We start from the raw sequence: 69,389 nt of genomic DNA on the forward strand, positions 1-69,389 counted from the left end.
AGAAGTGTAAAAGAAAAACAAAAATGAAGGGCAGGTAGGGGTTGTATTGTGATGTTGATGTCATTGAAAATGGTGCATAATACCATAATTTTAATCTGAATCTATATAATATGAATATCTAAAAGCTTAATATTTATTGTTGTTACGCTCATGTTGAGTGGCCATATGTGTATAGCATTTCGGTCCATTTTAGTTTCATTTGATACATTTTTGTCAGCTTCTATTCATTTTAGTGTTCAGTTCGAAGAACGATAAATTTAAAATTTAAAATTTTTAGTAGTACCAAAAGAAATTAGGAAAACAAAATTCATTATAAAAATAATAAAAAGAATATGAACCAGTTCAAAAAATAATCAATTCAATGAAAGCAACAAAAATAATAATTTTATATATTTGTAAAGATAGAAAGATAAAAATTACTTTTAGAAATTATTTAATTTTTAGAGAGAACAAATTATCCACAATAAAATTTTGAGAATAAATTATACATTATACTATAATTTGGAAGTACATATGATAATTATGGAACTTGGCTCACCACATCATGTACTGACTTGTCACGCTAGGTGGGGTTGGTGACTATGACCTCAGGGAAACTTCTGTGATCTTCTATTTCTTTACATAGCATCACCTATGCCCTAATTGAACAGTGTTACTAGCAACTGTGAGTAATGAAACAAAAGATGCTGGGTAGATTTCATCTTGTGCGTTTATTAGAGGAATGGAATTTAGCAACTTTTCTTGCAACCTGCCGCAATCGTAGAATGCCACATCTAATTAGATAGCAATTGTTGAGCTATCCTTAAGAGTGTGTATCATTCAATGTGGAATGTTTTCAACAAGTAGTGACTACTGAGGGCAAATGCAATGATACAAAATGGCAATAGCGTTACACCCAAGCACTTTAATACTTCCATTGCTTTAAGTGCTAATGTCAGTTATGGTTAGCTATATACTGGCAGATGCAGCCAAAGATAGAGAGGAATGTGCACAGCAACTAGTAGGACTGGCTACATGTTTGCCTTACGTTGTTGGTCAAGCAAAAACACCTACACCAGATTGTTGCACTGGTCTTAAACAAGTCCTAAAGGACAACAAGAATTGCTTGTGTGTCATCATTAGATCCTGACTTAGGACAACAGATTAATGTAACACTTGCTTTGGCCTGCCTTCAGTTTGCCATGCCCCTGCTAAAGTGTCCTAGTGTCCCAATATGCATTTAGCTATAAGAGTTGTTTTTTATGAAATTCAATGTAAGAAATGAATGGGAGGGTATCATCCCCCCAAGAACAACGTTCTCTTTCAGACCTTTCAACCAATCGATACGACCCCGGAGAGCGGCTTTTGCTAAAACTCGAGCAGTTTCTTGAAAACTTGCTTCGGATATAAAACTTTGAGTATTTAGAGATGCTTTCGTTATTCCCAATAAGATAGCTCGGTAACAGATCGCTTCTTCCAAAGCGCGCCCTGTTCGTTCCGCCCGCAACAATTCAATCAGTTCTCCGGGTGAAAAAACATTAGACATTCCCTCTTCTGAAACCAACACTTTTGATGTTATTTGACGCACAATAATTTCTATATGTCGATTATGAATCTGCACCCCCTGAGATCTATAAACTTTTTGGATCTTATTAACCAAAGAGATACGCCCTTGCACTATAGTTAGCTCAGCACCAATCAAGAATCTCCAAGGAATTCCAATAATTTTTGTTATACTCTTGTTCCAACCCTCAATTCTCTTTTCTAGGTTCATCGATATTGAATCAATCGAACGCACTTCTAACACTTGTTCCACTTTTGGAAGACCTTGCGTTATATCCCTAGATCTCGATTTTTCATATATAAATGTAACTAATGTATCTCCTTCGTAAAGGATTTCTCCATAATGGCCATGAACGGTTGCTCCCGGAGTGGCCAAATAAGCTTTAGCTGATCTTATTACTACAGAGTCAATTTGAACAATTAGAACTGTAAGTGCACAATTGCACCTGGACCCAAAAATATACGTGGGCTTAGGCCCAATGAGCCTTAAAAAATTCAACTTATAGAGTATGGGTTCACAATCTAATTCGATGGTGCTCGAACTTGATGAACGGGCCAAAATATTACAATATTTATGAACAATGGACAAATAGAGAAAAATGAACCTCCTCGGACGTAAGCCGAGGACCCTTTGTATATTATTTCTCTTTTGTGTTATAAAGGTTACAGCTTCTAGTCCCTCTTAAGTTCCTTTTTCAAAAAAACCACCCCCTCTCTGCTACCCCCTCTTCCCCTTATATACTTCCTTTCCTTCTCCCTTTATCCACGTGTCACCCCCCAAATTTCCTTCTACCACCTTCTTGAAATCTTTAAATACTAGCCAGAAGGCTGAACTCCACTGTTCAGGGGTCACTTCCCCATTAATGCGGCCAGGAAGGTAGGTGCAGGGTCTTTAATGTGGAGGCAGCAGCCTTTTCCTGAGATATTTCTCTTACAACAAAATGTCTAGAGGGTATTTGGACTCCCTCCGTAACCTACAGTCTTTCCAGAACTCTGCCCTGATCTTTCTAGTGAACCTCCAAGTAGTCATTGATCTGTCCAAGGAGTGACTCTTCCTCGGATGAATCCTCGGACCCTTGGCTCGTGAGCAAACTCATGACCTTAAAGGCCTTTAATCAAGAACGAACTAGCGCCCACTGATAAAGCCCAAGGCCCAAATACCCACTTAGGTTCTTTCACTCCCCACAATAGCCCCTCAAAACTTTATTTTTCCCTATCCGAGGAGAAAAATGGAGTTTTGATCCGACCTGTACTTCCCCCACATGTTTCATACCTCACCACGTATGTGGAAATCGTTTCACTTCCCAAAAAATGCCGTTTGGCGCTTTGAATTTCAAAAACGCGCGCATTTATGACCGCAAGTTACACCTTGTTTTCCACGTTCAACGGTGAGATGAACATCCGACGGTCCATATTGCCCCTCCTGAAAATTTGGCGGGATGAACCCAATTTCGAGGCCGCTTTACGCACGTCATAACGCTTTGGAAATATGTGCCTTCATTTATTTCTTCAGAACTTAATCATATCAAAACATCAGTCATCGCCTTTTCTCTCAAGAAATCCGTGGAAACTTGCATAACTACGAACTCGTAAGTTCCTACTTTTTCTTTTACTCCTTTCTCCTCGAATTCTATCCTCGGCTCCCTTCCTAACCCTTTTTTCTTCTTAAAACTTCCCTTTCCTTTCTCATAGATGGGTAGATTTAAGTGTTTAGTTGACACCGCCGCTGGGATGGAAGGTTTTAGGGCCAAATACCAGATTCCCAGCGATGTAGGCTTGAGATACTGTCCGGCGGAGGCCGTAGGTAGTTCTAGGAATACGGGAGAGGTCATTATCCCTATGATTGCCTTCATAGAAGGTGGGATGACCCTCCCTATGAGAAGCGTGACTAGGGAATACCTTCGTAATCACCGGTTGTGCCCTGACTAGTGTGCCCCCAACGTATTTAGGGTCTTAGGAAGCGTCGACGCCCTAAATGAGCAGATGGGCTTGAATCTCACTTGGCATGATGTTGTCTTTATGTACGAATGCCACAAACTTAAGAACGTAGGCTATTATATTAAATCCCGGTCTAGTGTAGTTAGATTAATTTCATGTTTGCCCAAGTCTAATAAAGGCATGAAGGACGACTACCTCATCGCCTCAGGCAACTAGCACAACGGCCCACACTGCCTAGTCGTATGGGGAGATCCAGGTGTGACTCCTTAGGATCTAATTTCCCAACCCCGTAATTCCATCTAAAAATCCTTAAATGCTTATTTACTTTCACAAACTGTGTAACTCCGATTTGTCATATGCATTACTAATCTGACCACATTTGCTTTTTTGGGTGTCTTTTTCCTCAGATTAGCAACTCGTGCGCCCACGCCTGAGCCACTGCAACGTCGCTGACTTGAACCGTGTGCTGCGCTCAGAAGTTTTCGTGAGTGAAGATTTATAGCTGAAAGCGGCTCACCTAATACTAGGGTTCGACCCAATATCCTCGGACTTCCAAGAGATAGAGAACGCGATTATCGCGGGAGATAGGAGGCGCAAAAGAATAAACGTGGCAAGACCAAACTTTCTTGCTGACTACGACACCCCCGACGACCCCAACACCATTCTATACACGCGTCCTATTGCGGCGATCCCTCTCTCGACACACTCCCAAGCAACTGCTGTCCAGAAGGAGCAAGTGTCCTCTTCGCACACATTGGACGACGAGATAGATAAGTTTCAGCTCGAGGACGTCGAAAGACCTCGAGGAAACCAATTCGTCGTGCTTTCTGACGAGGAAGAAGAGCCCACCGAGGCCTCCGGAGTTGCAGGGTTAGTTGTTGCCCATCCAGAAGACGATTCCGAGGAGGAGGACATGGACAAGCTTCAAGGCCTTCTAACTAAGAGAGGCAAGAAAGTTGCCCAGAAGAGGGCGGGAGGGTCCCAGGTTCCTCCATCTTTGCCACCTCCCCCTCCTCCAGCCGAACCCAAACTTCCAGCTGAGGAGCCTAAGAAGAAAAGAAAGGGGGAGGCCGAGGAGACTGGTGGCGAAAAACAAAAGAAGCCACGACAACAGCCACAGCTAGCTCAGCAGCAGAAGTTAGACAATGGCAAAGGACGGGCTCGTTCAGTTGAGAGTGGGGAGATCAGAGACATGGCCGAAGTGCGCCGAGCACCGGCTACCTGGTCTCCTGACTTAAGACTGGACGGAGCACCAATTTCTTGCCAGTCCAGTATTAGGGCAGTCTAACAAGGCCACGCCCACCACCTGGCCGATGCGTTGGAACGCCCTCTTCTGCTGCCCAAGGATATGGAAACCTTGGAAAAAATGAGCCAACCTCAGCTGTTCCTGTCCTTAAAAAGGGAATTAGCCCTTGTAAGTTTAACTTTTTATGAATTTTTCATTTTTCATAATATCGGATTATTAATGAGTGTTCTACTATATCTAATTTTCTAACACTTTGTCGTAGGCTGTTCAAGAAGTCTTTGTAGCCGAGAAGTTTGTAGAGGACTCTCGGAAGAAGGCTAGAATGGAGGCTGACATTCAAATGGAGACTGAGAAGTCCCTAGGCCAGGCCCTCGCAGAAAATGAGAAACTCACCTCTCAGCTAGCTGATCTGAAAAGAGAAAGAGATGGTGCCGAGGCCAGCCTGAGAACTATGAGGACCCAAGTAGAAGGGCAGCTCAAGCTTCTCCACCAAAAGAATGATGAGCTCTCCTAGGCCCAGAAGGAACGCTCGGACTTGGAGAAGGAGCTCGTACGAATGAAGGAGGAAGACGGCACATTCAAGCGCTCCCTAGAGGCCGCCAAGCAGGCGAGTTATGAGGAAGGGGTAGCTGTAACAAAAGACCAGCTGACAGAGGCTTTCGCGGCCTTGTGCCGAGAATACTGTCAGCAAGTCTAGGGGGAAGCTCTAAACGTAGTAGGGGTTCCTTCAGCCTCCGAGCTGAGGAAATCCGAGAACGTTTGGCTTCCTCTTAACATACAGGAGATAGAAGAGGCTCCTGCTGTTGCTCCTGCCCCTGAGGCAGCTCCTCCTGCTCTTCCTCCTATGGTCCCAGAGCTCGTTCCAGATCCTACAGAACCTTCAGGTTCCAATAAAGAGAAGGAAGGGCGTGGGGATGCCGAGAAGGGCCTAAGCCAACGTTTGGAGCCTATCGTTCCTCCAATCACTGCAACAGACAAAGGGAAAAAAGTCCTGTCTGCCTTTGAATTAGAACTGAAAAGCACCGAGGCTAGCAGTACTTCTCAGCAAGACCCCCCTCCACGAGCTTAGGGCCGAGCTTAGGGCCGAGCTTAGGGCTTCTTTTTCTCTATACTTGAAATTTTCCATGTAATGATATATATATTGACATGATTAATGGAAGACAATTTTATTTGATTTTCATTTGAGTTATGTTTGTTTCATCTTTTCATCTTTATGTTTACCATAAAGTTCTCATTAGCACACAGCGAACAGAAAGAACGAGATAAATAGGTCCACTTTCTGCCCAACACTTAAAGATATATAACTTAAGTCTCAATTTAACTAGAGTTCTGTTCGACAAAAAATCAAAAATCAATCTTAACAAGGCATGTGGTCAGAGGACCTTACAAAACCAAGTTTCTATTTGATACTTAGTAATAGCAACTTAAGATGTTAATTTCCCCAAAGTAGAAGGCCCGAGGACCCGGCATAACTAAGGTTCTGTTTAACAAATAATAAGACATCAATTTCCACAAGGTACGTAGCCCTAGGACCATGCATAATCAAGTTTCTGTTTGATACTTAGTAATAATAACTTAAGATGTTAATTTTTCCAAAGTAGAAGGCCCGAGGACCCGGCATAACTAAGGTTCTGTTTAACAAATAATAAGATATCAATTTCCACAAGCTATGTAGTCCGAGGACCATGCATAACCAAATTTCTGTTTGATACTTAGTAATAATAACTTAAGATGTTAATTTTCCCAAAGTAGAAGGCCCGAGGACTCGGCATAACTAAGGTTCTATTTAACAAATAATAAGATATCAATTTCCACAAGGTATGTAGTCTGAGGACCATGCATAACCAAGTTTCTGTTTGATACTTAGTAATAATAACTTAAGATGTTAATTTTCCCAAAGTAGAAGGCCCGAGGACCCGGCATAACTAAGGTTCTGTTTAACAAATAATAAGATATCAATTTCCACAAGGTATGTAGTCCGAGGACCATGCATAACCAAGTTTCTGTTTGATACTTAGTAATAATAACTTAAGATGTTAATTTTCCCAGAGTAGAAGGCCCGAGGACCCGGCATAACTAAGGTTCTGTTTAACAAATAATAAGATGTCAATTTCCACAAGGTATGTAGTCCGAGGACTATGCATAACCAAGTTTCTGTTTGATACTTTGTAATAACAACTTAAACCACAGATGAAAAAAGTGCCTTTTATTAATAATAATACCTTCGAAGGTTGTTTACATTCCATGGAAGCTGTACAACTTTTTCGTCTAAATCAGCTAGTCGATATGACCCTATGCCTGCTGCAGAAATAATCCGATATGGTCCTTCCCAGTTCGGTCCTAATTTTCCCCAAGCTGGGTTTCTTGCAGTACCCACGACTTTTCTCAGAACCAGATCCCCAGGCGCTAGGGGCCTGAGCTTTACACGGGCATCATACCCTCGTTTAAGCTTCTGCTGATAATAATCCATTTGGACCATAGCTGCCTCTCGCCGTTCCTCCACTAGATCTAAACCCTTCTCCAGGAGGCTGTTGTTGTTTTCTGGGCTAAAAGTACTCGTCCTTAGTGTAGGGAAACTAGACTCTAAAGGGATCACTGCCTCAGCCCCATAAGTCATAGAGAATGGTGTTTCTCCTGTGGATCTACGCGGCGTAGTTCGATACGTCCATAAGACATGCGGCAATTCCTCCACCCATCTGCCCTTCGCATCGTCCAGTCTTTTCTTGAGTCCATTAACTATAACTTTGTTGACGGCCTCGGCCTGCCCATTTCCCTGAGGATAAGCTGGAGTGGAATACCTATTTGTGATGCCCATGTCACTACAATATTTCCTAAAAGCTCTACTGTCAAATTGAACCCCATTGTCCGAAATGAGTGTATGTGGTACGCCAAATCTAGTGACGATATTTTTCTAAATGAACCTCTTGGAATCGACGTCCCTAATATTTGCCAAGGGCTCAGCCTCTACCCATTTGGTGAAGTAGTCGGTCCCCACAAGCAACTACCTTTTGTTTCCTACAGCCCTCGGAAATGGTCCTACTATGTCCAATCCCCATTGAGCGAAAGGCCACGGACTGGAGAGAGGGTTAAGGGTTCCTCCAGGCTGATGAATATTGGGAGCGAACCTTTGGCACTGATCACACTTTCTTGCATAATCTTGAGCTTCCTTCTGCATATTGGGCCACCAATACCCTTGAGTCAGGGCCCTATGGGCTAGGGACCTCCATCCAGTGTGGCTTCCACAAATTCCCTCGTGCAGTTCTCCCAAAAGTGCCTCTGTTGACTCGGGGTGCACGCATAACAGATATGGTCCGGAGAACGATCATTTATACAGCTTCTGATCCTCGGACAACCAGAAATGCATTGCCTTTCGATAGATTTTGTCCGCTTCAGACTTGTCGTTGGGCAGAACGTCATTTTTCAGAAAAGATACCATAGGGTCAATCCAACTAGGTCCAGGCTTTATTAAGTGGATCCAAACTGCAGAAACACTAGTAAGAGCTGGCTCTAGCAAATCCTCAACAAGGATAGTCCTAGGTAAATTCTGAACCGAGGATGTCGCTAAGGTAGCCAGGGAGTCAGCATGTGTATTTCCATTTCTAGAAACTTGTGATAGGATAAAGGAATCAAAGTTAGATTGTAAACGTTTGACCTGAGCCAAGTATTCTTGCATTCTTGGGTCCCTAGCCTCCATGGTCCCAGTTACCTGACCGACCACTAACTGAGAATCCGAGCGCATATGAACTCCCTTTTCACCCATTTTATACACCATGTTCATGCTGACCAGGACTGTTTCGTACTCGGCCTCATTATTGGTAGCCGAGAACGCCAACCTCAGAGATTTTTCAAAGATAATTCCCTCGGGGGATACCAGGACAAGTCCGATACTAGACCCTTTCTAGTTAACAGCCCCATCAACATACACCTCCCAAGTCGGGGTTCCTATACCCGTGATCACGCCCACTGATTTTTCATCCATGTGTAATTCTTTTACAGCTTCTTCCAACAATGGTTCGGCGAACTCCGCCGTCAAATCCGCAAGAACCTGGCCTTTTACTGAGGTGCGCGGCATGTATTTGATGTCAAAAGCTCCTAAGATGGTTCCCCATTTAGCCACCCTTCCAGAGTAGTCAGCGCTACGCAAAACTGACTTGAGAGGCAGTTGGGTTAGAACCACAATGGTGTGGGACTGGAAGTAATGAGGAAGCCTCCGCGTGGCATGAACTATGGCTAAAAATGCTTTCTCCAAAAGTAGGTAACGCACCTCGGCCTCATTCAGAGTTTTACTGACGTAGTAGACCGGTCTTTGCACCCCACCGTCATCCCTTATGAGGACTAGGCTTACCGCATGAACGGCCACTGCCAGATATGCAAATAGGACCTCATCTACTTCAGGCCGAGACATAATAGGTGGCCGGGAAAGATATTCCTTAAGTTGTTGGAAGGCTACAATGCACTCCTCAGACCATTGGAACCCCCTCCACTTATTCAGAAGTTGGAAGAAAGGTTTGCATCGGTCAGCTGACTGAGAGATGAACCTGCTGAGAGCAGCGATCATTCCGGTTAATTTCTGAACTTCTTTAGGATTTCGAGGTGGCTGCAAGGTTTGAATAGCTCTGACTTGCGCTGGATTTACCTCTATACCTCTATGAGTAACCATATAATCCAAGAACTTCCCCGAACTCACGCCAAAAGAACACTTCGAGGCGTTAAGACGCAACTTGTACTTTCTAAGTACCTGGAAGGTGTCGTCTAAATCCTTCACGTGTGCAGATATCGTCCTGCTCTTCACTACCATGTCATCCACGTATATCTCAATGGTCTTTCCAAGTTGCGACTCGAACATTCTAGTCATCATTCTTTTGGTAAGTAGCCCTAGCATTCTTCAATCCGAACAACATCACTTTATAGTGATAATTCCCTGTTGGAGTAATAAAGGCAGTTTTCTCCTGATCTTCTACTGTTAGTGGAATTTGGTGATAACCCTGGAAGGCATCCAAAAAGCTCATCCGAGGATGTCCGACGGTAGCATCCACTAGCTGGTCAATGCGCGGCATTGGAAATGAGTCCTTCGGGCAGGCTTTGTTTAAATCTATGAAGTCTACACATACTCTCCATTTCCCACTTTTCTTTTTGACCACGACCGTGTGCGCCAACCACTCCGGATAGAAAACTTCCTGAATAGCCCCAACCCTCTTGAGCTAGAGCACCTCTTCCTTAACGGCTTCAGAATGCTCCCTAGAGGAACGCCGAGGGGGCTGCCTTCTAGGAGGAATAGCAGGATTGACATTCAAATGATGACAAATAAAGCTTGGGTCAACCCCCGGAGCCTCATAAGGGTCCCAGGCAAAAACATCGACGTTGTTCTTCAGAAACTCCACCAATTCCATCTTCTCCTGGTGTGGTAAACATACCCCAACCTGGAAGAACCTTTCGGGATCATCCGATATCAAAAACTTCTCAAGGTCTTCGCATATGGCCTCCTTTGCTGTCACCACGTCGAGCGCATCCAAAGTTGTTAATTGCTATAAGTCTTTCACAGCCGAGGACTGCGTTTCGGTCTGATGCAGCACTGCGGCCGATATGCATTGCTGGGCCATCAACTGGCTACCGAGAATCTCTTCGATGCACTCCCCCGAAGGGAACTTAACCTTAACATGCAAGGAGGAGGAAACGGCTCCCAAAGCGTGCAGCCAGGGCCGGGCAAGGATGGCTGTGTATGGGGAATATGCCTCAACCATGATAAAATCCACCTCGACCGTCTCGGAGCCAGATTGCACGGGCAACCGAATCTGTCCCTTTGGTATAACGGTTTTCACTTCAAAACTTATTAACGGCGAGTCGTAAGGGGCGAGGTCCTCCAATTTCAACTTTAGCCCCTTAAATAAGTCAGGATACATGATATCTGCGCCGCTGCCTTGATCAATCATTACCCTTCTCACATCATAATTCCTTATCCTCAGAGTAACCACTAGGGTGTCGTCATGGGGTTGGATGGTCCCAACCTTATCCTCCTCTGAAAATCCCAAGATGGGCACACTTAACTTCAGTCTCTTCGGCTTGGAGCCCCCTTCCTCGGCTTGGGAGTCCGAAACAGCCATCACCCTAGTAGGACATGAGCCAGTCCTGCCCGGCGCAGTAAAGATAACGTTGATCATTCCCAAAGGAGGCTGAGATAAGTTATTCCTCTGATTATTCGAGCCAGACTGACTGCCCTGCCTGCTAGGTTAGTACAAGTGCTGTTTTAACTTTCCTTCGCTAACGAGCTGCTCCAAGTGATTCCAAAGAGTCTGACAGTTCTCGGTAGTATGACCCACGTCTTGATGGTACTGACAAAAGAGATTTTGATTCCTCTTGGCAGGATCCCTCGCCATCTTACTGGGCCATCTGAAGTAGGGCTCCTTACGGACCTTCTCCAGTAGCTGGTGCACCGGCTCTCGGAATACAGTATTAACTGTCTGAGGTGCGGCCGAGCCAGAATGCCCGGAGTAATCTCTTCTCGGCTTGTTGTTGTGATACCTGTCCGACCTGAAATCCCTTCTCTCCTGCGGGATAACCTTTGCCTTACCCTTCCCCTGCTGTTGGTCTTCCTCGACCCTCTTATATTCGTCAATACGGTCCATGAGGCGACGTACACTCCGTACGGGTTTTTTGGTCAAGGACTTCCTCAAGTCATGATCAGTTGGAAAGCCCACCTTAAAAGTATTGATCGCCACCTCATCAAAATCACCATCTATCTCATTAAACATCTCCCAATACCTGTCAGAATATGCTTTCAACGTCTCGCCCTCCTTCATAGCCATAGACAACAGCGAGTCCAACGGTTGAGGAACTCTACTGCATGTAATAAATCTTGACGCAAACGCTCTGGTCAGTTCCCCGAACGAACTTATAGACCCTGATTTGAGACCGTTGAACCACCTCATAGCGACAGGTCCCAAGCTAGAAGGGAAGACTTTGCACATCAAGGTCTCATTGTGAGAATGCACAGTCATTCTCTGGTTAAAGTGGCTCACATGTTCCACCGGGTCAGTCCGGCCGTTATAAATGGTGAAGGTGGGCTGGGTGAACCTCCTGGGGAGCCTTCCATTCTCAATCCTACGCGAGAATGGCGATTTGGAGAGCTGGTGCAACGCCCGGCTCATGGCATCGTTCCCTAAGCCCCTGGAGGGGAGCTTCCGGCTCCTATGACCCGATAGGCTATCCTCTTCGCAAGAAGACGTTCTGTTGGGGGGCGACCATGACCTCGAACTGTAACTACTTTCCCGGGATTTCCCGGAAGAGGTACTGGATGAGGGTGAGGCACGCCTCCGCCTAACGTGACGCAGCTTCTTCTTAAGGTGATCAATCTCCTTCTGAATGGCTTTAGTACCATCTTCATGGGCGATACTGGCCCCTCCACCGTGAGTATGACTTGCTTTAGGATACTCGGTATGAACGCTCCCCTCTCGATCCCTCCGGCGCTCAAGACGCTCAAAAAGATTCTCAGGTTGAGATCCCTGAGATTCTGCATGGTGCGAGCCTAAGCCTGCCATGGTGTTCGAGTTCTTCCACCCTTCGATTTCCCACAGACGGCGCCAATTGTAAGTGCACAATTGCACCTGGACCCAAAAATATACGTGGGCTCAGGCCCAATGAGCCTCAACAATTCAACTTGTAGAGTATGGGTTCACAATCTAATTCGATGGTGCTCGAACTTGATGAACGGGCCAAAATATTACAATATTTATGAACAATGGACAAATAGAGAAAAATGAACCTTCTCGGACGTAGGCCGAGGACCCTTTGCATATTATTTCTCTTTTGTGTTATAAAGGTTACAGCTTCTAGTCCTTCTTCAGTTCCTTTTCCAAAAAAACCACCCCCCAGTCTGCTACCCCCTCTTCCCCTTATATACTTCATTTCCTTCTCCCTTTATCCACGTGTCACCCCCCAAATTTTCTTCTACCACCTTCTTAAAATCTTTAAGTACTAGCCAGAAGGTTGAACTCCACTGTTCAGGGGTCACTTCCCCATTAATGCGGCCAGGAAGGTAGGTGCAGGGTCTTTAATGTGGAGGCAACAGCCTTTTCCTTAGATATTTCTCTTACAACGAAATGTCTAGAGGGTATTTGGACTCCCTCCGTAACCTACAGTCTTTCCAGAACTCTACCCTGATCTTTCTAGTGAACCTCCAAGTAGTCACTGATCTGTCCGAGGAGTGACTCTTCCTCGGATGAATCTTCGGACCCTCGGCTCGTGAGCAAACTCATGGCCCTAAAGGCCTTTAGTCAAGAACGAACTAGCGCCCACTGATAAAGCCCAAGGCCCAAATACCCACTTAGGTTCTTTCACTCCGCACAAGAACTTGACCCGATTTTAAGTGCGGTCCGTTTTTGGCTATACATAAATTTTCACAAATAAACTGCCCAAGGCTAATTATTCTAGACGCTTCTTCACAATAATTATGATGGAGAAAATTCCAATTCAAATTGAATGGATTCAAAACGATGTTACCGCGCGGATCGGGATTATTATAAATAGAAACCCTACCATTTTCATCCATTAAATAATATTTAAGCACTTGAAAAGTCTGTTTGAAATTGTCAAGTTGTAAATATTTAGTTACCGAGATCTGATTATAAGTTATTAAATGGTAAAATGAATAAAAATGCGCAATTTGAGGGGTTCTTCCTAATCCTAAAGGTCCCAAGGAATTCCTAATTGGAATTAGACTATCTCTTTTCATTGATTCTTTTTTTATTACATCATTGTAATATTTTACACCGTTGAATGGACCCATTTGAAAACAATTAGATGATGACAAAATTATAAAAGATTGGCATTCCTTATTCCTCTTCAACAACATACGAATAGTTACTTGATTTTGGCTAAGTGATTGTTGAATCCCTGCCTTGGAAGAAATAGAATAAAATGGATTGATACTGGTGCGGTCTGGCCTCTTATCAAAGATCAATCCTGAACCTGACGGATCTTTCCTTTTTCTGATATACGAAATATGGGATTTCACTAAATCGATTCGCAGGAAATCTCGACTCATACCATTTGTATTTACTTCAACAAAAGAAGCGTGGGCCTCTTCGACAGAAGAACTTTTTTTGTCTTGTTTCCAATTCAACAATAAACAAGTCCGAACTAATTGAATACTTGTTCCATAAATTCCCCGAATTGGTTTGCCATTGCCATAAAGGATATAATTGACAATTCTAAGTTCCATATTATCCCTTTCGTGCAACAGATCCTGGGAGAAAAGTGTTACTAAATTTATACCGTCCGCTATCTCATATATGATTACGGGTCGAGCCAAAACAAAATACTTTTTCTTGTTAGGTGGGATCCATTGGACATAGATCCAATTTTTCAATTTTTTTTTTGATTCCTTAGCATTTTTTTTTGCCTCTCCAAGCGGGAGCAAGATATCATTGTGTCGGGATATCTTATCCATCTCTCCAGTAAAATGGATATCTCCAGAAAAGATTTTAAGTTCAATCCATTTTTTTTTTCTCTCCACTCGGACCAATCCGCCCGCTCGGCTTCTTGTATTTAAAGTGATTCGTGTATCTAGTCCAATGAGACTATTGTTCTGTACCATTATGGAAGAAGATTCTGGCAAAATATGTACTTCCTCGGGAATGAAAAAAAATCGATCTATTTTCATTTGGTATTTTGGCTTCAATTCTTTGACTCCTCGATACTCAATAAAATCCTCCTTTTTGAGGATGGAATGCCCCCCTGTAGTCCCATATTTCGTAATGCCTGAATTCTTTCTTCTGTATTGAAGATCATCAAAATAAGCAAGAATACTTTTTTTACGAAAAATACCATTTCCGGGTATTTCAATCGAAATACCGGAAGGAGGCATTAGCCCTTTTTCTCGTTCTGGAATCAATTGTAATGGAATGATGAATCTATTTCTTCGTCTCTTTGCCAATAAATAAAAATTTTCGTAGAGAATAACAGGATATATTAAATTACAATGACCCCTTCTTTAAAAAAAGAGGATAAATGTCACTAGAAGTGGCTAATATTTGACACACTAATTTGATTTGTTTGCTTGGTCATGGATGTAGCTCTTCTACACTTGGATCCTAATTCACCAGAAGCTCAAATTTTCTACCAATTGGGAAGGAGTTCTAATCAAAGTGATGGTAGTCCTGCTCCTACTCCTAATGGTAATGTAACCAACATATATAAGTCTTCTTTTTCATTTCAATTTCTTTTGATACTATATAAAACTTCTTAAATTTGTGGGTAATTTATCTGGCTACAGGTGTAGGGAGTTCTGCGAGTGCCAAAAGCGAGGGGACTATTGGTCAAGACAAGAATGAAGGTTGTTATGGTCAAAAGAGATGGTTGAGAATGGAGATTGTTATTCGCGGGGCCTTAACAAGGTATTTCATCAGTTCATACTTGTTCATATAAGCACTTGGACTGTCACTCTTCAGTAACGTTGGTCTTGACTACTGTTTTGTAATCATTATACTCATGTGATGTTCTTTTCATTTATTAATACTCCCTACCTCCATTTCTCCCAAAATAATAATAAAACCCTTCCAACTCTCCCTTTGTCTCCGCTTTTCCACAAGGGGTGTCATTTGAACTATGTTTTCCTTATTCAAAAATTGATAGTGAGAAAAATATAGTAGTTTGCTGTTTCGATAACATATAGGAATATTTTCCATTTTTTTTGAATTTACCAACTGATTTTAAAAAATTGAGCTGTGTTTTCAAATAAGACCAAGCTACAAGAGAAAATTGTGAGTCATTATTATTATTATTATGACTGTGATTTGAAGATATAACAGCAAGTTAGGTGCTTACATATAAAAAGGATTTGAAACAGCAAAATTTCTATACAATGAGCTAATTCCAGCAGCATGGTTGCAAGAATTAATTCTCTTGGCAATATTACCTCTATATCACCTTGAGCCAAATTTTACTCTGTTTAAACAATATTTGAAGCACATCAAATACATCATGTCATCAACACAATTTGAGATACAAAGATGCAATTTATTAGAATGAAGAAAATGTTGAAGGAAAAGTCACATGTTTTTTATTAAAATGCAAAAGCCATAAATTAAATATCGAAGATCCTAAGAGCAGATAAAGGGTAAAAAGAGGAAATGAGAAAAATACCAGTGACTTCAGTCAAATAAGCCTTGGTATCCATTCCAACATCCTGCAACCAAAAAGAGAGGAAGTTCATGTTTAAAAGAATCGATCTTACTCGTCTAGGTGAAGCCTTCACCTTGAAAACCAACTTCTGCCAGAAATGATTTTACTTATATAACATAATTGGAAATTTTTTTGAACAATGAAGAAAAAGGGACCAATTTGTGTAAAGACCTTATAATTTTACTTTGGAACTCTAATCACTGGAAATAAAATCATTTATTCTCTTCTGTCTAATAGCTGTTGTTGTCTAGTATTCAATTTAAAAGCCATTAGAAAGGTTATGAACTCCTGTTCTTGAGAATAGAAGGTGCTAGATTTTATTTTATTTTTGGAATACCAGGCAGAAATTTCATTGAAACCAAGCCAAAAACAAGCAACTCAAATACAACAGCAAGTCTGAAGCAGCCGACAGAGCACAAAGACAATTACAACTCAGGACAACAAAAGAATGACTCTTTACAGCAGCAATACAAATACACCAGCAAGCCTGAAACTATCTGACAGAGCACTAAACAAAAAATTCCAACAAGGTGTTAGATTTATGCTAAACAACCTTAAGAAATTAATCCAAAGATGAAAGAAATGCCTTCTTTATTAAATAACAGAAATCTCCAAGCAACCCTTGTTCAACGAAGTCTTACTGGTTGAGAAGTCCAAAAATCATTCACCATGAAATTAAGCTATCCTTAAAAGCAAGTAATACTTTGAGTGGTAACACCAAGCTATAGCTTTCATCCATGGTAACCTATCAGACCAAAGTTTTAGAAATAAAAAGGTGAATAAGTGAGTGAATAAGTTTTCCACCATATTTCAAAATAGGAAAAAGTTTTGAGAGGAAATGAGGATCCATAGCTAACCTCAAAACTTGGGAATAATGCTTTGTTGATGATGTTGCCTATCATATTTCCAGTAAAAAAAAAATTTAAAACTCAAAAATTGAAGCCAAACCTATGAGGAAAGATTTAATGTGGTAAGGAATGAGACTTGTTTCTGTGTAAACTTCACATGGTCTAGTTTGGAAAAAATCATGCACTTTCAAATTCTTGCCTGCTTTAGTATTCATTTCTCCTCAGGTTTTTGCATATGGAGCCCAATAAATGATAAACTCATCAGCCTGAAACCAATGGGTAAATATAAGAGTGAAAGAGATTAGTATCTGAGAAATTTGGTTCTGTAGTATACTGACTGTATATTTGGACCTAGTCTTTTTGTTTGATAAAATACTTACTTATATACTGATAAAAAAAAATACTTGATAAATTTGGAGGGATATGAGAAACCTGTATACACACTAGAGCTAAATCCTTCCAAAATAAATTTCAATCTCTGGGATTTAAGTAGCTTATTGCACTTGTGACCTATTTCCTCCTGCATTTTTCAAATAAATTCATATTATTTTGGTTCACAGGAATTAAATTCCTCCTCTTCCTCTTCCTTTCCCATTCAATAGATAAAGCTAAAATGTCTCAAAAAAAGCACTATGATGCAAACACATCTTGTTTGCTATACAAGCTGGTGAAACAGCTCCCACATTACTAGGGGAAGTATTATTGGATATTTAGAGGGGAAAAAAAGGACATACAAAAATTATACCTAGAAACAGAATTAGACAGGAGAAGTAAAAGTTGCAAATATAAAATACTAAAATATACAAAATCAGTAGTTAAAAAATTGCGATTTTAGATAAGTAGGCTTACCTTTCACAAGAGTCTTGAGGCTATATGCAAACTGTATGAAAGCAATCATGTCTGTATCTCAATGTACTTTGAGATCAAAAGCACTACATCACTTACACATAGGGCCCTATATTTATTCTCTACTTCTTGTCTTGTGCTGATGCATGTGAAATACAGTAAAACAAGAATTGATGTTAGCATCTGAAGATGCAAAGATGCGAAAGAAGAAACAAAAGAAGCACAAAGGACACTTGAGAGGGAGGTTAGGATATTGTACATGAGTTACCTCCATTGATGAATCACTTGAGAAAGCCACATATTGTTGTTGAAAGCTGGCTATATAAATGTACATGATAAAAGTCTGCAGTACTCGCATTGAATGATGCATCAGGTTCTACTGTTACTATCAGTAGAAAAACTAGTTTTATATAAAAAAAAAAAAAAAAAAAAACAAGGATTTGTCTTGACTGCAGTATTTAGTCTGTAATGACAATAAAAATAATGAATCGGTGGTTTTGACAATAAATATAATGTATATTTGGTGTTATAATTTATAAAACAGGTCAGTGGTAGAATTCATGTTTTTTTAGCTCAAACCAGCCAACAATATTAAAATCAACAAACTGAGAAAACTTAGATAGTTCAATGTTTCGGTAACATATAGTAACATTTCCTTCTAAATATCAACTTATCAAGCTACATTTCAAAATAAAACGATGATGCTTGAACATTATATTTTGCTACAAAGCATGATCCCATTGTGATTTAACTGAGATAACAAATTGTGATAAATGGCATTATCTGTAGACATAACAAAAAATTGGAAGCTTATATATTTAAAAAGGAATTGAATACCTGTACAATGAGCTGAATCTTATGGCACGGTTGCCCAATTCAATTCTCCTAGTAATATTGACTCTGTTTACACAATGGGTAATGAAAGAAAGTTCACATTAATTTTTTTTCCAAAACATAATTTAAAAAATGAGAATATTATGAGCAGATAAAGGGGGAAAAGGAAAAGAAAAGAAAGGAGATAGTACCAGTGAGTGAGTTGTTGAGTTGTTGAACAATTGCAGCACCCAAAAGCTTTAATTAAGTCCCAATTCTTAAGAGCAGGTTTCTTCGCTTCTTCATTTGGTTCTTCTTCATCTGAAATTAAATCACCAAGAAATACAGACGTTGAGAGAGAACAATGGAGAAGAAGAATTGGGCTTTTGGATTTTTTGTTTTTTAATCGAAGGTTGAGAGTAAAATAGTGACTTTTATATACCTGACTATTCTTCTTGTGGATACAGAACCAAATTGGGAATGTGCGAAATTTTATGCCAATCTTCTCCGATTTGCTTCTTGCATCTTTTCAGTAAGATGGGACATCTTCTAATCTCTAGTTTTTGCAAAGAGGTAAGGGCACCAATTCCTTCTGGCAATGATTCCAAATTAGGGCAATCCCAAATTTGAAGTGATTGAAGAGATACAAGTTTGCAGATCCACTTCGGTATATCTATCAAACTAGGACACTGCCAAATATGGAGATTTAATAGAGAGCTGACGTATTGAAGTCCCATTGGGAGAGAGACCAACTTCGGAAGTTGATGTAATAGCAAAGAGAGAAGGGTCCTAAGTCCTTGCCATTCCATCCCATCCCAATCATTGGATAAATCAACCACCTCAGAGTTCTGAACATACAGATCTTGAAGTGCAGTAAGATACCGCATGCCTTGAGGAAGACGACAATTGTCTAGATATAGAGTATGGAGAGAAATGAGATTTCACAGGCACTCCTCTGGCAAAGCTTCTTCCGTGTTAGTTATTTTCATCAAACGTAATTTGGAGAGAGGGGCAACAATTGTAGAAGAAGAAGAAGAAGAAGAAGAAGAAGAAGAAGCGATTGATGGTAGATTCCCTGAAGAAGCCTTGTTGTTTATCATCATCCTCTCCAATGACTGCTTCAAGCTACAATTACTTAGCCTCAATTCTTCGAGATATGGAAACAAAGGAAAGGAAGTCAGTTGAGGGGAATTAACAATTTCTAAATCAAAAAGACGAGGAAATGAAGGAAGAGAATCCCCCTTCCCCACCACCATCCCTTTAAATTAGGGCAATTCCAAATATGGAGTTTCTCCAAAGATGGGTAGAATAAAGAATCACCGTTATTTCTCTTTGAATCTGATATGTGCTCTAAACAAGAGTAATTCTTAGGTACTCCCGGAGGGAGAATGGTGCTCCCTTCTCTCACATTCATGGTGGGATTCGCTCATTAAATTCATGGTGGGGTCCACAATGAATGTGAGAGGAGGGAGCACTATTTCACTATACTCCGGGACTACCTAAGAATTTTCCTCTAAACAATCCAATCCGCATAAATAGATAATTTTGAGAGAAGGCAATTGGTCCAACGGTGGAAGATATTGGCATTTTTTTACATGAATCTAATTTAAATTGGACAAGATTTGTGAGTGATGCAAGCCAACATGGAACTATCACTCCCCTCTACTGCTTTAAACTCAATGCTTTGAGATTTATATGTGGTTGCAAGTCTTCCACTGACATGTCATCATGACCAACACCCATCTCATCAATGTCTTCTTCTATCCAATTTAAGTCCAACCCATTAAGGTGTTGTTTCTCTTTCAAATTTGCATCCTTATACTCTAAGGTGGAGTTTGGATAGCGCGTCCATGTCCAGCATCCACGTCTGGGCTTCTATTTTTTTATTTTTTTTTTCAGCGCGTCTATCACTGTTCATTAGTCATAAACAGTGATTTTAGGCCAATGAACAGTAATTTTTGACATGAACAGTACTTTTTACACATTTAAAAATTATTTTGTTATAGTGTTTTCAGTTTTTAGTTTTTAGTTTTAAGCAATAAGTTCTATCCAAACACACTCTAAAGGGGCATCTTTTACTTGTTTGAGATTTTCAATTAACAAATTTCCTCTTAGCTCATTTAGCCTGTCAAGTTCCTTTAATTCATCGTAGCTCCTAGGCACTGAATCAATCCTACCCTTACTCATCACAAATCTTGACAATGTTTGTAGATTAGTCAATTGCCCAGTCCATTTGGCATATGAGTCAAACCCAAACACCTACCAATCTCAAGAAACTTGAGACCGACTAATTTGTTAATATCTCTTGGCAATTCTTTAAGATTATAACACCTAATGAGTTTAAGTGTTTGCAAATTGTATAACTCTACAATAGAATTAAGAAGCATCTCAATGTCTCTATTGTCAGAAAGATCAAGATATCTTAGACGCTTCAACTTTTTGATAGAATTTGGAATTGTTTTAATCCCCATGTTATGCAAATCCAACAAGTGTATGAACTTAAAACTTACAATAATGTCACTACAAGTTGAATGGTCCAAATTTATATTCCTATACTTTGGTTGACATGGCAAAAGAAAAGTCTTTATCCTTCTTGCTCTATATAATGAGGTCGGAATTTTCGATAATGAGTACAATGTATCCCCAAATGACACATTATGAGTTTTCTTGTCAATATCTTTCTCTTTTAAATAAATGGTAATGCTCTCTAATCCCATTTCTTTTATTGCTAAATCATGCATGAGATCATGTATTTTGAATTTTGAAATATTACCAAGTTCATCTTCTTCAACTTCTTGAAAGAAAGATCTCCAAAGCAAATCCATAAAATACTCATCACCAACATCTTTTGGACATTTCTTTTTGTTATACAATTTGATGAATCCTTGCGCCATCCACATATAAATCAAACTCGTATTTTCAATCTCATAAACCTTTGGAAATATACTACAAAAAGCAAAGCATTGCTTCAAATGTGATGGGAGATAATCGTACACTACATCAAAATAAGTCTATTACATCAAGTATTAATACAACAAAATTAGTATAGTGGTATTAGACATAATATCACATCTAAAAATTAAAAGTCGTTGCAATAGTAACTTAAAAATATTAAATTATTACATTAATAATAATTAGTTGTAATAATTTATAATTTTCAGTTGCAATAGAGATTTTAATACTAAATTGAATTTAGAAATTTTTTTGCAATAACTTAAATTAAAGAAATCAATTTTTTTTAATAACTTAAATTGAAGAAACCATTGTAATAACTTGATACTAATTATATACTTTGCGATATATTATAATAGAAATTTCAAAGAGATGGCTTATTGCAACAAATTTAACATTGCAATAACTAAAATATCAATTATTTTACAATTTATTGCAATGACAAGCATGAAACTGCAATGAATATATTATTACAATGATCTAATTCCAATTATTTTACAATCTATTGTAAAACAAAATATGGGAAAAATTAACTATTACAATAAATATACCGTTGCAATAATTTGAACCCAAATTATTTTTGTCAATTCTTTACAATCTATTGTAATAAAATTCATGAAATAACAGCCTATTACTACAAGATATTCGAAGTAATAAATTGTTTATTGCAATAGCAAATATATTATTACACCAAAATTTTCATTAAAATATTTAAGGTTTATTGCAACAAAATTTTTTTTTAGGACAAACTTATTACCTCAAATTTTATTACAACACTTCGCATAAACTATTGCAACGACGTCGATGTTATTGCAACGATTTTTTTTATTGTAATAAACATTTTTTGTTGTAGTGGTAACTCAACTTTAATGTTTGTAAAAAATCATTGTCTTCCTCAGATATATTCAAAAGTTCATTATCTTTGAATAATTGCCACTCTCTTACAGATTTTTTTAAATACAACAGACCTCCTATTGCTCTTATAGCAAGCAGAATCCCTCCACACTTCTTTAGAATCTCATTCTCAATTTTTTCAAAACTTGTAGTCTTCAATTCTTCCCCCTCTTTAAACGCCATCTTCTTCAATAAAGACCAAGACTGTTGATCATTAAACCCCTTAACAAGTGCAATTGCATAGATTTTGTAATCTCTACCACTTTTTTAATGTGTGTAGTCAATAATATTCCATTGCCTCTTACGCCACCCGTCAAAATATCTTTCAACCTAAGCCATTTTTCACAATTCTCATTCCACACATCATCCAACACAAGCAAGTATCTTTTTCCATTAATTTCTTTTTGAAGATCATTGACTAATGTGTTCATTTCAAGGTCTTTTCGTTTCTCATTTTTTGTACATTCCAATATTTTCTCAACAATTATCTTCACATCAAAATTGTCAGAGACACACACCCACAATTTTAGTTGAAAATGGTTCTTGATTTCTTCATCATTGAAGACAAGTTGAGCAAGTGCCGTCTTTCCTAGTCCCCCGATACCAACTATCGGAAGGACAGAAACATTCTCCTTAACATTGGGATCCAACAGAGATTCAATAATGGCATTTTTATCCTCCTCCCTCCCTATAACAGCTTCAGCATGTACATGAGAGTAAGTCTGCTCTTTTATCTTATACTTGCCTTGTTCCTCCTCAGAACGCTCCTCTAAATGGAACTTCCTATCAGCTGCAATAGCATCAAACCTCTCCTTCATGGCCTTAACCTCAGGACCCATTATAAGACCATATGCAAGCTGGTTAGATTTGGAAAAGAAGATGCGTACCTCTTTGGCCTTCTTGCCACGAGTCATTACTTGCCGTCACAAGGCCTCAGTGGAGATTTTATCCAATAAGTCATCCAGGAAACCATAATCCAGGAAACCATAATTTCACTGTAAAAAAAATATAAATTATCCTAAACTATAAAGTGTTAGATTTAAAAGTAGCAAAGGTAAAAATCCCTAACGTTACCCAAGAGCAAAAATCCCTAATGTTACCCAAACCAAAATACATAGATGATAATATGAGACAAAGCATCCAAAGAAAGACAATAAACCAATCTATCCTTCAATAGGGATCAAAGGAAAACCCTAGACAATTTAGCAGGAGGAGAAAATTTTAAATATAGAAATTCAAATAGGAAAAGCACCGGAGAGAAGTTACAGGAATTGAAAATAGTGGTTGAAGTGGGAAATAGTGTGCTTACCTTCCAAATATACTACTACAGAGAAGGGATGGGGGCAGGAAAAACAATCAGAGTAGCAAGGATGGGGCAAAGTACGCATAGAGCATATGGCAATTAGAAGGGAAGCAATAGGGTAGAGAATGAACAATGACAAATAGTTATTCTAGAAGAATTAATATTAAACAAATATGCAAATTTCAAGCACAGAGAAATTGATTTTGAAACGTAAAAGGAACAGATCTGCAGAAATTGAATTCATCATCTTATTCTTTATAGGACCTAGATTAAGGAAAAAGGTCCAATTTGCTTTTTTATTCCCACGCGAAGCCTTCATTGAGAGCCTCAATGAGAGAGAGTATACAAAGCAAGACAATGGAGAATGTAGTTGCCAATGCAGCAAAAGAAAGAAGTGAGTGATGATGAGATGCCATGATTGATTGATTGTAGGAGAAGCGATGACGAAAATTCGCAAGATTATGTGTACGCATTGTGAGCCTGTGGCCTCTATTATATTCTCACAAGGAGTCTTTGTTTGTGCACCGTCAATAATTGCTTCATGATCTATGGAGTTGGAATTCAAATTATTAAAGGACTCGACATGGCTTTTGTACACTTTCTTCTTTTGTCAAGAATATCTGATTACTGAATCACTGGTTTTGATAAAAGGTTTTTTGCTTGGATATGGTTGTGGTGATTTCAGAAACAGGTTTGACCCAGTTCACGTGAATAATGGATGTCTTGTCCCTACACACAAGTTCGCGTGAATAACATTTTGAGAGAAAAACAAAATATGGACAAGGCTTAGGTCTTGTTTTTTCGGAGGCAAATAGGTATGATCTCAGATATCTATTTGGGCCATTCAAATACATCATTCAATTTGGGCCATTTTTTGACAATTCTTGGCCTAAACTGAATGAACTGTTTCGTGTTTGATAGGGAGAACCAAGCAAGCAAGGTGTTTGGAACCATGATTGCTGGATGGCATGAAAAAATGTATGTTTTTCCTTTGAATCATCTTTTGGGTTGATTTGAATTCACCTGTTCTATATATGTCCTTTTGATATTGCATTCCATATGTTTAATGAAATTCCTTCTATATTTGGTATATGATCTTTTCATTCATTATTTTTTTCCTCCACTACAACAATGTTGGCTTTTTTTCAAGGGTCAAAATGCTCGAAAAATGTATAAAAACAATCTCTATAAAAATTATTTTAAGAGCCTAACCGACCCTCAATAATCTTTGAAACTTACGAAGTCAAAAATGAAATTTCAACACAATTAGTAGCCCTCAAAACAAGTGCTCTATCTTTTATTGAGGATTGCCAGCCCTTGAAAACATTATAACAAGGGTTAAAAGATTTAAAAGTACAATTCTTGGTAAATAAGATTATTTTAGAGACTTCTAACCCTCATAATAAGTTTTTTTTTCTTTAATTTAAAAAAAAAAAACCACAATCATGCACAAGAACCACACATTACAAAATCTTTATACCAAAACACAAATATTATGTAATCGGGTCCAAATCTCATTCAATGTACTACAACCACACACATATATCAAAAATCCAGATCCTTGCACACCTCAAGTTCTCATGGTAGTACTTACCATTAAAGAGGGAAACACCTAAAAACCAAGCAATTCTACACAAATCCAATTCTATATTCTAAGTTTAACAACATAATATAGGTCTGTTTGAAATTCGCTTATATATATATAACTGAAATCTCTGAAGCTCTCACAATTTTCCATGTTAGCACAATATTTAAAAAAAAAAAAACATAAACACACAAAAAAAAAAACTTTTCTGAAACCAAAAAATAAAAAATAAAAATGAATGCAAAAAGAAAAAAAAAAATCTTTTCCAAAACCCAATAAATATAAAACTAGCCTTCTTCTTCCTCCAAAACGTAGACCCCTGTCATTCCTCTCTCTTCTCTATTTCTCTGCCCTCTCCTTCCCCAAAACCCAACACTGAAAATCAATCTCACCAAGAAGCCATCCCCACATTGTTAGGTCCAAAATTGAAAGAAGGCACCACTAATCTCCACCTTTAAGCGCTGATAACAGCCATCAAAACTAGGCAAATTGCATCAGATGGTTGAATTAGAACTTTGTTTCAGAAAATTAGGGTTCGTTTTCTTCTTCTTCTTCTTATTTTTTGAGACTTTCGATAAAAATTGCATAAAGTTGATTTTTTTTTTTTTATTATCAAACCTGGGGTTCAATTCAATTAATTAGCTAAAATCATTGGTTGACTTAAGAGTACATATCATTACATGTTTACAAAAGTAGACAATTATCCGTATAGCTTAAATATAATTCGCACAGCATATAGATTAACAACAATGAAGCCTTGCTTCCAATTTTGTAGTTGCCAACAACAATTCTAGAATGTCAATGATTTAAACCGCAATTATAGTCTTCTAAGATTAGGATTTTTAAACATCCCAACCTAGATTGTGGTTTCTTTTAGAGAAACCTTTAAATTTAACATAGAGCTAAAATAGGGACACCAATTTGGTAGCATTTTTTTGGACTTCTTTTTTGGGTAGAGGGTAGAGTGGGGGAGAGCAACAACCCAAGTTCCAATGACTATGAGTCCGTTTGAGTTGTAAAGGAGGCCATAGGCCTTAATGTAATAGACCATGGGTTTGTGGTTTGAAAAAGAGTAGAAGACTGTTAAGTCAGTTTGAATTGGAAAAGGCTATAAGTCTCTTTTGAGTTTCCATTTTTCAGCAAAATCCCCAAAATTTTGGTGGAACGTAACGATACATACTAGACTTCAGAGATTATTAATAGATCTTTTTGACTCTTAGCTTTGTCTTCAAAAAATATTTAAACTTTGTTTTGAACTTTTTAAAAAACAACATTCTTTTGGCTTCAAAAACAGAGAGAGACAGTATTCTTTTGAGTTTTATAGATTTATCTTCAAAGAGTATTAAAAATTCTTATATTCTTTTTGAGGAAAAAACTTTTTTTTCTTATGAGTTCTTTCCTACAAAGATTAATAATTCTTTTGGTTTTAGCCTTGCCTTTTAAGTAATATTAATAATTATTTATCTATCTAAATCACTAACATTTTTTTAGTTTTAAAATTTTATGATCTTCAATCAGATCTGAAGACCCTCACACAGATGATAAAACCTTTAGATTCGTGATCTCTTCAAGAATCACAAAACTTTGATACAATGCAAGGTTAGCTTTTCAAAGGTTAGCTGGTATGTATAAGAATTGGTATCCCTTGTGAAAATAGGCCAACCCTAAGTTTTTGACAAAATGTCTCAATGAAATTAGAATCAGTGTAGATGAAAGGCTTGGTCAAAAATTTACATCTGTTTTGTGAAAGTCCTTTATCTTGGATTGGTAAAAATTAGAATATGTTTGGATTGGTTGAAAAAGTCTGAAATTTTTTATTGCTCTCTTTATATGAGTTTTATGCTGTTAAGTTTTGTATTTCAAGTTATTAGTTGCTATAAGTTGATTGTTTTGGGTTATCTTTGAATTAGAGCTGGTACTGTTGGTGAGAATTTGTATTGCAACTCCTAACTAGAACTGTGAGTTATAATTTTGTTAATAGAGAACTGTAAGTTTTTAGAATTTTGGTTAAGAGTAATCATTTTTACTGATAAGTTCTTTGGAATTTTGGTTTTCTTTTTAAATGTTGTACTTTTATTTAAACAATCATTTTAAAAGGCTGGAAATGATGTTGCAACCAATGACTTCACTACATAAAATTATTTTTATTTGAATATATGTTGCGTAAATGGCAAAGCTAGGTAATAGTACTCTAATGCTATGCTTTGGATGTCACCTTATAATGTTAGGTTCTGTCAAAAATTTTCTTATGGAATAGATGTATTGAACACATCTATATATGTATGTGGGACTGACCTATATAAGCTCCACATACATATTCATATTGGTATATTCAATTTGTGTTTGCCTATTGGGTTTGTGTGTGACCTTGAGTCCTTTCTATCTAATTGTTACTCTCTCTCTCTAAACACTACATACTTTGATATGTTGAGTTATTTGGGTTTTGTTTGAATGGTTTCACTGTTTTTTGCAGGTAATCTTGTGCCAATTAGGGATTGTTGCTTTACTCAAATTTGTATCTGTTGACCCTTCTAAGAAGCCTTCAAATAGGTCTCTGAAACCTGATCAGAGCATGATTTGGTCGCACTAATTCCTGCAAGCCTAAGTATGAGTCCTCCATGACTAGCGGTTGCACTTCAAATCCAAGGTTTTCTTTCTTCAATTATATTGAATTGGGAAATTCTTGCTCTTTGTATTATAGATTTATGTTGCTATTGACTTATTGGGAATTGAAACATGTCCTAACATGCCTCTAGTACACCTAACAATATCATAAATAAAATGTGTTAAATGGGAATGAAAAGACTATTTTTACTCCCATTTAGAATTTGTACCCTACAACGTATTAGGTGTGATGCAAAGAATCTTTTCGTTCCCATTTAGAACATGTACACTACCTATTTGAAAAAAAAATCTCACTCCCTTTTGCTTTTTTATTTATTTATTTAGAATTTGATAGTTATACTTGCATTTTTTTAAGTTGACTTCATGGTTTGTGTCTCTTGGTTTTAGTTGTCATAGGAATTGCTAACACGCTGAAACACCACCCGTGCTCTCATCCTACATTAAAGAAAAAAATGTCATTGATTGTTAACTAACCAAGCATGGCAGGTGTCCAAGAAAATAATATAGTAACATTATCCCATTGCTTTCAATTTATTTCTCCTTCCCCTAATTCCATGCAGATACTTTGACATATTTTATCAAACAAGTCTATGCATTACACCACAATGACTCACTAAATGCATTGTATGTAATTGTGGTAGATTTGGTTTTGAATTAGAAGTGGTTTTATAGCGGTTGAAACCCTAATTTGGGTCCATTTCTATATACAACCCTCTGTATACATCCATTGGTAAGGTTTTTGTTTTCCCTTTTGAAAATTTGGATTTTAAATATGACTTAGGTTTTGATGTTGTGGTGGATTGGTTTTGATTTAGGAAATTGGGTTAGTCTATGGTCAACATGAAAGGGGTTGCCTAAGAGATCATTTGGGAAGAACATGCACTTGGCATTAATTTGTAATGCGTATTTTGTTGTTGTTGTTGTTGTTTTTTTTTTTTTTAATGTGGTTTTGTGGACAATTATCAGTGATTATTAACCTCTTATATGGTATATGTATACATGTTATTTTCAGATCTATAATTGATGTTTTGGTCAATTTCACCATTGCCTTTGGTGATTATTATGTATAGGCTACACTTACGTCATCAGTTGAAGGAGTGGTGTTCCTTTGCAAAGCAGCCAATAAATATAAAGCTATCAACTTCATTTTCTTTTGTTCTTCCATGAAGATGAGGGGGATTCATGTTCACTAAGTTTGATGTACAGGTTTAAAGAAAAGAGATGAGATTCTAGAAGGAGAATGTTTGGATCTAGATTGTCATAGCATTGAGCAACCGTGATAGCTATTGTGGTTGCTATTGACTTCTATGTAAATTAAATGCCTACAACAAATATAGATGTGACAATAGTGTTTATTGGAATTCTTTTGACAGTATTTGATCTATAAAATACATTAGAGCAAAAAGTGAATTTATTTAGTGAGACTGATTTACAATTAATATGAAGTGTGTTTTCATTGTTTTAAAATTGAATTTGGATTTTGACCTTGAGCCAAGTAAACATACAAAGGTTGCAATCCTTTGCAAATAGATTTCCTATTATATTAACGTTGCTTTAGTTTTTAACATTATTTTCTATAAAATAATAAAATAGTTTTTTCTTTCTTTCTTATTCAATGTCTTTTTTTTTTTTTTCCTCTTTCCTTTTTAGCTTTTTCTTGGTGGGCAAATCAGCCTTTCCTTGATTCTTTAAGCTTTTTCTTTTAATGTGAGGTTGATTAACTAAATATTTATTTAACTAGCTTTTTCTTTTAATGTGAGATTGATTAATTAAATATTTATTTAACTATCCCGTGCATCACATGGGTTAGCGACTAGTTTTGCTGAAACTAAAAACTTTTATTTGAAAATACTGTAAATAAATGTAAAAGTTAGCTGAAATAGTACAGTAGAACCCATGAATAGTATCAAAAAGTGTAGTGAGACCCATGAATGTAGCAAAAATAAGCTAAATAGTAAAATAAGTTATTTTTTTAAGTTGAAAATTTCAATAACACCGATATTAGTTGTCAAGATTCAAACCATCATCATGAATACATTGTGTACTATTAGTGGCTCTAGTGCAAGGAATAAACCAGCAAGAACTAAACTGCAGCTAATCATAAGATAATTAATGATCTTTATCTTAAATAATTAGAAAAAATGATGGGATCTTGGTTCAAGACTAACGAATGCATGAATATCTAGTACCTTACCAATAAAAAAACTACTTTCATTTAAGTACAACCAATGAACCACAAAGTTGCACAAGATATACAGAAGTATCAGAAATAGGATAATACTCCACTAAGGAGAGCTCCATAACTTACAAATCAGAGCAGTTTGGCACTATTGTAACTGCAATGTGAAGTGTTAATGTTAAATAAATATTAGCAAAACACAATGAGTCATACCGAAGGGAATCAAGTATGGAGGATATCTTTCAATTAGACAATACATTGTTATGCATAAAGAGAAAAAGTAAATGAACTTCAGTGTTCATTATGAACATTATATGACTATGGATTTCTTCTAAGGAAGGACTAAAGAGGGGTGGAACAAGTTATACCTTAAACGATGACATCCTTTTATAACAGACAGTTACAGACTCACTAATCACCAGTTAACAAATTATTTTGGAAACAACTGTTATGAGTCTCTAGTTCTCTGCAGAATAAATGATTATGGTTTGTCAATAACTTATCCAAAAAAGAAAATGAAAAAACAAGTTGTACTAAGTTTGGCAGATTCTCATCATATAGGCAGTAAACAAAACCAAAAGCAAAGGGGAAGTAGCAATTAGAGAATAAAAGATAAAAGAGAAAGAAGATGAAGAAAAAAAACACTAGAACAAAAACATATATCACAAAAGAATATTCCAGAAACATATTTCCATTGTCTAAGATAGTAGCATAACTCCACAAATTTTATATTTATTTGAGTTAATCTTTGTGCCTTAGTGATCACTCCTAGATTGAGCTCATTGTGAGGTGATATATCTCAATATTTGCATCATCTTTGAAAGCTCGGATTTGTGCAAAAACACAAGAGCTTGTTCAAATCTCCAAATAAAAATTACGGCTGGATTACTTTTACTCTAACTTAGAAAAAGTGTGGAACAAGAATAAATAAGCGCAATGAACCGATAGAACTACCCTAAGCTATATTTATCCATCATCATCAATAAAAATGAAAGCTTAAAAAGTAAGGAAGAAGGATGCAAACACAAGATAGCACCGAGATGTTCTATTGAAGAAACTGAAGAACTGTGTGAAAAACCTCTTTGTGACCCTCCAAGCCGAAATCGATCCACGAAAGAATAAAGTTAGAGTACATGGATAACAAAAGACCCTCTAAACCTAGTCTATCCCATGTACTTGAGCTCTCCAAGGTTTTGCTGTCAACTAACTTTTCGGAACTTTGTCTTCTCTAACTTTCCAGATCTCGCAATACACCCGACTGCATTTGCCAATGAATGGCTTATTCCAATACTTCCCAGCAGCACCAAAATCTCACTTTACATTCAGTATTGGTGTGTTAAGTGTTTGGGTTAGCAACCTTTCAAAGATCTAGAGATGGAGAGGTAGCAGTTAAGGAAAACCACAAGAAAATGTGTAGATGATTGTGGGTATAACAATCTATATCTCTCAAGTGAATTTTCTAGTGTATTCTCTCTAAAAAAGCACTCCTTACAATTTGTGGGTAATAATGGTATATATAGTATGGGTAAAGACTTGGTAAAGCAAACACAACTTTTTGTCAAACAAAAAGTTTTGCGGGTCATTCACTGGTTGGCCTTACCCACGAGACAGTCGCGAAAAATCCAGCCTGACACGACTTTTCATCTTCTAGTCATGTGCTCTACACGTGGCTCTTTTTGCGGCTTGCTTCTCACTAGACAATCGGGAAATCCACTTGATCAACTTTTGAAGCTTGATTCTTCACCGATTTCTCACACTTATCCCTTACAATTAAACCCATATACATACAGGGAAAATGATTGAAGAAATTACAATAAAATTTGGCACGGAATTAAAGCCAACACAAAATAGTTGGAAATCACAACTTTACAATCTCCCCCTTTGGCTATTCCGTGACAAAACCCATAAATTGACTCTAGACTTTAACGTGAGTTTGGGAATACATGCAAAGCTCACTCACACCTAAATCTAAAGGCTATGAAGTACTTGAACTATATACACCTGTATCCTGAAATACTTGCACATAACAAATAAACTTCATTAAGTACGAGACAAGTAGAACACAAGACATGTATAAAGAACAAGTAAAATGCAATCAAGATACCAAATGAAATGTAAGTTATAAAGCATAATTTGATCAAACATGAATAGTCATTAGAAAATGACCACAATGAATATTTATCTAGTAAATAATCATCCGGACACACAATGCAATTGCGAGCAATGCTAAAATCAATTGCATGTCCAACAAATACATGATGCATTAAAGAGACTAAAGCTATAAACAATAGAAAGCAATAAACTTCAAAACGGCTATAAAAACCAAGATACACAACAGTGCTAAAGAAAAACTGAGTTTTAAACTAAAGTACTTGAAAACTTTAAACGAAAGCACTATAAACATCCAAAAGCTATAAAAGCATTAAAAAACTAGACTAGCCAAACAATATGGTTAGACTATCCAAAAGTGTGAGTGGTAAGTGGTTGTAGGTTAGCTTCCTCCTTTTGAGCCCACTGATCTCCCCCTTTCAATATGCACACCTCATTTCATGTGATGCTCTCCCTCTTACTATATGCTATAGTCAAAGCTATTCACACAATAAGTGCTCTCCCCCTTTTTGGTAAGAATAGCTAAAGGCTCTCCTCTAGCTTGCTCTGGATCTCATCCAACTGTGTCTCAATGGTGGTTAGACAAATCTGAACTTGGTTGTTGGTAGAGTATATGACATTAGCAATACTAGAAATGTGCTTATGCAATCCCTCAACCAAGGTTGTCAACCTATCGGAATGAGAGCTAGATGGTCCCGACTGAGTGCTAGTAGACTAAGGCTAGGGAATGTAAGGAAATGTAATCTTGGGTTGCTCAGGGATAATGGGAGCAACTGATCGTTGTCCAGAAGGAGTGGCGTGTTAGGAGGATTCACTTTTTGGAGTCTTAGAAGGACTATGCTTTACCCTTTTAGCAGAGTAATGACTCTTGCTCATTTGAAGTGAAATCAATGATATTGGTCATTGATGAAGCAAGTCCATCTTTTGGTGTACGAACACCTTTAAGAACCATGATCTTTGTGACAAGATTGCAAAAGGGAAGACACATTCTTGCAACTGATCGTCCTACCATTTTCCCCATGATCTAAAATATATGAGCACAAATGTCAATTTGAACTCCTTTGATAAGATCACACAAAAACTGTGCTCTTCTGAGATTGATGAAGCCAGTGTTTGACAAAGGGTATAGGTTGAAAAACATGATCATTATGAGAGTCTTCAACTCTGGTTCAAATTTTGCAATCCTAAAGGAAGTGCCTTTGGAAGAAACTTCATGTTCAGCTTCTAGAATGTCAAGAATCTTTGTTATTGGAGCTAGTCTATCATCATATGGTGAAATGTCCACATTCTCTGGACAATTAATGTGAAGAATTTTTGCTAGATAATCCGGAGTGATGTTAAAATCCTTTCCTTGAACCCAGTATTTCAGTTCAATTTCAGTGAACCAAGTGTTCGAGTAAAATTCTTTGATCAATTCATCAACGGGATCCTCAAATTTGCCAAACAATGGGATCCTAAAAATTGCTAAACAACGGGATCCTAAAATTCTTCTCCGCAAATATCTTAGGGATGAAAGTGGATCCTAGGGTGTCAAATCTTACAACCCGTTCCACCACAGTAGGTGCACCCTCGAAGTTGTTGGAGAAAGATTGAAAATCTAAGAGAGTCTTGAATCTCTTATTGTCAAAATCACCGGACAAATGATGGGTCCTCTTTGATATAATAGATGACGTGAGGTCAATCACTTACTCTTTACTGTGAGAGGAATGATGATCCATCTGCCAAATGAACAACCACACAAACAAACAACAAACAAACACAAACGTGGAAACAAATTTGATTAGATACAAGTTTGTCCATAAAATTCAACAAAAAGGTCCTAAAATTACATAAAAACTATAAAACAAAGTCATAAGATCATGTTTTAATTGCTAAAGGTCTAGCAAGACTTATATAGCAATAATGAAATACAAAACATGTCAAGTGATTAAGTGTGTGCGTCAAGTGTGACTCAAGTGTGCTTATGGTGTGCATGTGAAAGACATGAACAATGTATGACAAGGCACTCATGGGGCAAAGTGTGTGAAACATACAACCAATATTTAAAAGATGTTAAGAATATAAAAACATGGTAAACCCCAAAGTTTGGTACTCATCGGAGTTCAAAACAACAAGAAAATGTCATTTAGGCATTTTATCAAACACTTAAAGTACATACACACCACTAACATGTAAAACAATGCATGAACATGTTGAAATTTTGCCTAAATACATGTTAAAATGCCACTTGGGTCCAACACAAACACAAACACAAATAAACACAATGGGACACAACCCAATCAAGAAAATTTTTTTTAAAAAAATTCAAGAAAATAAAATTTTCCCAACCCCTTTCAAAAATAACCCGACCCTAGAAATCCTAGAATCTAAGACTTAATCTATGTATTCAAGAATAAAAAAAAAAATATTAAAACATATCTTAGATGAGTCTTAGGGATGAAAGTTCTTGAGATTTGGGTGAGATTTTGAGTGAAAAGGTGTTTTGGGTTGAGAGAGGCACGAAAGAGGCAAAAAGATAGATTTGAAAAACTGTCACTATTTTCCCTTTAAAAACTGAAAATCCACTCATTTCGCAGGTAAGCTACTCGCGAAGTTATTCGCAAAATGACCTCTGAAGCACAAGACAGGTTTCGTGAGAAGCTTTTTCTCGCAAAAGAGTCGTGAGGAAGTCACAAAACACTCTGTGTAAAATTCTGAAAAAACTGAAAAAGGCTTTGTCATTTTCACGGGTAGGTTCTTACTTGCAATTTACTGGCAAAAATGCCTTTGAAGGAGTTTTTCAACAAAAAAAATATGGACTGTTTGGAAAAACTCTTAACACAAAAAAGGTACATACAAACACTTCCAAAACATATAAAATACTCAAAAATCTTTTCGAGTTTGAACATCAAGCAATTAAATACACATATTACATTTGAGCACATACAATCACACAAATGAAATAAGCATTCATTGAACATTAAACTTATGTATTGTGTGTGTGAATCAAGTATGAACTAGTTCATAGTGTAGTATAAAGTTTCAATGATCAACTTAATCAAGTCATACACAACTGGTACAAAAACAAGTGACCTATCTCACTTATAGAAATAAACATATATGACCCCCCACCAAATTTTTTGCATTTGATTGAAAGCTTTTCATTTGGATTCCATTTTTCATACTTTTGATCAAATACAACTCAAATTTTTGAACAACGCTGCCAAGAACTTTTTGATATTTTTGACAAATACACCTTTGGCTATGGCACCATACATTTTAATACATATTTGCTCCACCTTCCTAGCAAAACTAGTTTTCTAAACAAGGCTTTTTTAGCTCTTTTCATCTTTTAGAGATAGACATTTGTGGAGCTTTTTGACAAAGAAAAAATATGAGGAGATATATAGGCACAAGTCTACGCATGTATCAAGATCAAACAAGACTATTGACCAATCATTAATGACAAGCTTGAAGATCTATTTACAATAATTAAACATAAATTTTTAGATGTCGCTCACACTTAAGAAAATGTGCATACATAACAAGCTAAGCTCGTAAATGCACTATGCCATTAGTACGAAGGTAATAGGCCAAACTCAAATGTGATAAACACAACACAAGCGATCAAAATTTTGAGATTTTTTACTTTTTATGGGTATTTGAATTTTTCAACACACTAAAAAAGAAAGCAATAAAGTAGGATCAACAAAAATAAAAGCAATGTAACCAAACAAAGATCTATAAAAGAAACATGCTTAAAACGAAAGCAATGACACAAGAAGACTACATATGTTATGATGCATGAATCTATAACCCTAATACGTTGAAAGTATTAATGCATGGGCAAAGTAAGTGATCATGCATGATTACCTTTCTTCACCCATACTGTACGAGTGTTTTGGGTGAAATCCTTAGAAGGAGGGGTATGACCAACATAACTCTCAAACATTTGGGTGAAGCTAGCAAGGCATGATGAAATGTTTTTCAATGTCTCCATAACATCTCCAATGAGTTGTCTCTCATTTTCTCCTTCATCTTGGTTTCCCTTCGACATTCTTCTTGAGTTATCTTGGCCACGTAGAGAGTCAACCCTCTTAAGAGCTTAAAGCTTGAAGCAACTTGGTCTTGTGTGCCCTCGCACACCACAATGATGACAAACATGCTTCACTTAGGATTCTCTTTGCCTTTTGGGTAATGACTTCCCTTTTTCCTTTGGTTTTGCACCAACAGTTCTCTTTGCAACAACAGGGGTCTCAACCTTCGGTTTCTCTACATTTTTGGCCAACATAAACCTCACTTCCTTCTTGGGTTTGCTACTTGAGCTTCCTTTACTGGTATAGCCTAGACCGATCTTGTCATTTGAAGGTTTTTGAGAAGAAAGCACGCTATCAAGTTTCTTGGTGGAAATGCGCTCCACCTTGTCATTTGCTTGAATGATTTCAAGTTTAAGGAACTTGATTTTCAAGTAGGCATTCAACAATTCTTCCTTTAACCCTTCAACTTCACATTTTGCATCTTTGAGTTGCATAAGAGTGGACTTATGCTCTTCCTCAATTTTCTTCATCTTTTTAATTTCATTCTTTGAAACTTTGGCATATTTTCCACAATCTTTAAGCAATGCATCATATACTTCTTGATGGTTCTTCTTACTTTCATTGAGGCACACATCCTCATCTTTCGAATCCTCAACTTCTTTACCTTCAGAATGTACACTTAGCTCATCAACCAAGTCGCTCAACTCATCTCTAGAATCAACGGTGGTAATTGCCATGAAGGCCGAATAGTTTCCATCACTATCACATTCTCCTTTCGCATCGAAGTTTGAGCTTTTCGAGTCACTAAGAGTAGTGGCAAGTACTTTACCCTTTCCTCTCAAATAGTTTGGATATTTTTTCTTTAGGTTTCCATGACTGTTGCATTCATTACACACGATTTCTTGGGTTGATGACAAGTCTTTCCCATCCTTCTTCTTGAACTCTCTCTTATCATTTTTGGAGGATGAAAACTTTCCTTTGCCAAGCGACGTCCCATCGTTCTTCATTTTGAGAAATTTCTAGAAGTTTTTTGCTAGAAACGTCACCACCTTCTATACAACATCTTCATTAGAGGAATCATTCATTCTCTTATTTATGGTTTTGAGAGCAAGAGATTTGCTGGACTTGTAATAGGACAGTCTGAGCTCATAGGTTTGGAGAGATCCAATGAGTTCTTGAATCTTTATCTCATCCAAATATTTACTTTCCTTTATGGCTATGACCTTAGCCCGAAAGCTTTTGGGTAAGGATCTCAAGATCTTCCTCACCACTTTGGCGTCTTCAATATTCTCCCCAAGATTGAGCTTGGCAACCACTATCTCATTGAGTCTCCCATAAAAAGAATCGAACGACTCATCATCGCTCATCTTTACTTCCTTGAACCGAGTAGTGAGTATTTGAAGCTTAGTGTCCTTTACCTTCTTGGTACCTTCATAGGTTGTCTCAAGAATGGTTCACGCCTCTTTAGTGGTCTTCACATTCGAAATCCTGTGAAACTCATCAGTAGAAACACCACAGAAAATAGCATTAATAGCTTTGCTATTAGCATTTGCCAAAGCAAGAGTAGCCTTATTCCATTCAGATTTGGTAGTAATGGGTCTTACATATCCATTCTCAATTGAATCCCATGCCAACTCATCAATAGCACAAAGAAAAGCACGTACATTTGTACTTTCCAAAAGGCATAATTACTCCCATCATAATAAGGAGATGGATTAAGGGATTGAGATCTATCCATCTCACTTGGGGTCTAGGATCACACTAGGATAATGGAATTTGACAAGGGTACTCGCTCCGATACTAATTGAAAGCTTGGATTTGTGTAAAAACACAAGAGTTTGTTCAAACCCCCAAATAATTACGACTGGACTGCTTTTACTCTAACTTAGACTAAGTGCGAAACAAGAGTAAATAAACACGATGAACCAATAGCACTACCCTAAGCCATATTTATCCATCATCATCAATAAAATGAAAGCTTAAAGAGTAAAGAAGAAAGATGCAAACACAAGATAACATTGAGACATGTTATCGAAGAGGAAACCAAAAAACTCGGCGAAAAACCTCTCTACGGCCCTTCAAGTCGAAATCGATTTACTAGAGAATAAAGTTGGAGTACATGAATAACAAAAGACCCTCCAAGCCTAGTTTACCTCATGTACTTAAGTCCTTCAAGCTCCTACTACCAACTGACTTCTTGGAGCCTTGTCTTTTTTAGCTTTCCGGGTCCCGCAGTACACCCAATTGCATCCGCCAATGAATTGCTCTTTCCAATGCTTACCAGCACTACTAAAATCTCACTTTACACTCAGTATGGGTGTGTTAAGTATTTGGACTAGCAACCTCTCAAAAATCTAGAGATAGAGAGGTAGGAGTTGAGGAAAACCATAAGAAGGAACCCCACAACTCGGTAGGAATAACACCAACCACATAGCCACGAACTTGTCCACGACACTCAAGTCCAAACACCTCCACAAACATTTCTTCTTGAAATATTTGCAATGCCCCCTCATTCACTTGAGTAGTAAGATTCCTCAAAGTCATCTAAAAATAAAAATAATTGTATAACTTGAAATAAAACCACAAAATATACTAGCTATATTAATGTAATTAGAAGATTTTATACTAATGCATCTTGTGTTGGTTCATTTACTACTTGCCCATTAGCTTGCACATGGCTAATGTCAAATAGTTCAATTCTACTAGAGTTATGACCTGTGTTCTCTTTCTAACATTTGACAAAACAAATAGAAAGCATATAGAAACTAAGTATTTAACTAGGAGCAGATAGAAAGCACCCTTGTGACACAAATAAATAAAAGACTTCAAACTCTAAATATTGATCTACAAAGGACTAATAAATATAAGCAGTAGAAGTAAAAAGTAAAAAGAATGTGTAAAGATACTAGGTATAAATATGATTTACACCTTTATTATTTTCTCATTGAGTATGAATTACACAAACTCTGTAAGCAGAAAGTGAAGAAAATCTTTATGGTGGTACTCTTCCATCATAAACTTAACTCTTTTTATTATGCTGATTAATTTATACATATACTCAAAATTTGTGCTTTTGTTTTCTATGAAATTTCTTTGTTTAAAAAGATAATATTTTGCCAACTCCTCTCACTTTAGGTACTGTAAACCCAGCATAGATGCAGAGCAGGGCAAGGTGAGAGTTTCGGGAACTGTAGACCCAGCAGTTTTCATCAAGAAGCTTACAAAATCAGGAAAACATGCAGAACTGACAAAATCTTTTGTCTGTTGGTGTACAATTTTGTGTAGACTTTTCTGGTATATCATTTTGGTTTGTCTATTGTATCTGCACTAAAGACTATTTCTGGTACAAATTGTGGTCTGGTTATCAAAGATGTCCACCGTATAAACAACTCTCTACCTCTCAAGTTGTAGTGTGCATGAACAGTTCGAGTTTCCCACAATTAGAATATTAGAATTATTGAAGTTTACATATTTATGTAAACAGCTATAACTGTGATCGTCTTTTTCTTTTCTTTTTTTTCCAGGTATTTTACAATACAGCTGGTTACTATCAAGCATATTATGATATTATGGTCACAAAACAGTGAGTACTTTATTTATTTATTCTTTTGGTATCCGATTGAGTGTTCTGTTTGGTTTAAACCCAAATGTGATAGTAGAGAGATTAATGATCTACTTGGATGGAGCGAGAATAGAGGAGAGTAGAGTAAAGAGAGGGAGAGTAACTTAAATTATATTATTTGGATTTTTTTTTTTAAGAGAGCAGTGAGAGAGATTTGGAGGGATTTTAACTATTTCTAACTCCTCATTTTCAATTCTCCAAATTGGAGAAATTTGGAAGGAAAGTAGATTACAAAAATTCTTAACCAAATGAATTACCCAATACCTTACCATATTAACAAAATTACAAACTATATACCTCTGTAATGTTAAAAAATTTCTCCCAAATCTCTCTCAACTCTAAAGACTCTCACGCTGGCTCATCCGCCCTTCTCTCTCTCACACAACTTCTTCATTCTTGAATTGTCTCTTGCTCTTTTCTCTCACGCCTAGCTTTCTCTCTTAGAGGTAAACTCTGTTTTTCTTTATGTTTCATGGGTTTCTTTTGAGTTGGATCAAATAACTATGTTCTTATAATTGCGATTTTATTTGGTAATTTCATATTAATTGTGATTTTATGGGAGTAATAACATGCTATTTGTGAGTGGGTGCTTGAGTGAGTCTAGATTATGAACTTGCATAAATTTGTATCTCAATGGTGATTGTAACTATATATGGATTTGGGTTTCTTGTTTATTTTTCTCTAAACACTTGCAATCCTATTAGTTCGTGATATATGGATGCACTATAGTTCGTGTGCTTTATTTTCAGCTCATCCCTTTGTTATCTAATATGAACAACAATATTTATCTGAAAGCGTGCTTGTCTCTGCCTTTCAGTGTTAGGGGAGATGAAATGATCTAGGCTTTGTTTTCTACCAGGTCCTGGACTATGATGCACGGACGTGGCAAAATGGGTGCCGCACTCGTGTCCGACGCGGCGACGCGCGAGTGATGTCGTTGCTCGCGTGTCGGTGCTGCGTCTCAGTTTTTTTTTTTTAGCCGACTTGGCTTCGATTCGCGCCGAACCGGGCCGATTCGGCCAGAATCAGGTTGTATCGGCCGAATCGGAATGTATCGGCCGCCGGCCGAAACTGACCGAAACGGCCAAAATCGGCCTTGAATCATGCATTGAACCAGCAAAAGCCTGAAACCAAAGCATTTGTTGTCCAAAAATTGAAACCTAAGCCTTACCGTTGAGTTGAAACCCACGAGAGATAGCCATATTCAACGTACAGGGTCTGATACTTTGTTTTTTTTTTGGATGGGAACTGCTACTCTGAGTTTTAATATAAACTTTGATTACCCAAAATGCCCTTTTCTTTGTATTCTATTGGACCCCCTAGGCACCCAAAGTCATGTGGCTGTTTTGGTCATTTTATCTGATATTGTTGATACCTGGCATGATTAGGTGAGAGTGCAGGACATTTCTTTTTTGTTTTGTGTTTCTTGCCTTCTTCTTTCTTTGTTTTGTGAATCTAATGTGTTTTTAAAAAAATTTAATAGTAAAAATATATAGAAAATATAAATAAAAATATTTTTAATAATTTTTTAATTGCCACATCCGGCTGCACCCGCACCCTACTTTTTCAAAAATTGCCGAGTCCCGCATCCGCACCCGCACCCGCACCTGTGCTACATAGGTCCTGGACTGCCTTTGTTTCCTTTTTCTTTTTGGGAAAATATTTATGAGAATATTATGAGATTGTATTGTCATAAGCTATCATGAGTTCCTCACTTTTTGAGAAAGTTTTTATGAAAATATTAAGAAATTGTATTGTCATAACTAATTTATGATTTTGTAGCTGAATGGGTTTCTGACTTGAGGGTTTTTTTAACTAAAATTTTTTAGTTTCAAAAGAGTTGCTCAAAATGGTTTGTCCTGTTATTAGGTTGTTACTCTCGGCCTACAGCTTCTGAGAGACCATTTTCATATAAAGGTTTGAATAGTTTTAAATTGCTTAACATAAATGATATAAGTTATGGCTGCTTATTTATCAATTTTATCAACCATACTATTCAATAATACCTGTGCAAAATTAACTAATTTTTCTTATTAAAAAAAATGGTGTGCCAGCCTTGACATGTTTGGCTTTCAGTAAATGGCATGTGATTTATAGCAATAATAGCACTTAGTTGCGTAGAATATCAGAATATGTTAACTGCTAGTATGAACTATCGTTTGGCTGCATTGTATACTGTTTTAAGTTAAGAGTTCTTTTATTGCCTTGCATTACATTTAAAAACATGCAACTTAGAAGTCTTTTGAATGTTACATTGTTTTGCTTGATTACATTCTAGGAGGGTGCTTGATATAGAAGGAAAGAGTTCCAACACCGGGTAGCTTGGGCAGATAATTATTAGATAGAGATAGATTTGTTATTTTTTTCTTGGAAGCTCCAATGTTAAGAGGACAAAGCCAAGTTTTAAGTTTTAACTTCGCTGCATGCTTTGTGTCTGTTCTTATATTCAATCAACAACTTAACAAGAGGGTTTAGATGATTCAAAATTAAAGTGTTAAGTAAAGAAATTGAAAGTGAAATGTTTTTGTTCTTTGCAGGCACGTTTCCTTTTTTTTTTTTTTTTTAACTTTGGTCCTTCTAAACAATTTCAATTGATACTCCCTTGAGAATTGTGAAGTGTTGTCATTTGTAACTTCCAACTTCTTTGTAGTTTTGATGACTGAACTTCTGGGATGTTTGAATGGTTGCAATGATCTTCTTGCATCTGCTTAACAAAACATAGGGAGCCATGATGTATGACTTTGTGGTATTTGCTTAATTCAAAAATTTTTGTAAATTTGTAATGCACAAATTTGCTGCTTTATTGACTCATAGTTTGTTGATGACAATAGAAATTTTACACTCAACCTTACTAGTAATATTAGTACACCAGAACTTTGGCTGTGGATTCATACTTTTGATAATTCTTATTTTGTTGTCCTTTTTAAACAGGCTAAACCTAAAGCAAAAGAGTGTAAGAACAAACCAATTCTAAACTACAACAAATTGGTTGAGCCTTATGGAAAAGATAGAGCAACTGGAGAACAAACCAAGATTGTGGTGAAATGTTCATAGGATTTTTTTTCTTTTCTTTTTTGGATTCATGCTCTTTTGTTTTTGCATGTTCTATTTGAGGGCTACATTGGAGGGTTACATTGTGTTTTGCAACTAAATTTGGTATTGTTTACAATAAAAACATCCACAGGAATTGTAATCATTCAAATATATAAATGATTCATAAATTTTTTTTTTTTAATGTGCAATGTAGGCTATGTAGCAATGGTAGAATGAATCCTATCTATCATGAGTGACGGACTGAATAGGAAATAGCCAACCCATGAAGTTGATCGCTCTTGGTGACTTTCATACCCTTTATATAATATTATATATATATATATATATATATATATATATATATATATTCTACAGCTTTTTTTATTTTTTGAAATATATATTATACAATTAATATACTATTTCTTGAACCTTTTTTGGTCGGTAAGGATCAGCAAATTGATAAATTAATAAGTAAAACTATGCTAAGGCATATCATTATTTAATCTAACAAATTAACCATAGGTCAATATTGCAAGGCCATTTTCAAAGAGAGGTAAATTTGTCTATTTAAATATATGTTTTCATTTCCTCTCATTTACATCCTAATTTTTAAAATACCCAAACAAGAGAAAGGACTAATTATTCTCCTTCTCCTTGCTTAATTCAAAAAAAATTCAAATAAGGTAGATGATAACCATTCCCTTCTACTGTCTCTCCCTCAAAACTTCCAAACATAGCATAAATGTAGAGAGTGAAAACAAACTTTTTTCACATTTAGGTAAAACAAGATACCTCAACTCGAAAAAAGTTATGGAGGTGAAACAACTAATTAACAAGACACCATCAATGATGTACTTACATTTGGTGGAAAACCTCACATGAAAGAACTAAAAGAAAGAGAGTAGTTCTAGTACCATATAATTGACACAACTCTTACTACAATTATCTTATGTATCAGACTATGAATAATTGTTTGTCACTTTCACATGGAATCGCCATTTTTTCTCCACTACTCACAATCTACCAAATGGACAATTGTGGCACAAATTATGTCATTTTATGTGGTTTTAGAATTTTTCAAATAAATAATCAACTACAACACATCAGGTATCATGTCCAGCATTTCTTGCACCCATCTATCTCCATACTAGAACTGAAGGCAGCATATATGTATCCCATACCAAAACTGTGATATCCAGCAAAAGCCAAAAACACATATAGAGGCATTAGGCACATGGAACCCACGCAATGCATGCTTATTCAAATGATAGATAAAACTAAATAAAGACGCAAGCATGCAATTTAATTTCCATCTTAGAGCTTGATGCAATCCGTTGGCTTGAAAGATACAGTTTTCTCCACAAGGTCATAGCCTACCAACAAATTGGACTGGGCCATGTTACCAAAGATGCTAATTTTTTTATTAGCAAGGGAAGCCTAGCACACGAGTTCTTCATTTATTTGAACGAAGGTTGTGGTTGGATTCAGCTTCACATCTGCTCCGGTGAAATGAGCTGTGATAATAGGAATTTCTATAGAAGCTGACGCGAGCGTAGCAAAAAGACTTAGAACGTGACTCGGGTCATCACCGCGCTCTAAATTAATTTCTTCTGCTACTGCTGATTCAAACTTGGAGTAGAATTCTGTAACGTCCCAGTCAAAAAAATAAAAAAGGTCAGATTTTCTTGAGTTCACACGTACCCCCGTCAGATTCTCTTGAATTCACACGTCCCCCCCCCCCCCCCCCACAACTCTTTTTTTTTTTTTACTTATTTCTTACTCTCTTTGACCGGCTCCTCTCCTTTCCTTCTCTTTTTTTGCTTTCATTTTCTTTCTTTTCTCTTCACTTAACATACACTCATTTCCAACCCTCACTCACCGGCCTCCACTCCAAACCACACCATCTCACCATCATTTTTTCGGTAAGATCACCAGAAAAATACTTAGGAACCCCTAAGCATCTTCATCATTTTATTTGAGGTAAAAATTTCTAATCTTTTGGTGAGTTTTACACTTTTGCTTGAGGTTATTTTTATCTAAGCTTTAATAATGATATTCATGTGATTTATGAGCATTGGAGGTGATATTTATGTGTTTTTATGTATGGGTTTTGTATTGGTGGAATTATTTGATGAGTGGGTATATAATTTATGCTAAAAATGGCTACTTAAGGTTTATGTATGGTGAAAAATTTATTAGTTTTAAGTTATGACATGTGATAGTAAATTTAATTTTCCATTGCCATTGAGCTTATTTGGAGTTAGTTGAAGTCCTGAATTTCTTGTCTTTGGAGGACATTTTGATTTTACTTTCATGGGTCTCTTAATAATGTAGTGTAAATTTTATGGAAGCTAGTCATAATGTTGGAGATAATATTAAATAGGTTAACTTTATAAATTGGAGTTGATGCCTTGTGAATCAATTTGTTGAGAAACTTTGGAAGTGGTATATATTATTATTGATAAGGTTAAATACTAGGCTTACCTACTTAAGTGCTTATTTGGCAAATCCTAAATTGTAGCTAGATACAATTTGAAGTTCTATACTTATTGTGATAGGTTTACTTGATATTGTCTAGGTTCTAGCTAATCTCCTTGGAGCTTGGAGAGTTAGGCTTTTGTGGTTGCAAGGTAAGTAGTTTTTTAATGAGACTTTTTTGGAAAAATAATCATATTGCATAAATGTTGCTTTTAGGTTGGACACACTTTTGGAAACTATATTTTCCTAAAAGCTATTGTGTCGTAACATTAATATATATATATATATATATATATATATATATATTTATATATATGAAAATGCATCATATTTGGTATTGCATTTGGGGAAATGCATAAATTGTTGACATGGAAAATATGAGCATTTTATATTTAATCTTTGATAAGAAAATTATGGATTTTATGGTTCATTAGAAAATTTAAAGATGCTTATCTTGTCTTGTTATTGGGAAATTGATATAAAATCTTTTTGCCAAGAATGAAGTTAAAACCTTGTGGAAGTTAGATTATTTAAGATTTTCCTGAAATTACCTAGATATAAACTATGTATTTAAAAGTAATGTCACCTGTGAGTTTTATGTGGTTTTAACACCACGCCATGTTTGATTTTCCGGTGATCACCCGATTTGGTTTTCATAGTCTTTGTGACAACAAAATCAAATCTAGGTCAATGCCCTTTCACTTTGGATGACACGTTCTTCCCTGCTGCCCATGGGGGAAAGAGGTTCATTGATTGTGTGTGGGTGAGGCTGCTGTCCATGGGGCCAAGAGATCACATGCAAGAGAGATCCTATTTGACGCTCTTTCTCTGCTGCCCATGGGGAGAGAGAAAAATCTTGAGGGTATGAGTGAAACTGTTGTCCATGGGGCCAAGAGTTTGCATACCAAAGAGGACAATATCATGCCAGTTGTGAATGGGTGGATCCCCTAACCGGCCTATGTGATTGTGTAGTATATTTGTGATAATTTACCGTATATTAGATTTTATGGCTTTGAAAATTATATTGTTAGTGCTCATAGATTATGGTATATAGTTTCAAGGTATTTACTTTGAGAAATTTTGTGATTCATTACTTAATCATTTTTGTCATATTATTATTATTGAATATGAAACTTACATTTCTCTCACTCCCATTAATTATGCTACTTATTAGACTCTGTCTCATTCCGTTATTTTTTTATAAACTTTTTAGAGTAGGCAATAATCTTTTGAGATAGCTTTTTAGTGGCTAACAGTAGTTAGACTAACTACTGATAGAGGCTAAACTTGGTAATGGAGACATTAGATGATGTACATCTTATAATAGGCTTAACTCATTCTTTTGTATATTATAGTGGTTGTGACTGTATTCCTACTGATGAGACAAGTTGCTAATATGAAATTGTTTATTCAAACTTCTATTCTTTTGTTGCCAATGGTCCTTGTAATTAATGCTTAGAGCTTTGACTTACTTTGAGAGTATATTCAATGGAATTATTATGATAATTCTTGATGTTGGTGCTTGACAGGATTTATGTGGATTGAATTGTCAAAAAAAGAAAAAAATTACAGGTACTTGAGATGTCTTTCTCATGCTTTGGACCCCTTGGGGTTTGGGGCATGACAAATTTTGTTGGCAACATAATTGGAGCTAGTTTTTATTGACTATTTGGAGCTAGTTTAAGATTCAAATTGTTTGTCTTGAACAATATTATGATTTTGATGTCATGGGTCTCTTGTTGATATTACATAAATTCTATGGAAACTACTTACAATTTGTTGAGGTTTTGATGTTAGAGATAATGCCTTGGATGATTCCTAAATATAATGGGGGTCTATGCCTTGTAAATAAATTGGTTAATAAACTTCGGAAGTGGAAAATATTATTTGTGAGGTTATATACTAGGCTTGCCTAGTGCTTATTTGGCAATTCCTAATTTGTAGCTAGATACAATTTCAAACTTTATGCTTATTGTGATAGGTTTGTTTGATATTGTTTAAGTTCTAGCTCATTGCCTTGGAGCTTGGAGAATTAAGCTTTTTGCAAGTTGGAATGTAAGTAGCTTTTTAATGAGATTTTTTTTTTTTGACAATAATAATGTTACATAAACGTTATTTTTGGGTCAAACACATGTTGGAAAATAATTTGTGGAACTATGTTTTCTTAAAAAGTGTTGTATTGTGACCTTACTATATATGATTATATATAAAAGAGCATCATGCTTAATATTGCATATGGAGAAATGCATGAATATTTGGCATGGAAAAGAAAAGCATCTTGAAATTTCTTTAATAATGGAGTTCATGGATTTATAGTATTATTTAGAAATACTAAAGATGTTTTGTCTCAACTTGTATTATTTGGGAAATTGATAGAAAATCTTTTTGACAAAGAATGGAGTTAAAAACCTTACAAACTTATGAAAGTTTTGGTTGTTTAAGATTTTTCTGAAACTATCTTGATATAAACTATGCATTTTAAAGTAAATGTGACCTATGAGCTTTGTGTGGTTTTAACCCTATGTCGTGTGTGATTTTCTAGTGATCACCCGATTTGGTTTTGTAGTCTTTATGACAACAGGACTAGATCTAGGTTAGTGCCTTTTCACTTTGGATGAAGTGTTCTTTCCTGCTACCCATGGGGGGAAGAGATTCCTTAATTGTGTGTGGGTGAAGTTACTGCCCATAGGGCCAAAAGACCACATGCAAAAGAGGACTTATTTGACGCGTTCTCCCTGTTGCCCATGGGGGGGAGGGAGAAAAAACCTTGAAGGTACAAGAGAGGCTACTGCCCATGGGGCCAAGAGACTACATACCAGAGATGACAATATCATGCCAGTTGTGAATTGATGGATCCCTTCACTGGTCTATGTGATAGTGTAGTATATTTGTGATAAATTACATTATGTTAGATTCTATGACTTTGGAATTATATTGTTAGTGCTCACAGATTATGGTATATAGTTTCAACGTATTTACGCTGAGAAACTTTGCGTTTCATTATTTAATCATTTTTGTCACATTATTATTGAAAATGATACTACAGTATTTAGTTATAAATTTCTCAAACTAAATCATGAATTGTAAACTGTTCATCATCATGAAACTTGCATTTCCCCTACCCCATCAATTATACTACTTATTGGGTTTTGTCTTATTCCATTCTTTTACAAATTTTTTTAGAGTAGACAACGATTATTTTGAGACAGGTTTTGTGGCTAGCAGTAGTTAGATTAACTACTAATGGAGGCTAGACTTTTGTGATGGAAATATTTAGATGATGTATATCCTAGAGTAGGCTTGACTCATTATTTTGTATATTATAGTGGTTATGACTTTATCTCCACTGATGGGACAAGTTAATGATATGTAATTGTATTTATTCGGACTTCCATTCTATTGTGGCCAATGGTCTTTGTAATTATTGCATAGAGTTCTGACTTACTTTAGAAGTATCATTAATGAAATTATTATGATAATTCTTAATGTTGGTACTTTGATAATGAATTTTGAATTGAATTGTCAAAAAGGAAAAATCTACAAGTACCTTTTAAATGGTTTTCTCATGCTTTGAACCCTTTTGGGTTCGGGGTGTGACATCGAGTGTTAGGAAATAGAAGGTGTCTGGAATTTTGGGGACTAATGGAGTAGACACGGTTCCAGGACCCGAAACCACAGCATCACTACCAAATTTCAATTTTGCTTGAGTTTTTGTCTCATGAAGTTAATGGCACCAAACAGTAGGAGAACTTGCCACCAATAGAATAACTCAATTGGGAAGCAAGGGAAATTGCCCCGCCTCCAATGCCAACAATGCCGGAACCTTTGTCATCAAAGTTTCGAACATTATCATGTCCACGCCCTATGATAGTTCCTGGGAAAGGCATAGGACGGCTTGTCATGATTCCAAAGTGAGTGTCCATAGCAAGGTCTCGCTTTGAGAATGATGAACTGTCGCCATAAGAGATGGAATATTGGCAGCTTGTTCCACTGTTGGAGCATGATGTTTTTGCTAGAGATTCTCATTGTGATGAAGTGTAGGAAACGCTTTTGTAGGTTATGGACATTTCAGGATCAAAAAGTGGAGCTGTTTGATTGGAGCACTTAGTACATGGCTTGCACTGTAGCCAAATCAAATCACCACTCGTATCAGCAATGCCTAGTATTGGGACTGGTGGCGTACCAACTGAGTATTTCTTGAGGTATTTTCTCCTATTTGAGATTACATCTTATTGGGCCAAATCGAGAGAAACTAAAGAAGTTGTGATGTCACAGAAGTTACAAGAAAACAAACACATTGCTTTCTGAATTAAAAAAGAAACTAAACACGTTAGCTTCTGAATAAAAATCTCAAATCCACGAGGGATTCATTAAATCCACAAGGTAATAAGGTTATGGCATCTAGTAAAGAGAAATAGACAAAGTTTGTATTTTTTATAAGTCTAAAAACTGATTTGCTCTCGATGCAACAATATATCTATATCTATATATATATAATAGACGAAGCTGAGAGAAAGTTGGTTCCTACATTTAAGGACGTGTTGACAAATAGGATAACTGCCTATCTAAAATTTTGACACATTTGAATAAAAAGCGATACTTTACATTGTTTGGGAAGCTATTACACTGTTACGCGATTTAAAAGTGATAAATTATAATTTTTCACTACGTTAAAACAATGTTTAGAGCCTATTGGAATAAAAGGAAACTAACCGCTTAAAAAAAAAAATACTACACGGAGAAGCGAGAAAGAGAGATCTGAGAGAAAAGAAGAAGAGAGAAAATAGAGAGGCAGAGATGGAGAGGCGATGAAATCAACAGAGAGGCTATGAAGACACGGAGAAAGAAATAGAAAAAGAGAGAGGCGATCCTGGGACACGGAGAAAGAAGAGATCGCCTCTCTGTTTCTGTCACTAAGATCGGAGTTCATTCGCCATTTTGATTTTACCAGAGAAAGAAGCAGAAGAAGGAAGATGATACCAATTTCACAGTCAAGAACGAAAACAGTCCCCTCTGCCCACAAACAACGCCACTGATGGGTTCTATTCTTTTTATGATTTTTTTCAGGTAAATTAGATCTGTTATATGCATTCATTTTTTTCAATTTGGTTCTAGATTTGGATTCAAAAATTAGGGCTAAGGAAATCAGGTTCTAATATGTGACTATTCTTTTTTTAATTTTTTCGGTAATAGATTTTTTTTTTCAATTAGTATATTTTGGAATTAAATCATTTAATTTCAAAAATTAACCGGTTAAAAATCATTCAATTTTTTCTGTAATATGTGACTATTTTATTTTTTATTTTAGGTTTTATACCCTTTCTTCTTCTTTGCCGTTAACTCTGCCTCTCTCAATTCTCAAAACCCCTAAACCATAGCCATGGGCACTCTCTCACTCCTTCGGCAAAAAGTGCCAGCCTCCCACCACCGTCATATACCGCCAAAGGTATTTTAATTTTTGTTATCTTAGATTTAGGTATTTGGATTTGGTTTGATTTTCTTTAATTTAGGTATTTGGATAATCGGTTTTGATTAAGGTTGAACCCGTGCAGAATTGAAGATATCTGCTTCTTCTTCAACTCTCTCTCAGCCTCTCCATCTTTTCCCTAAAAAACACAAAACATGAACTGACCTCTGACCCCTGGGGTATTGGTGTTATATACCATAATTTTATTGCTGTTTATTTGTTTAGGTTGATTGAAATAAATAAAATTTACTGGTAATATGTTATTATGCTATAAATTGTTGTTAATTTTAGTAAATTTTATTTATTTACTGTCCTTCTTGGGCCTCTGTTTATTGTGGATTTTTACTTCAGGACGAGTCAACTCGCCAGGTCAGTTGAGTTCTACCAGCGCCATGTCTTCCTTTGCTACAAGAACCCCCAGGTTTGGCCCTCCAAAATCGAGGCCTCCGAATTCGATCAGGTTCCCAGGTTGCTCTTTGCTACTTTCAAGGCTAGGAAGGCTGATATGAACAAAGAGGTGTGTGTATGTCACGGTGATTTTTTGTGGTTTTTAGTTTCATTCTGGTGAAAGTTGGGTTTGGTATTTTGTTAATTGAAATTGGTTTTTTTGTTTTGTGATTTTGTAGACTTTTGTGTTAAGTGTTGATATGGGTTCATTGTAAATTTATAGTGAATTGAAATGGGTATGATTTTGGTGTCTTTTGTTCAAAGTATTGATATGGGTTCATTGTAAATTTAGTGAATTGAAATGGGTTTGTTTTGTGTGATTTTGGAGACTTTTGTTCAAAGAATTGATATGGGTTCATTGTAAATTTAGTGAATGGGATTTAGGTGGCTTTTGTTCTAGGAGTTGGTGTTTTTATTGGCTTTACTTTTGTATGCAATTTTGTTAATCAAATGGTTTGATAAAAGCGTATGTGTTCATAGTGGGTTTCTGTAATTGTGTCTGAAATTGTAATTTTAAGATGGATTTGCTTGATTTTGATTGCTTGAATTTATTTGTTAAAAAGAATTTTCCACAATGATACTTTTTGGGGTTAGTTTTATCACTTCTATTTAAACTAAGTGATATTTGAATTCTGGTAGAATTACAAGTTTTACCCTATTTGCAAGCAAAGTCCCAAAGTAATAAAAACATATGTAAGGCACATCGAAAAGAAAGAGAGATAAGTCTGAGGGCTGCCAGCATAGTTAGGCCAGCAACCACCTTCAAGCAGCATCCCACCACCATAATACCACGTACCACAATAGTAAAGGTATTTTCTTATAAACAAAATTTTGGCATTAACTTTGATTTAGGTTTGGTTGTTATGGACTGCTTAGTTTTGATTAAGGTTTAGGTGTTATGACCTATTAGAGAAGAACCGGTTATGAGGACATGTAAGAAATATAGAGATTGTAGCTCATGTTGATCCTAGAAAGACGTCTTTGGTTGATTCTATTTGTGTAAAGTATGGATATAATCAGTTTCTATTTTCTTCTTGGTGAACTTTTGCCTGCAAGCTGAGGCATACATGAGTTGTCAATCATAAGTTAACAGAAGAATTTTCTTTTAAAGTCCCTTGCCAGACTTGGGCCGCGGGAACCACAATCACAAAGAGAAACAGTTTGAGAGAGACTCAAAGTTCTAAGGAAAAAAAATCAGTTCTAATTCTTATTTTTTAGATTTGTATATTCATTTTTTTTTTGGTTAATGTTATTGTTTAAATATTGTGGCAAGTCCATCCAAACCTGATCTCCTCCTTTTCTTTTATCAAATTTCTTCTTCTTTTTTTTCTTTTCAATTTCCCGTAATTTTCAATTACTCCTCATTCTGTCACAAAAGGGGAGAAGAATTTAGAAAGTTCTCTACAAGCATTGCAAATGATTGATATTCAAGACTCACCAAATTTAAGGAACTGCAGATTTTTTGGTATCTCCTTTCCTGTCAATAAAAAATGGCCCATGAAAAGATTACCCATTTTCCAATAATACAGAAACAAAGTGGTAAGTTTATCTCCTACTCTTCCTCTTCTCTTATAGATTACTCTTTTCCTCTATTTTTGAAGTCCAAATTCCAAAGGGTCTGCTATTTCTTTACCAATATTTACCCACTTCATAGTATAATTCACAAATTTTCCAGAAGATGGATGATCATGAAAGTGAGTAAATAATAGAAATTCAAGAATCAACAGTATTAAAATGGTTCCCAAAATATAAGATACTTCCAGCTAGAACTAATCAATGCAACAACCATAGGAATTTAAAAGGTGTTTTTTATTGGTCGTATCATTGCATGCTTAGTATTTTAAAGTTTTTAATTTACTGGTAGCTTCTGACTTGGCATAGGATTCTTCTGCATTGTTAAGGATACTTGGACACAACCTGTATTTGGGGTCTATTCTTCTTATAGTGACCTAAGCCAGTCTTCAATCAGCCAAAACTTTTAAACAAACACATTCTTAATCTTAGTTGGTGGCTTCATAGTTTGTGGATCTTAAAGATTTGGCTGAGTGGTGGGTTAACTTTTATCTATCCTAAAGAGCTAAATTTTGGGTACAGGAATGCTATTTCCTGGCAGCAAAAGAAGAGGTCCAAGTCCTTCCTAACAACGTGCTCTTTGGTGGTACTTAAGTGTAAGGTTTGTCAGAGTGGTCAAGAATTTTTTTTAAAGTTATTTCCATAATCTCACTTTAATAGCAACAACTGGATAAATCTTATTTCTTGCTGCCAAAGTGGTTAACAATTGCACATGGCCCAAATGGGTGTTAATTTGGATGCTATGTGATTAGAGGTATAGTGTATGGATATATACACTTCACATGATGTGCAAGATATCTCAGATTTAGTAGTAAGAAGAAGATTAGTTATTTTGCGAAAATCTTATTGTCAAAGAGATAAATGATGAAGTGTTTGGCTCAGCTGTTGTGGCTGTGATTTAATTCTTACCAATTATTACATTACTGTTTAAACCTAACAGTATTTGTATTAATTTTTAAATTTCTTTGGATTGGTTGGTCAGAATATTTTGGTACCGTTTGATTTTGTAATTATGATATTGGAATATGTTATCATGATCTATATGTTTGATTGATTTCCTACTTAAAAAGTATCTACCAGTGGGTTATAGAATGAGTTAATGGAGTTTCATGATTTCATCCATTACTATTTTGAAGAAGTTCTTTACTGAATGTTGTGTATATAAGTGCAACAACTCTTAACTCTCCCTTACCATTCATCTAATAGTGAATAGGTCATTCTAATTTTATTGTGTCTGTAAACTTTTGGAATTTTGAGTGCATAAATTTATTTTATCAGTAAAGTAAGTACATTGATGCCTCTATGCTAAGATTGAGATTTCCTTAATCTATTGATATATGGGTGAAGAGGGATGTTTGATTGTAAAATGGAAGAGTTTTTGTTTTGGTTTTAATATGATTTGTAATGTAGTTTTTTGGCCTTTTAGAATCTGAAAATTATTGACTACTTAAAATGAGGAGTTCGTTTTTGTGATCATATGATTATTACACTACTTTTTTTCTTCTGCATCCTATTGATCTTATTCTGAACTAAATTTTGTGGGATGTGTATGGTTGTGGTGTAGTGGGTATTCTTTGCTTAGGGATCTCCTGTGCAACAAAGGACTTACCAATGCTTTGGTCATTCAGTTGACTCCTTGCTGCCAGTCTGTACTTGCTGTCATGTTAGCAAAAACAGGAGTTTCAGCCGTTTTTACGGATTTGAACCAATGACTTACTGCTGACTATTCAAGGAGAGGCGGAGCACTAAGAAAGAGAAAGCGTAATCACTATTCGAAATGATGCAGCAACTAGCGCGCTAAAATCAGAAGGAAAAATAGCAACTACAAAATTCAATTTAGTTTTGAGTTTCTGTTTTCCATCCTACCTAATATGCTGTTTTTGAAGAGTGATTGAAATTGTAGAACTTTGAAATTTGAAAGTGTAATGTTTTTTATACAAAGTTGATTATCCCTTAGATTTTAGTTAATATTCCACTCTTTCTACATAATGATCAGGGTCAGTTAATTATGGTTAAAAACCATTTTAAAATCTGCCTATCAATGATCATATGGAATTTTTAACCATTGTAATGGATATACCAATCATATGTAGAATCTGTCTACTTCACCTTTGAGAAGCAATTCTTATGGCTTTACCAATAAGAGTGATTCTGATTGTGATCAGAATACATCTAAGAAAATCTACTGTAATAATCATTTACGTGAATCTAGAAGTTTGCAACAATACAAGTACAATATGATAAAAGAGAAGCTAATTGATTTGCTCAGAAAGGTTTGTGGGAATGATAAATGTGCTAATTAAAGTGCACCTGAACCTAACTGCATCCTTGAACCTTAGTATTCTTATATGCATTGAATGCTCTTACAGGTGTGCAGAAAACCCACCGACCCACCAAATCCAATCCAATCTGCCGGGTTGGGTCGGTTTTTAGGGCTTGGTGGGTTGGGTTGAGTTATAATTTTTTTTTTTTTGGTAGCGGGTCGGGTTAGGTTTGGGTTATAAAATTACAAACCCGTCGAACTCGACCTAGCCCACCCATATTTTAATATATATTATATATTTAATAAATATTTTCTTAAGTTAAAACTCAGCTGTAGAGTACTTCATCAATTCCTACAAACATATATAATATAAAATCCTATTACTTTCTTTAATATATATTTAAATATATTATATAATTAAAAAAAATATGGGTTTAATTTAATAATAATAATAATAAAAAATGTCCAACCCATGGGTTCAACCCGACCCACGTGGGTTGGGTTGGACATATGTGATGGGTTGGGTTGGGTCGAATTTTTTTTGACCCACCATGGTGGGTTGGGTCGAAAAATTCCCTCAACCTGACCCAACCCGACCCATGCACACCTCTAAATGCTCTGGTGTTCATAGTAATCTTGATGTACTTATATCAAAGGTATTAAAATAATAGTGTTTTGAATGGATGGTCTAGAATCCATATTTTGAGCAAAAATCCAAGTTGAAGAAGGGACATAAATGTGGTATTAATTCTTTTAGCAACCAAACATTGCAACCTTTTTCTTTTTTTATATTTATATTTTTAAATTATTGAAGGAATATCTTTTACAGTTTTGCTAACTCCTACAATATGTAAAATGGGCAAATAATGCTGTTAACATATAAAAAAGTTTTAAAAAATATTAAACCCGTATGTGGTAGAAGTGTATTTAAATATTATTAAAAAAAAATTATTTCTTATAAATGTAAATAAAAAGGTTCCCGCACATAGTGCGGGTTAAAAGCTAGCTTAATTAATAAAAGAAACCCTAGGGCAATGCCCAGAAACCTACATTCATGCTAATCACATAATTAAGTGGCAAAATAGTGATTTCTGCCAAAAATATCAAAATTGAAATAATTGCAAAAATTGAAACTATTGATCTTAAAAATCATCCCAAAACAAACGGAACCTTATTTTGACTTTTAAACTAAAAGTTATTAATAAAAAACAAATATTACTATAAATAGCAAAAATACTGTTTCCAGGGCCTTAACAAAGGAATTTGCCTAAATTTAGTTGACTCGAGTTGACTTAAGTTTGGATCAGAATGTCGTTTCCTTTTAACCTACCAAATTTTATACAATTCCGACATCATCAGCCCAATGGCCTCTATTGGCACCCCCCTTGATCTTGCGATGTGACTTTTGGTGCCCTTGTTGCTCCAAGAAAGCTTGTATTGTCTATTTTACATTAAGTTGGCTTAAAATGATTGACACAATTAATGGAATGTAGCAAGGCCTTGCCTATGTGTTATGAACGAGTTTCTGAAGGGTTGTAAAAGGGAGAGTTCGGAGAGTCAAAGTGGATGAGATCCATGCTAAAGCTCCCATCGTGAGCCTCAATTAGATTAGAGAAGCTACAAGGCATGACAAATTTAGGGGTGGCAAATGGGCGGGTTGGGTCATAAATGAGTTGGGTGTGTAATTACCCATTTATTTATTTATGACCCGTTTATATATAAATTAATTATCTATTACCAACTCAACCCACTTAATCAATAACCCATTCATTTAACCCAATATGATCCAAATACCTCTAAAACTACTTGAATACCCTCTTGATCTCCAAAATTACCAAAATACCTTAAATACCTAAAATGATGCAAAACCCCTACACTAATGGGTATTAGTGGGTTTATCCATTAAGACCCATATAATTAAATAACCTAATGTTACCCATTTAACCCAAATATTCAAATAGGTGGGTTCATAGATGTGGATAAAAGTTGCCACCCCTAATGACAATAGAGAATGAAGTTGCCAATGCAACAAAATACAAAAGTGAGTGACTATGAGATGCCATGATTGATTGATTGTTGGAAAGGTGGTAATGATGAAATTGTGCTGGATTAAGCATATATATTGTGAGTTAGTGCCTTCTATTAGATTTTCACAATGAGTTCTTGGGAAAATTATTAGGTACTCTCGGAGTATTATAAATGTGTACTCCCCCCTCTCACATGAATGGTGGGTACCACTAAGAGGAGAGAGTACGCATTTATGATACTTGGGAGTACAAAATAATCTCCCGAGTCTTTGTTTGTGCACGCTATAATTGTGCCATGATGTACTGAATTGGAATTCCAAATATCAAAGGTCTCCTAGCCGAGTTGCATATATGAGTGCTTCAAATTTATTAGGCAGCACTCTCTCTTTAGTGTGTGCTCTATGATGATTTACGTTTGGTTTTAAATTTTTGTTTTTATTTTTTTTTTGTGTAGAGTTGTAGCTCTTAATCTTTGGTAATTGTACCATGTGAGTGTATTGAGTCCAAATCTTCTGTCCCACTTTTCTTATCCCACTCTATACTCCACCAATAAAAACTTGCCACGTGTTCACCTAATTAATTAAATACTATAATTATTGACTTATTAATGCTACCGTTATTAATTAATAATAGTATTTAATTAATTAGGTGAACACGTGACAAGTTTTTATTGATGGAGTATAGAGTGGAGTAGGAAAAGTGGGACAACAGATTTGAACTCGAGTGTATTGGAGCTTAGGTTTTGTGAGAGAATAATACTAGAGACACATAATTTGCTACAATTTTATGTCACAACTCACCCAGTGGATATGTCAAAGCACATAAATTCTTAGTATTATCTTTTGTGTGTGGGATGTCTTACTTTCTTTTGGGTTTTCTTTGTTCTTATTATTTATTTTTGAGATCTTTCTATAGCTACAATATTTTGCAATAAATTTTGTGTGAGAATGCTATCTAGAGGTCTTTCCCTACAACATATATATAACTCCATAAGAATAATTATTCTAGAGATCAAGTACAGTGAAACAATATGTTTTGCTTTCACATAATAATTGATCTTACTAATTAAATTTATAGTGAGATATTTACCATTCTTTTGGAGTTATATATATTTACCATAATAATTGATCTACAAGTACAAGTGTTTGCAAATAAATTATTTGTTTATATTTAAAAGGAAATGGATAATAACTTTGATTCATATTTGATATATGCTTGCTCATTTTACTTCTCTGAAATAGCATAGGCTACAATTTTAATTGGGGATATTTAGTTTTTTTGTTAGAAAAAAATCTTATTATACCTACTTAGGATTTATTGGAAAATGAGTATAAATTAAAGAGGTTTAAAGTATATACTGTGTATCCAAGAATTAGACCGTTTTGGATATATACCATTGTCAGTTTTTTTAAGACCTTCTCTCATTTCTCCATGTATATATTTTAAAATACATTGTATTCTCAAGAAAAAAAAAAAAAATCTATTGGGTACTTCATAAAATATAGGGAAATAATGTCTAAATTTTTCTTTATCTTAGAACATATTTAATAGTTTTGATAGACACTTATTGTTATAAAGTTTTTTGGTTATAAAATACTACATTTCATGTTGCACTATGTCTATAATTTTTTATACTACGAAATATAACATATTGTTTATATTATATAAAAACAAAAATAGTCACACATCAATTTGGCCCTCCCAAAAGATATATATTCCTGTCTCTGTCTCAGTGTATCGAGTTCGAGTTACTCTAGATAAATAATTTTGGCTCAAAGATTAATTGAGCCTAATGTGGAGCTGTTTAGGTAGGTTAAATTAGATATCGTATTAGCCAAAACATTGGTTTGTTGAGCCAAATGTGAGTGCTCTAATTCAAGGGTGCAATGCTCCTTCATGGAGATTCTTAAAACCAAAGGAAAAGTACATTATTCATTTGTAATTCTTTTGAGGAGAATTCACTTGTAATTCAAGTGACAATTTCTGAGAAGGTAAAGTTTCTCTTCTTCTTTTGGTTTTTCCAAATCATGTCTTCTTTTTCTTTAAAAACAAAAAAAGGAATGCAAAACATTGTCTTCTGCAAGAGTCGCAAGAGCCAAACACTTTCCCGTCAGTACCAAAATACCAGTAGGCGTGTACTGCAGTCTACATCCTAGAACTTACGCAAGAACGAAAAAGGCTTTTGACGTAGAAGTTGATATCGTGTCCACCCCGCACCTCACGATTGCCGTAAATTCCAAACTATCTAATAAATACTCTTGGAAGTTGATAGGAAATTGATCTCGATGTGCTGCTACAAGTCCAATGACCCATGTAAAGGCAAAACAAATAAATGTTTACTTTTTGTCATATACATTGAGGACTAGACTTTTTGTACCATCAATTGCGTGGGTTTGGTCTGATAATAAAAAATAAAAAATAAAAAAAATTATGAAAAGTAAACTTTATAGGTCTCTATAAAGAGTGGACTTCTTGTCGTCATTCAAACTCTTTTCTATTTTCTTGATTAAGTTTCATTATCTAAACCTTTTTTTTTTCTTTTCATAAAAATCATCCAAACCAATTAAAAGCTTGGATGGTTTATTATGGGCAATTTATTTTGAAAGTATTAAAAAAAAAAAGATTTTAAGGGTTGTATCTAAATAGATTAGAGAAACTAAATCAACCAAGAAATGATAACAAATATTCAAAAATAGTAAATGTTTTTGTGCTTTTTAAAAAGAAATGGGAGAAGGTATCTTGTACCTGTTCCTTCCAAAGTATTTAAGGGATATTTACTAGTTTAATAGATAGTTAAATGCCTAAGAAAAAAATAATAAATGAAAAAAAAATATAAAACCCAATTTCGTCTCTGGTTATTGCACGGCTTAGAATGAGTTTGGTTCAGCCTTTCAATTAAGAGCTTTTTGAAAGAGCAGCAATTTAATTAGTACAACTGCTACCTAGGGAATTTAACACGAAAACACACTCTAACCATTACAAGGCTAAAAAGCATGATTTTAAAATCTTACCAAACACTGAAAAGTGGTGATTTGAAACTGTTAACGTGATTTTCACCTAAAAAACTCTAACCAAATGGGCACTTATACAGGTTCAGCTCCACTTGGAGCCTAGGGGGTTCAAACGAACCCTGAATTGAACCAAAAAATTATTATTATAACATTTTTTTTTCTTGTTTTGACACTTAAAATAAAAATTTGAACACTTTAACCTTAAATCCAACTGAAATAAACTTAAATATAATCATCTTAACAATATCTTGACATTTTTAAATGTAAAGAAAAATCTCAATAACAAATCGATTTGATCTAAAATCTTGGAAAAAAAATTTTAATTAGCCCAACAACAAAAGTAGATTTGCTAATTCTTAAACCTTAGTACAAGCTCATTTAGATCTTAAGAAATATTAAATAAATCAATCAAATGGAAAATAAGTGGATGAATGATTGCTTGACTATGTATATTGAAATAGATGTAGCTAGTAGAATTGATAATAAAGATATCATGCAATAATTTTAAATTACGAAACATCATGAAAAGTAGTTGTAAAACTATATGTATTAAAGATTTTTTTTTTTGTGATGTCAATATTCTAATTTTATCTTTTGTTTAAAATTTTATATAATTTATGTCTCTTATTGAACTCCCTAGAAAATAAACCTACAGCGCCACTACACTTATAAATTCACTTAAACAAAACGTGAGTTGTACAAATTAGACATTTGAGAAAGAAGCTGGTCCCAGTTACAGGTGAGCAAGCTAGGCTTAACAAATTTGATGACTAGCTAGGGTCTTGGTCCTAAAGTGATGGACGACTTGCCCCTACGCAAAAGTTTTACATGATTAATACGTTGAGAAAAGGAAGAAATTTTGGACAAAGGCTTACATCTTGCTTTTGTGAAGCCAAAATCGTAAGCATATCAACGTCATATAAATGACTTTTATGCAAATAAGCTAAAACCCTTGTAAGCATTCCTATCTGGTATTAAAAAAAAAAACATTTTAGCTCACCAAAACAAAAAAGAAAAAGAAAAAAAAGAAGCTATTGTATCATATTTTACATGACTATTTGCATAACTAATGCTACATCCCATTATTCATATATTGTATTAGAATGATATTCTTTTATGCCCACATTGTAGAAAGTGAGAGAATAAAATAAAATATTAAAAAAAAAAAAGGAAAAGAAGTAAATGCATAAGCTACGGTCATCATCAAAAAAATAACATAAAATAAGCATGCATAGTTGCCCACTAATAGTGGGATGCATGCGTGCGCTTAAATGATATTGGGAAATATCATGCTTTCAGAGAAAAGAAAATAAACCAACACTAGCTATATAAATATTAAGATTATTTATTCAATTACTCTCTTGAACTAATCAATTTGATGTTTTTTGTAATAAATAAATTTGTAGCATTTTCAGGTTTAATTAGATATATCATTCTTAAAAAAAAAAAAAAAACACACACACACACACTTTGGGTCTTCCGATTCCCTCCAACTTTTGGGAGTAGGCACTGTGTGATTGCTGCCATACAATCCATGAAACTCCATTACATGCCTTGTGGAATTGCCAAGAACTGGATGTGGTGTGATCCGACTTAGAACTCTAGATATACTATTAGCATTCCAAACTTGTTAGCGTAGAAAGAGGATGTTCCATCACAATTTTATTCTGTTTTGTAGGCTGATGCTGTCATTTTAACTTAATAAAAGTATTTAGTTTCCTTCTTAAAAAAAAAATTGGGAGCAGGGGAAGACAAGATATGAAACTTATTATTATTTCTCATTAAGAAAAGACACTCTATTCAAATTTTGGGTCTTCCAATTCCTTCCAACTTTAGTTCAAGAGGCACGTGATATTTATTATTATTATTATTATTTTTTGTGTGGCTTAATATATAAAAGTTTCATGGACATCTAAAACTCCCTTATGACATTTTTTACACAAATGATTGGGGAGAAATCACACATTGTCAGACTCTAGAAAGATCAAATAATAAAAAGTTCATCAAATAAGAGAAATCACACATTTTTGTGATATTTATTATTATTATTATTATTATTATTATTATTATTATTATTATTATTTTTACTTCTCTATGAAGCCTCCGTATTTTATCAAGCTAATGTCCATATTTGGACTGACCTTTACTACTCCGGGGGCTTTCTCTTAACTGGTTTCTATGATTCTCTTCCCCTATCCTTTTCCCTAAAGCTATGGATTTTTTTTTTTTTTTTCAATAAAAATTTTGATTTTATGAGAAATTGAACTAGCTTCACTAGGCACATTATGGAAGAAAAAAAAAAATCCAAAATAATAATAGAAATTTTTTTGTGAAAAGAAAGATAAATATATTTTTCTCTTGATAGATAAATCAACATAATTTTAGGCTTGTCCATTAAACAACCAATCCTCGGTCCAATTAATCACATTCCAAGAATCATGCCAATAATTACGATCATTATTCTCTCTTAACCACACCATATAAGAAGAGAAAAGAACTACACTCTATTAAAATTGCCTAACAAATATTCGCTAAATTACCACAGCATACCCTTAGTGCGATGGTCACTTTACAAATATGAGTGCTTGTGGAGGGAAAGGGTCGGGGTTCAAGTCTCCAAGAGGAAGTTTTACACACATATATACTTACATTAGGCTAGAACAAAATTCTATCTTGTAAGAAAAAAAAAAAAAACAAATATTCGCTAAATTAAGCATTAATTAGAAAATTTGCAACTATACATCAAATCGGTATTGATTTTTTTTTTTTTATTTAATGAGAAACAAGACAGAACTTGTCATTTATGAAACGCAATCGGTATTCATCTCTGATCACTATTTATTTAGGTGGTAGTCATTGTCTTAATTTGTCTACCATCCAACTATGCAACCAAGTGATTCACTGATGATATTAAGCACTTACGTATTATTCTACTATATAATATAGGGCTTGACGACCTATTGACCTACCTCTCCAATCCCACAAACAAATATTCTCAACATACAAAAATTAACGAATCCGCCTTCAAAAAAAAATAAAAATAAAAATAACAAATCCACTTTGATTAAATATGCATCATTGAGTCATATCTAATATACGTTTTTAGACCCCTTAAAAACATAAGTTGTTTAACCTAGTTGTTTAGCTAAGTGATTAACTTAGGTAAATTATTCAGATCTAGGTTAACACAAACAAATCATATCATGTAAAGCAATGCGGAAAAGTAAATAACACACGATATGATAACTTAGGAAAACCAAACCGGTAAAAAACTTGAGGAGGATTTAACCTAACTATCCTAAAGGTAAAACAAGATCCACTATGAAAGAATTGAAGTTTTACAATAACGACTTAGATCACTAACATCCTATTACTACCTCGAGTAGAAACATTGCTACCTCGAGTAGAAACCTTACTACCACAATTACGTGACAGTTCTGAGTTCACGGACTACTTTTTTCTCAGATCCACAACATCCACAAGTACACCACTTGTATTTCTTGAAAGTTCTTTATGCAACAATTGAAACGATCACCAAGCTCTCGACATCAATCTCGATCTTTATAACCCTACGTATGTATGAAGACAAACACCTCTAGATCTCACAAGAAATTCACATACACAACATAAACAACAACAACATTAAAACGTGGCTAGGATTTTTCCTTTTATACTTAAGCCAAAATATAAAACCCTACACATCAAACAGGCTTGGGTTGAGTAGGAAAATTTTATAGAAAAATAATCTACACGAGCTTCAATCGATTGAGTCTAATTTTCGATCGATCGAGCCTTGCAGAAAGTGAACGGTAATTTTCTGAAATTACTTGATTTTGACTTTACATTGAACATACTTTGAGCAGCCTAAATCTAGACTAAACGTTTTGATCATGGTTTGCCAACATATACACATTGAAGTTCTAAAAATATTAAGATCCTAAATCCTTAGAACCTAACAATTTCCCCCTTTGGCAATCCATGACAAAACACAAAATAAACAAAATGCTCAAAGTTACACAAACAACCCATTACATTAAAATTGCCCAACCAAAATATAATTCAACCTAACCACTATCTATCAGTTGCAAGTGTAGACAGCAGCACGACTGAATCAACCTGTAAATTCCTGAAACACTCAACAAACACATAAACGCATGTGTGGAAAATACAAGTAAAACAAAATAAATTCTTGATTTCACAGAACATAAAATAAAAGACATACCATGAATAATCTCATAATATAAATCAAAAGCTAATGTAGCACAATGTGAAACAAGAAACAAAAATAATAAATAAAATGTTTCCCCCTAACATATATAACATCATGAGCCAAAAAGAATATACAAGATGAAGCACCTAGATACAATCTAAAACTCTAAAACAAAAAAACTCCCCCTATAACAACAATCTCCCCCTATCTCCATACATATGTACTCCCCCTTTTTGTGATGAATTGCCAAAAGGCAATCAAGACTCATTATCAAAAGAAGGTGGTGGAAGGGACCATCTAAAGATCTCCAACTCTGCATGTAAAGCCTGAAGCTCTGTGAGGACATCCACCAAAAGCTAACCATGAGCCGCCTGAACGGTCATGACAGTGTCCAACATACGATGAATGCTAGAATCATCCAAAGTAGAAGGTGGAGGATCAACAGCAGTAGCAGCAATTGGATCAACAAACTCCTCAGCAGTGGGATCACCTGAAGAAGAAGAAGGGGGAGGAGGAGATGCAACACCTAAAGAAGACTCAACTCTAGGGCATTTAGAGCTAGCTCTCATCTGAGCAGCCCTCTGCCTAAGGAAGGTGGCACCGATAGGAGCTATAATGTGTACAGGCTCAAAAGCAGGAAACTCATCTAAACCTAGATGCAACAAAATCTAATGTATAAACATGGGAAAGAAAAGAGCATTAGCAGAAGAACTACTCTGATGGACCTCAACCAAAGACCGAATGCAAAAATGAGGAAAACTTATAGGAGCATCTATAACAAGAGCATATAAAAAAGCACATCTCTCGATAGGAATGGTATGCAAGTGAGAGATGGGTCAGATAGAATGGCAAGAAATCCAGAAAAGCAAATAATGAATCTTGGTCAACTTATGAGAAGTGATCCGAGAATCAGAACCCCACCAGATAGAAGTACCAGTGATATAGGACATGAAATCATCAAGAGGAGGTGATTCATCATAAGGATACACAGGCTAATGAACAACAAGCACCCCAAGAGCTGAAGCCACTACTAAAGGAGTAATGGTAAACTCTTATCCTCTGATCAAACTCTTCATAAACTGAATGTTGGATGAAGTAGACTGAACAGAGAGGTTCGAGTAGAACTCTCTAATCAGGGTAGCTAGAGAAGGGTGATCTATATCCAATAAAGGTAACTAGCCTTGACGCTCAAAGTTTCTCCTAATTTCCGGATCAAGCTCATCTAAAACAACTCTTCACTCAGCCCACATAGACCTAAGGATAAAACTTGTCATAGGTCTCTTGGTTTTTCTCACTAAGAAAGCTCTCACTATCAAAAGGTGGAGTGGAAGAGGAGGTGGTTTTCCTATTGGCTCTAGTCTTCCTAGTCATGATGCTAAGGTAGGAAGGACAGACAGAAAAGAACCCAAAAAAAAAAAAAAAAAAGAAAAGAAAAGAAAACCCAAGGGCAGACTGCATCAGATATAGTTAGAGCAAAAACAATATGGAAAATAACAATCTATATGATGTATGAATAATATCAACACATGATACATGCTCTAATACAGTGAGAAAAGTTCAATTACACTTTAAAAAATCACAGAATTGGCTTGAATTATAGAGTTTATATTAAAACCCCAAATTTTGAAAAAACACACTATCAAAAATCCCAACAAATTACACTATCAAAAATCCCAACATTATATAATGACAAAAAGTTCAATAACACAAGCCAATTTCACCAAATTAAGCTCAATTAAACAAAATCCCCAATTTCTTAAATTTTCAAACCCTAGAAATTTCAATTTTTCCCAATCCATCAAACTAATCAAATTAAAGCATGAAGAACATGTTAACTTCATCCAACAACAAAAACCCCAAAATCCAATAGGTTCGAATTTTTCCCTAAAATGCATGAAAAATGAAAGAAAACCAAAAAAGAAAGGGTAAAAGGGTCTTACCGGTGCTAGAAAACAAAAACCTTGAAGAAAATTTGAGGGAAAACGACAAAAATTTGCTTGAGTTGGATTGGTTGAAGAGAGAGAGCCAAAAAGTTTTTGAAAAAAATTTGAAATAGTAAAGAACACGTGAAAAACTTATATTTTTAAAAAACTCTCTGAACGATTTTCGATGGGTCGAAAAATAGGTTTGATTGATTGAAAATCATATTTGATCAATCCAGTATCAATCGAGCAGTGATTGAGCTAGACAGATTCAAACCAAATTTTAATTGCAATTTCGATCGGTCGAGCAACAGGTTCGATCGATCGAAAATCTGAAAAAAAAAAAATCAAATTTGTGAAAAACAAAGCAATTTTATGCAGAAATTCCTCAAAGCATAGTATTTTATGAATGAAATGCATGAGTATGAGATGAAAAAAATTTCAAAAACTCTTGAATTTAACCTAGAGCTTCCAAAAAAAATTTCAATCAATTTGTCCTAAAAACACATTTTACATCAAAATTAAGGTTCTTTCAATCTTAGATGGCCATAACAAGATCACACACAATAATATGTACCAAGTTTAGCAAAAAGTAACTTGTGAAGTGTGTGCAACTAGCAAGAGCTTGAGATACATATGAGGTGATAAGTAGATAGTAATCAATTACAATTCCTACAAAATTCATCACATAAGTTTGAAAGTGACTATCACTTAAAGAGTTACATCATATAACTCTCACATCTCCTAGAATAAAAGTTTGTAATCATGTAAGTTCCTTGAATTTGCCTCATAATGTACACACCAATTTTATTTTATTTGAAATTTATTAAAATAGTCAGGATAATGTATACACCAATTTTATTTGATTGTGAAGTTATTATAGCCCAGTAATGTACACACCAATTTTAGCATTAATTCGAGGCTACACCTTATATTCTTTTTGTGCATGTGCTACACTTTTTTCAGCTCAAAATCTAATGATATGCACTAAAGTGTTCATGATTGGCTAGTAAACAGTGGGGAGATGATTATTTATGCATTTCTCATTAAATTCAAGTCCAACAATCAAAAGCATGTGACTTCAAGATAAAGATCAAATGATCAAAAACTATAAACATCTCCCCACAACATGCACTACAAAGTTCAAACTAGTAAAGTGCAATAAAATAAATTCATCCAAGTTAAACAAAGTACATAAACAAGTTATGTAAAGATAATATGGCCAACCTTGATTTCAAAACCAAGAGAAAATTAATGCAAAACACATTTTTCTTCCTTTTTTTTAATTTTTATTTAAAAACAAAAAACAAAAACAACCTAGCATGAAATGCATGAATGATATGCAATGGAAATCCTAAAAACAAAAAGAAACCAAAACAGCAAAAGAAGAATGGTCACAAAGGATAGAGAGATGAAGCACAAGGACCATGTCAGAAAGACTCAATTAGATTGAGCCTTTTGCATCCAAAACATTTTAAATGCAACTTTTGCATTGGAGTTATTATTTTGATTAGAATGATGAGAAATTTTAGGATTGGAATAAAGATTTAAAGCCTTTACCAATTCACCAATAAGTATCATAGAATCTTGTTCTTGAGGCATAGATACTTTTGGCTTATTTGCTCGCTTAGCAGCTTGCAACATAAAATAGTTTAGACGAATATACCCAGTCTTTCCACAAAAATGACAAACCCAAGTAGGTCTATCATGCAACTTATCCTTAGGAGGGTTAAAAGTCTTAGGCTTAGACTCTTTGAGATCAACATCAATCTTCTTAAGAGGTGCAACTTCCACTGGTTTGACGATCTCACTCACGAGAGGCTTAGAAGAAGGAACAAAATTTGTGGAATGAATTTTAGACGCGGAGATGCTTTCTACAAAACCTAGATCATTTTTGTCTAAGGGAGACACTTGAACATTCAGTATGTGATCAAGTTTAGAACTAGCAGACCTATTTGTTTGTTCTCTAGCAACAGATAATTCAAGTTCTAAGTTCTTAACTTTGTTAAGCAACAACATGTTCTTAGTCTTTACCTTATCAAACAATTCATTAGCATCAAACGATTTCAAGAGCAAATTCTTCTTATCAAGTTCAAGAGAAGCAATTTTCTGTAAGCCTAAATCAATATTCATAGCATCCTTTACAGCAGCTTTGCAAAGCTTATTATAGGCTTTCTGCTAATCAGCATTCTCAAAGAGTTCTCCATCAAAAGGGTTCTCATCAACCACAACACTTTCATCAACTACAGCAGTAGCTATGAAAGTAATGAAATTTCCATCTTCATCGCTACCAGATTACTACCAGATTCATTATCAGAAACTTCATCATCACTAAGGGTTATAGCCATAATCTTACCCTTTAATCTCAAGTATGTAGGATATTCTGATTTCACATGACCATATTCTTGACAACCAAAACATTGTTGACCCATAGAATTATTAGAGGTTTGACCTACTTTTTCTTTAGATTTTTCATTATTGTTCACCTTAGCAAGTTTATTCCTCCTAAAATTTCTAAGTTCATCATTGTTTTTACCTCTTACCCTTCTGTTATTATTCCTAAGAAAATTTCTAAAGTTTTTAGCAAGGTAAGCAATCTCTGTAGTAGAGAGTTCATCATCAAATCCATTCCTTTCAACATCATCAACTAACTTAAGAGCCATTTATTTGGATTTGTCTATCTTGGGTAGGTCTAACTCATAGGAGTGGAGAGATCATACAAGCTCATCAACAAGGAGGGAGTCTACATCCTTACTTTCAGTAATGACAATCACTTTGGGTCTAAAGTCCTCCGTCAAAGATCTAAGTATCTACCTAATAATCTTAGGTTGATTATAGATTTTACCCAAATTATAAGCAGAATTAATAATGTCATTAAGCTTAGCATAGAATTCATCAAAACTTTCATCATCAGACACCCTAATACTTTCAAATCTAGATGTTAACTGCTGCAACTTATTGATCATAGCTGTATTTGTGCCTTCATACACAGTTTGGAGAATATTCCAAGCAGTATGAACAACCTCAACATTAGATATTTTCATGAATTCCTCCATAGAAACAGTATTAAACATAACATTCATAACTTTGCTATTAAAAGCAGCTGCTTCTTTCTAAGAAGTTTGTCACTCACTAACTGGAGTAGTTGGCTTCTCCCATCCGTACTCAACGGAATTCCAGACTCTCTCATCAATAGATTTCAGGAATGCTTTCATCCTTACTTTCTAGTAGACATATTTGTTCCCATCAAAGTGAGGTAGGAT

The 69,389-nt window shown here is 35.5% G+C and overlaps 1 long non-coding RNA gene and 3 pseudogenes across 3 annotated transcripts; 2 read left to right on the forward strand and 2 right to left on the reverse strand.

Moving 5' to 3' along the window:
* The first annotated feature begins 877 nt into the window (after positions 1-877).
* Positions 878-15,148, forward strand: LOC142615200 (non-specific lipid transfer protein GPI-anchored 14-like; annotated as a pseudogene).
* Positions 15,149-15,213: 65 nt separating this feature from the next.
* Positions 15,214-23,246, reverse strand: LOC142616644 (putative disease resistance protein RGA1; annotated as a pseudogene).
* A 25,511-nt stretch (positions 23,247-48,757) lies between these two features.
* On the reverse strand, positions 48,758-49,505 carry LOC142615317 (aspartic proteinase CDR1-like; annotated as a pseudogene).
* A 416-nt stretch (positions 49,506-49,921) lies between these two features.
* Positions 49,922-54,634, forward strand: LOC142617234 (uncharacterized). Of its 3 annotated transcripts, none has more exons than XR_012840942.1 (6): positions 49,922-50,274; positions 50,516-50,653; positions 51,026-51,191; positions 52,500-52,660; positions 53,216-53,294; positions 54,258-54,634. It is a non-coding gene; the product is annotated as an uncharacterized LOC142617234 (long non-coding RNA). The 3 variants fall into 3 exon arrangements; XR_012840944.1 differs by having other exon boundaries at positions 53,216-53,289; XR_012840943.1 differs by lacking the exon at positions 50,516-50,653 and having other exon boundaries at positions 49,924-50,274.
* The last annotated feature ends 14,755 nt before the right edge of the window (positions 54,635-69,389 follow it).

Source organism: Castanea sativa, chromosome 11, assembly GCF_040712315.1.
Source record: "Castanea sativa cultivar Marrone di Chiusa Pesio chromosome 11, ASM4071231v1".
In the NCBI taxonomy this organism is placed as follows: Eukaryota; Viridiplantae; Streptophyta; class Magnoliopsida; order Fagales; family Fagaceae; genus Castanea; species Castanea sativa.